The 71856-nt window shown below is 36.8% G+C and overlaps 5 protein-coding genes across 11 annotated transcripts in view; 4 read left to right on the plus strand and 1 right to left on the minus strand.

The window, feature by feature from the left end:
- LOC144704533 (uncharacterized) overlaps window positions 1-1710 on the plus strand; it is a 3890-nt gene extending 2180 nt beyond the window's left edge. For all 3 annotated transcript variants that reach the window (XM_078576979.1, XM_078576981.1, XM_078576982.1), the window contains exons 3-4: window positions 426-659; window positions 1297-1710. In XM_078576979.1, the coding sequence (XP_078433105.1) occupies window positions 426-659; window positions 1297-1539 (477 nt within the window). In that variant the 3' untranslated portion in view covers window positions 1540-1710. The remainder of the gene's footprint in view (window positions 1-425; window positions 660-1296) is intronic.
- A 10348-nt stretch (window positions 1711-12058) lies between these two features.
- Window positions 12059-17184, plus strand: LOC144704821 (jagunal-like protein). Of its 4 annotated transcripts, none has more exons than XM_078577367.1 (8): window positions 12071-12177; window positions 12857-12884; window positions 13136-13226; window positions 13439-13494; window positions 14413-14536; window positions 14603-14709; window positions 16710-16779; window positions 16883-17184. In XM_078577367.1, the coding sequence occupies exons 3-8, from the start codon at window positions 13145-13147 to the stop codon at window positions 16960-16962; spliced, it is 519 nt and encodes a 172-aa protein (XP_078433493.1). In that variant the 5' UTR covers window positions 12071-12177; window positions 12857-12884; window positions 13136-13144; the 3' UTR covers window positions 16963-17184. The 4 variants fall into 4 exon arrangements, with proteins under 4 accessions (XP_078433492.1, XP_078433493.1, XP_078433494.1 ...); XM_078577369.1 differs by having other exon boundaries at window positions 12098-12177; window positions 13133-13226; XM_078577366.1 differs by lacking the exon at window positions 12857-12884 and having other exon boundaries at window positions 12059-12177.
- A 6600-nt stretch (window positions 17185-23784) lies between these two features.
- CHL (chloroplastic lipocalin) lies at window positions 23785-29612 on the plus strand. Of its 2 annotated transcripts, XM_078576521.1 has the most exons (6): window positions 23785-23954; window positions 24620-24746; window positions 25966-26202; window positions 28334-28495; window positions 28572-28624; window positions 29278-29461. In XM_078576521.1, the coding sequence occupies exons 1-6, from the start codon at window positions 23899-23901 to the stop codon at window positions 29315-29317; spliced, it is 675 nt and encodes a 224-aa protein (XP_078432647.1). In that variant the 5' UTR covers window positions 23785-23898; the 3' UTR covers window positions 29318-29461. The 2 variants fall into 2 exon arrangements, with proteins under 2 accessions (XP_078432647.1, XP_078432645.1); XM_078576519.1 differs by having other exon boundaries at window positions 23789-23954; window positions 28334-28624; window positions 29278-29612.
- A 4419-nt stretch (window positions 29613-34031) lies between these two features.
- Window positions 34032-39817, plus strand: LOC144705003 (derlin-2-like). Its single transcript, XM_078577584.1, has 6 exons — window positions 34032-34265; window positions 35558-35657; window positions 35974-36188; window positions 36812-36895; window positions 37742-37795; window positions 38521-39817. Exons 1-6 carry the CDS (start codon window positions 34167-34169, stop codon window positions 38698-38700), a joined length of 732 nt encoding a protein of 243 aa, XP_078433710.1. The 5' UTR covers window positions 34032-34166; the 3' UTR covers window positions 38701-39817.
- A 109-nt stretch (window positions 39818-39926) lies between these two features.
- On the minus strand, window positions 39927-45058 carry CLS (cardiolipin synthase). Its single transcript, XM_078577583.1, has 8 exons — window positions 44537-45058; window positions 43552-43618; window positions 43408-43482; window positions 43201-43252; window positions 43026-43111; window positions 42867-42941; window positions 42134-42228; window positions 39927-40103 (listed from the first exon to the last, which is right to left on the minus strand). The coding sequence occupies exons 1-8, from the start codon at window positions 44980-44982 to the stop codon at window positions 40037-40039; spliced, it is 963 nt and encodes a 320-aa protein (XP_078433709.1). The 5' UTR covers window positions 44983-45058; the 3' UTR covers window positions 39927-40036.
- Window positions 45059-71856: the final 26798 nt, after the last annotated feature.

The following is a 71856-nucleotide window of genomic DNA, read 5'->3' on the forward strand; positions in this document are numbered from 1 at the left end:
TTCGATCAGGATTTCAACAGATCCAAATGTTTGGAGAACAATAGATGAGAGATCAAAGGAATTAATAGGAAACGAAAGAAAACCAGGAATTAGTAGGTTGAGTAAGCTCCCTGGAACGAGAGACCAGTGCTGTCCGGATTGGTCCAGCACCCGCGCAAGGAGGATCTCCGGTCGCTCTGTAAACTCGTAACTAACTTCTTCATGCTCTTCTCCCCTGCCTTTTTCTTTATTTGTAGCCTCCTCCTTCGGTGCTTTTCCCGGGCTTTATTCAAATGTTCCCATGTGCCAGGTCAGTCCGCACGTGTGTGATAAGTGGGGTTATTCATTTTCCGTTTCTTTGTCTGATAAATTCTAAGTAGAGACTTATCAAATCATGGGCATTTTATGAACACAGTCCAATAAATGTGGTATTTATTTACTCTCAGGAATCGCCATGGAAGGCATTGGAGAAGGCCATGGGAGGCCTGAAGAAGGAAACATCTCTACAGGACGTATTGCGACGGCAGATGCAGGAGCAGGAACTTGGAGGCGGCTTTGGAGGGCCTCCAGATGATGGTGGTAGTGGGGATGGCTCTGGGGGATCAGAGGAAGAGGACTTCGCCGCTATAGTGGATGAAATCATTCAAGTAGTACTAGCTACTCTTGGCTTCATTTTTGTGGTAATGTTTCATCTTTCATTGCACCCTTTTTCTAAAAATGGGCCAAGGAATCTCATGCTTCTCCTCTGAGTATCCATAATGTTTATATGTTTTGTGGGCTGTTATTTTCTTTTGATACTCATACATTTTCATTGTTCCCATGGCAAGTAAGCTCACCTCATCCCAATGATGTTGATGAGAGACATAGGGCGGAAACGGTGGCAGACATTGATGAATTTTCATAAATGTTGCTAACGCCAATGACCGGCAATGTCATCATCAACCTCAATCGCCTGTAGTTTAAAGAAAAATCTGGTTGAGATTGTCAATGTCATCGGCCCGTCCCTTGACATTGAAGATCATCAAGGTTCGTGGTTGACAAATTTTAACCAGTAATTTTCTAAGTTCATCTGTGATATCTATCATCCTCAAGGTCATCGTCGCTCGCTATATAATTCGTCAACAACAACATCATTATCAACGTCGACAGAGGTCGATGATGCGGATGACGGCGTTGGCATTGACGTGTGCCGATATTGATCTCTATAACCGCAATTAGGTCCAGGTCTCTCGTGCCATCCATAAAAGAGCATGTGTGATGCTTGAACTGTGAAAACATTCTTCCCTTTCTCTCATGATATTGATATCTTCTTTTCAGTATATCTACATGATTCGAGGCGAGGAGATGTTCCGACTCGCCAAGGATTACGTCAAGTACCTCTTTGGGGTGAAGCCAAGTGTGCGGCTGAAGCGAGCGTTGTTTGTTTGGGGAAGGTTCTACAAGAGCGTCACCAGGAAGAAAGGCCTCAAGAAGGACTGGTTGGAGCGCAGTATCCTTACCACGTCCACAGCCTGGCACAAGCCGAGGCGATTGGCCCGTCTGGTGGCTGCAGAAAATTAGAGGTTCTGGCAAGGTATCTCTTCACTTGTTGTTGCATCTTTCTCATCTGGAGGGAATTTTGGAAATTAATAGGTCTTTGCAAGAATATGAAATTCGGGGTCAATGTTTTTCAAAATCTCTCTTTTCTGTATTTTTCTAATAACAAGAAAGATCTCGATTTTCTTGTTGGCATCGTGTCTTTCACAGAAATAGGGATTTTGGTAATTAATGTCTTTGCATGAATATGAGATTCCTGGTGAATGTTTTTCAAAAACTATCGTTTCATCTTTTAAAAGAAACAAATAACAAAAGAAACGTAAGTATATATCTTTTCATGTTGCTGTCGTGTGTTTGACATCAATGAGAAGTTTGGAAAATTGATATGTATTTGTGTGAATACGAAATTCTGTTGCAAGATCTCTCTTCCCTTGTTGGGTTCCCCTCTTTTGTAACAAGAGGGAATTTGGAAATTTTTAGTCTTTTACATGACTGTAATTTTCCTGGTCAACCATTTTCAGCATGATTTTGGTTCTATACATTCTTTTTTGTGTCTCTTGTTAGCTTCAAAATGTGTTTCAATTGGAGCCTTAACTCCAAGTGTTAAAGGAATTTATTGTAGAACCCAAGGGTTGTGCTCCTTGTGACATTTAGCTATAAGTTTTGGTCATTTATCAATACTCAGCCTAATATATTTTGCAGTTAGAAATCATCAGAAGGAAAATATGAATTTTATGTTGTATTCATTAACACAATCATTTGAGTTCCAATTGAGTCAATTATTGACTGAACTTATTGAATTATCTGAATCTCAAGCAGTTAATGTGGAAGTCTACTTAGAAAAGTGTGATGATCTGCCTTCTCTGCACTAAATATAATTGATGAAAGAGCTCACTGGCCACACTTACTATACTTATCTTAGTGAAACATCTCATTGGCTCTTGTGTGCATAGATAACACCAGGTATCAGACAAACTGTGATAAAATTTCACAAACAGAAGCCTTTATTTTTATATTTTTGATTCCTTGTCTTAATTATACTCTGAATATATTCTTTAAAATAACACAGATAATAGTATATGAGAATGAGCAGTAGATTTTTTTAACATCATTTCTCAGATTGTTGTATAGATCAATGTCCCAGATAATTTCATCCATCGCACAATATGCTTAAAATAATTAATACTGGTTAGATTAGAATGGACATCCTCCAGGGTACAAAATGTCTGCGTCTAGTAGAATTTTAGGAGATTAGTGAATTATATCATTAATAAGATTTCATGTTAATATATGAGATTAATATTTGGAAAATATATAATAAAAACCATAATGGCTTCTCAAGAATTGGCACAAGATGAGTTGAGGGTTGAAGGACAACCATATTGAGAGGTTGTAATTATAAGGTTAATCCCTTCACATGCACGACTGTATCTGTGACAAAGATGGTAATATAATGCAAAATTATTTGATTGATAGTAATGTAATCATGATTATATTAAATCTAAGTGGCCTATAGATTCTTCATGTTGTTGCTATGATGTTGGATTTCTTAGCTCTTTCAAGCTGATGAGAAAATAGTAAAATGGACTTATAACCCAAATATTCCTAGTAATAGGCCCATTCAACACAGGTTATCACCCAATTAGTCTGCCTTCCAGGGTTGGTTTCTGGCAGTTGTTGTGCCAAAAGATTTATCTACATGATGTTTATATCATTTTCTCTTTTGATTTTTTTTTTAGTTAGACTGTTTCAGGTGTTTTTCAAATAGATAATAACAATGTGACACACCATCAATTAATCATAGTATCATCCCCTCCAATGCATTACGTTTTTATCATATTTTACATGATCGCTAGATTACAGAATCATTCTGTCAAATTCATCATCGGATATAGACTACATGTTCAATCATATTTTACTCTATTAATATATTTTGTCACAATTATATACATATTGTCAACTGCCATTGACTTAGATGTTTGATCAAGTTCTTGTCTCATTTGAAATTTCCATTTTCATGAAATTTCTCTTGATCTTATTTCACCATGTATTTAATTATACGAAAGACTCCATAAGTTTCTCTTTCCTATCAAAAATGCATTTTAATCCATTAAAAATCATATAACATCATCATGTATGAATATATCATCATCATGGTAGTTATTCATGTTTTTGTCTGATAACTTGCAAATTAACATGATTAATTAATGAATTTTACATTATATTTATGTGTTTTAATGACTATATTTGCATGTCATCATATAAAAATGAAGATAAATCACTTACACTTTGATTTTACTATTATTTCTGATTTTTTATCATTTTCTACATGGAATTTAACCTTATTTCAGTGAAGAAATATTTTTTACAGGGCCTTAAATACTTGGCTAAAGGTTGGTAAGGGCCTTCCTAATTTTTCTGGAATTTTCCTATATTTTTATATAATTGTTTGACCATTATATAGCCAAAAATGATTTTTATATATTTAAATAATACATATTTAATTTATTTGGCATTTTATAATATATTTATATATTTATCAAGGGGCATCCACGTCATTCGCCCAAAATTCGGGCGAATAAATGGATGTATTTTATTTAAATAAGAATAGAGAGAGAGAGAGAATGATCATTATTGGCTCATTATGGCATCGCAAATCGCGATGCCATAGCGAGCCAATCATTAGCTCATATATGGCGTGGAAGGCGACAAAAGACAAAAAAAAAGAAGAAGACAAACTTCGGTGTTGGCAGGTATTTTTTTAATTACTTTGTCGGTTAGCCGCGTGCATTAAATGCAAGCAGCAACTGACACGCGTGTTCCATTTTTTTGCACGTGAATCGGTTAGCTGCGTGCATTTGATGCATGTGGTAATTGACACGCACGTGCAACATTTTTTTATTTCAGGTACTTAGCGCGTACATTAAATGCACGCGCTAACCGACACACGTGAATATGTGCATGCGGCGTCGATTCGCTGTGTGCATTAAATGCACGCGGAATCGACGACGCATGTGGGTCAAAAATTGCGGCTGAACAATAAAAAAATATATAAAAAAGCCTTTTGTCCTTTTCTCTTTTTCTATTATTTCAGGGTGACATGGAGCGTTTCTAGCCATTCAAACTTCGAAATCATTTGCCAATGATTGTGCGTTGTGGACGCGCACAACGACATGTCAGAGCGCGATCCGAGAAGGCAAAAAACGAGAAAAAAATATGCCGACCAATAGAAAAATGCCAATTCCTACCTTCTTGGAGATAAATAAATCCAATGGCCTAGATTAATCCTCACTAAAACCTTGATATCTTGAGATCTAGAGGTCTGATTGGGCTGAAATTTTGAGGGTAGGTTCGTCTTTTCTCCCTCTACAATCCAAACGGTTGGATCTTTAAATAGAGTCTGGAAAAGGGCAAAAATTACTTTTTGAAGCTCTCTCCAAGGATTTGGCCAGGAAGGTTACAAGGGATGCTTTGGAAGTCGACAGTTCTTGATTCTGCACTCAAAGTTGTAAGTTTCTGATTTGTATTTCAATCTTCTTCTTGAACGATTCTAAAACGCCAAGGCATGGGCGAAATGTACATGCCCTAGAAGTTGGTTTTGAATGAAATTAGCACTACATTTTGATTCTGATTCAAGATCTGATTTTCGATCTTTAATTCTACATCAATTTAGAACATTTCTGCATCATTAGATTTTTAATTTAGGGTCGGATTTCATCTTTGCCCCAAATTCTTCACTTTCTTTCCCTAGGTTAATTTGTCTAGTTTCTCTCTCTAGATTTAGATTTTTATTGTTTAGGAATTTAATTTAATATATAAAAAACCTAAAAATAAAATTTGATTCGAAAATTCATCCATCTTGAAGTCCAATTTAAAAATCCCTTTCTTGATTATTTAATTCCCAATTTTAATTCATAAAAATTGTCTTAAAATTTTATAATAATTGGAAAATTAATAATCTAAATTAATCTGAGCTTTTAATTGAAATACTTCTATCTAGAGCTTTCTGACCGAAATATTTAAAATCAAAATTAAGTTTTACTTGATTTTGATTAATTAAAAACACTATTAAGCATAATTAAGATTTATTAAGCATAATTATTTCTTATTTGAATTAATTCATTGAAATTTGATAAAAATTCTTACTTGCTGCCTCCCTGTGGTTCGACCCCTTGCTTGCTCTATATTCTATATTTAGTGATTAAGGGAAATTATAATTTTATTGTATAAGTCTAAACGCCAAATCAACGACATATTTACACTCATTTTTTAGGCTTATCAATGTCAATATTTCAATATTTTTATTTGATAACCATTTATGTTTGAAAATTACTTTAAATGATATAAATTAATTATTGCATTTGAAAATGGTCCCGAGATCAAATAAATAGATGTCAGATATATTTTATGTAATTGGAAAAATAATTCAATAAAATATCTATAACTAATATGTTTGCTTTAAAAGTAAAAAGACACAAATTTAATATACATATTTCATGATTTATTTTAAGTATAAATCTATCTCCATTTTGAGAGCAATATAATGAGAATCGATTCTAAACTTCCAAGTATCATAAATCTATCGACAATTTCAATCAATAGATTTCTTGTATCAACAGGTTGAGAAGAAAACTTATTTAAATCTAGTTATGTTATTGCTAAATTTAATTTAAAAACCACTCTTTAAATGAATATTATTATATTTTATTAAAATCAAAGGTATAGACTTCACATTCATTAAAATATTATTGAGCAGAAGTGGATGGTTTTTCTTGGTGATCAACAAGGTGCTGAGCGTCAAAGATGAATAAAATTTCATTCATGATGTTTGGAATGCAATAAATAGATGGATATTGATATTTTAGAAACAAAATATTTGACCTTTGATAAGAATAAATATGGGAAGATGCGTCGATTAAGAGATTTAAGTGGAAGTGGAACAATGAATTCCCTTTTAAGAGATTTTACTTCTGATTCCCCTAGGAATCATTAGGATAACCTCAGCAGAGTGAACATATAATCAGAGGAACTTAAGGAAATCAGGTGAATTTTAACATCCTCCAAAACTCCATTACCATATTTTTTTGTGAGGGAATAAGGTTGTGAGCTGCTTCAGTGGCCTTCTTAGATAATGTCTTTTATAGTAAAATATGATATTTCTTCCAAGTTTATTACCCTCAAGTGCAATAGGGAATACTTTAATCATTTTATGGTAGCCAAGGAATCACCAAGTAATATCTATTATCATTTGACTGGCTAAAATTTTGTTAACTAAAAAATTTTAGTTTATCATTTGATGTCGCCATATGTGGGTGTCAAAGATAGAGTTTAAACATAGTGTCTTAATTTTTATCATATGGGCCAAAATTTTCAGATATGGTTCAGGCTTTGTCTGTGAGTTTTGTTTAATTCCAAGTTTCCTTACCTGAAACTCTATTTCCTTGGTGATGTAATTTACTACAGTGAGTTCATCGTTAGTGATTTTTTCATATTTTTCTTCTAAATTTAGTCCCGTTCATTCGCTAATAGTGTTGGACTCAGAATTTTGATATCTCCAGATTTCTCCTCATCCATAATGTCACACTGATATATTCTTATGATCTAGGTTAGATAACGTTAAAGTTGAAGGGAGGGAGCATATTTTTGTATACTGGACTAGGTGATGTTATTGAATCTCCTAAAAGTGAATCCACATATTATCAAAATTCATTCATACAGAATCATATTCATTATAATTCTTGTGATATGCCTAAAATTAATTCCATGGATATATGTAATGATGAGATCATACTACAATGATCACTTACGTTTAAATATATACTTAAACATTCATATTCTTATTACAATGTATACCTAAACAGTCATTCTAATAGTGTCAAATAGAGAAGGGATTATATGTACACAGTAAATCAAAATAAACATGATCTATGAAAGTGTTGACTAAACCCCTTGTACCTTTTTGAACACATAGTGTTGTTGGGCACCTCAGGGTTTGACCACTTCAATTATTAACGTAACAATTTAGTTAAATCAATTCATGATTACTTAATCTTATTTTTGATGTATTAATAATATTTTTTTGTCAATAAAGCATTTTTGGGTTTATGGAGTAATTAACCAGATTGGTACATGGACCTAGAGGGCTACATTCATACAATTTACTAGTCATTTTATGAAATATTCAAAATTAAAGGGTTTTTATGAAGAAATATATTGATTATAAAATGGTACTTAATAGAGTATACCCATACAACTATGGTTTGACGGTCTCACCCCGGTCTCAATTTTTAACGAAGGCCTAAACCTTACCCAATTTTTTTTTCTGATTCCACCACGTTCTTGTTTAGTCTTGCTTTAAGCCTGGTCTGGTCCCGGTCCTATCCCCTTGACTAGTCAATGTCAAAGTCAAAGCAGAAAATTTATGTTGATTTTTATGTTGCCTATCAACATGACAAGGTTTAGAACCTCTGGTAATGAATGCCCCTTTGCCTCCCTTCCCCTCGTTCCCTCTCCCTCTATGTCCCTCTTGGGGTCTTTCTCCCTCCACACCTATCTTTCATCATACAGAATTGTCGTGGTAAATAAAGAGTGAACAAGCTTTCAACAGAGGATAAGGTTTTGATTGGTTATTGCAGCCCGCCTTCGAAGAAGATTTCCTCTTCAGCACATGGGTGCCCGTAGACTCAAATATGCTGAGGTATGTTGAGCTCAATAGAGACCTCTTTGGTGAGTTGGATTTAATATTTTTTTGATTTTTACAAAAAAAAAAAAATTACCTCCTGTTTGACCCTTGGACCTAAATCTATCTGAACAACCGGTCCACTCTCAAATGGAGAACCAAAAGTCATAGTTTGGTCTGGTCGCACCTTTCCTCAGTTCTAAATGTCCAACCCAACCTGCAAGTATCTCCTTGGAAGCCCTCCTCCATTGCTTCTTGGGCACCCTCCCCCATCAGTTTTCCTGAAACGACAAGAAGAGGCTCTCAGGCCTGAGAAAATGAGAAGTAGATGAGGAGATTTGATGTGAAGAGGATATCATGGATACTTCTAGAGGCCCAACTCATGCAGCTTGAGATGTCTCATTCGAGGAACCAAATGGTATTGTATTCGATCATCGATGTGTTTCAACATTAACAATTTGATTTAATTTGTTCTGCAGTTGCATGAATGCCATCTCAGATCGTTGATCATGGCAGAAACGAAAAAATAGGACCATAAAAAACTATTATGTCGATATATAGATCAACAATTGTATCGTCTAGTAATTATTGTGTGGTGTCTCAAGATATTTTCTCCATTTTATATGTTCTGATGAAATAATGTGGACCAAATATTTCCATTTGAAAAAAGACAAAATAGTAGGCTCATCAAATTATATGCACAAAGAAGTATTCTATACTCATTTCCTTCATGTGACTAATCATACAAAATAGATGCAACAATAGTTTTTCTTTATATAAAATCATAGTTTTTCAAGGATAATGAGTTGAACCATGAGATTAACGTTGAATATACTTAATAATTGTTAGTAAATACAATTATGAAATTATTAAACACTAATGGGATATCTTTAACATGATAAGGATTTTTTATTGAAAATGACACATTACGGAATTATTAGTTGTTCTGAAATATAGTTGTGGTTGATACATGGATGCGTACTATTCAGAAATAAAGAGTATGCATTGGAGAAGAAAAATCCTTTGCGAGGCATTGCAAACACCAAAACATATATCAAAGGTAATGAGTTGAACCATGACACCAACCTTGAATTGTTTGGGACAAAGAGCTAGAGTCTTAATTCCTGAAGTCAACTGACTTTATTATTTGATTTAGGAAAAAAAAATAATTTAATAGTATTTATTTGTTGACGGAATGATCATATGACCATGGAAGAGAATTGGTTTGCCATAATTGTTCGTAATCAGGGTGGATTCTATTACTGATGATCACCTGAACTGATGACAAGTGCTTTTGTTCATTTTCTCCTCACAGGTTAGGAGGGATTGATGGATGATAGTTGACTATAGGGGACGAAAGGGATGACTGATGATGGACGGAAATAATGCAGAAGGCTTTTAATTCTACTCTTGTTCCCAAGTGAGGGCGGATGATGGATGACGGGTATCAGAGAATGAATGATGGATGTCAGTGAAGCACAAAACACATGATTTACGATTATGGTGTATGGATGCAAAAGGGACAGTTTTTCATCCTGGGACAAAAAATCATCCTGTTCGTAGGAGGTGGCTGCGAAGAATGAACTAAAATTGTATTTTATGATTTTTTTCTCAAATTTTAGAATCTCTATAATTTAGAACATCCATCATTTTCTATTTTTTACATTAGATGGAATTGGTACGCAAGTTTGTTACCCAACAGGATGGTTCCTGGACAAGACAGTTCCTGATGGGATGGTTCCAGATGACCAAAAATATTTAGGACTCGGGACGAGATGAAAACCACCCCGATTGTCCAAATGTCTTGTCCTGAGATGATAGTGAACTATGCTGACAACTAACAAAAAAGATGACAAAGGCTTTAGTTCCATTCCCATTCCCAGGTCAGGACATGTGGACAAATGACACATGATGGTAAGGGACAGATTGACAGATGATGGATGGCAAAGGCTTTTGTTCGGTTCTCGTTTTTCAATCAGGAGATAGACATATGACATATGAAACATGACAGATGATGGTAAGTGAAAGATTAGCTGATGACCAAGGCTTTTGCTCAGTTCTTTCTCCTAAGTCATGCCATTTTGATAGATGACATATGACGAATGACAGATGATGGTAAGTGATGGAACTTATGACAAAATCTTTAGTTCTATTCCTATTCCCATGTGATGAACAATGATGGATGGCAGAAGACAAACTACGGATGATGTTAAGGGATGTAAAAAAAATGACAAAGGCTTTAGTTCTATTCCCATTCTTAGGTTAGGACCGACGATGAAAGGCAGATGGTGGTATGGGATGGAACTTATGACAAAGGCTTTAGTCCCTTTCCTGTTCTAAGGTCAAGATGGATGGCGAATGACGGATGACAATAATTGATGGATTGTATGACAAAGGTTTTAGTTCCTTTCCCAGTCTAAGGTCAAGACGGATGACGATTGACAGATGATGATAATTGATGGAACACATGACAAAGGCTTTAGTTTCTTTCCCGTTCTAAGGTCAAGACGGATGACAAATGACGGATGACGAATGACAGATGACGAATGACGAATGACGGATGACAACAACGGACGGAACATATTATACAGACTTTGATTCCTCTCCCATTCTCAGTACGGTTCGCCCGTCCCGAGACCGGTACCAGATGCCGGTATCGGGATGGATACTGTATCGGATACCAAAAAGGCATTTTCCGGTATCCATTTTTTGATATCCGGATACCGGATATCGGTATCGGATATCGGTTGCTACAGTCCGATATCCGATACCGATATCCGTCTCGATGTCGGCATCCGTCTGCATCTCAATGGGGCAGATGACGATATCGGATATCGGATGCGGATATCGAAAACCGATATCCGCATCGAATTATTATAAAAATAATTTTATTTATTAGATATCCCCCATTTCGCATAGATAACGTGGGCACGGGTGAACCGGAAGCGATTTCTATTTGGTCATACATCTCAACTATTATATAAAATTTTCTTTTATCGCTACATTTTAAGAGCGTTATATATATATAATTTATTTAATTAATGGGTTTTCTATTTATTGGACGGTGTACTCATTAATTAAATATATATATAACGCTCTTAAAATGTAGCGATAAAAGATATAAATATTATTTTAAGATTAAATAATTTATCGGTCTCATTTAATTTATACAGAGAAAATTTTCTAATATCTTCCACGTGGGATAACGGGATTCAGAGTTTATATTAACTTTGAATCCTTTTATCCCATATGGAAGAAAAAAATAAATTGCACACTATATATTAATGGGCATTGATCATAAATCTAAAACCATACAATGCCTTTAAAACTAACAGGTAGAATGTGAAATATAGTTTATTTTTATCGATCGATACCGGTGCGGATATCCGGATATCGAAAACCGATATCCGACATCCGGTATCCATCTCTGAAATCCGGATATCGGAAAACCGATACCCGGTATCCGATACCCTATTTGTCCTCAACCCCCCGATATCCGATACCGATATCCGTCTAACCCTTTCTAGACGGATATCGACTGATATCCGATATCCGATATCCGACACTGTCCCATTTTTTCTCGGATATCGGATATCGGTTGTCCGATACCGGATGACGGACGGATATCGGTTGGGCGAACACTAATTCTCAGGTCAAGAAGGATGACGAATAGATGATGACGATGAGGGTTTAGGCAAAGAAGGATGACGAATGCCGGATGACGGTCACGACGGAACAGACTGCAAAAGCTTTAGTTTTCTTTTCCTCAGGTTGCGACGGATGACGAATAGATGATGACGATACGTACGGAACGGATGACGATTGTCCTCCGTCGCGGAGTCAATTTCCATCGACTATAAGTTCATCGATCCGCGACTCTGCCGCAGCCAAGCTTCGAAATTCTTCCATTTACGTTGACAATCCCGTACAAATCGCAAGATCTTCTTCTCTCTACCGACCCGTTCTCTGGGTCCATATCAAAGGTAATTTTTGAAAATTGAAAGAGTTTGAATGATATTATATGCAAAACTGGACGTTTTTCAGTGTTTTTGAGTTGTTATACTGTCGAATGGTGCTTCTTTATTTAAATAATTTGATAGTTTTTTACCTTTGCTTCGCTGTTTGATAGGGCTGTGTTTTTTTTATTTTTCGTTTCCCAATTTTGTCAATAAACGAGGATTTCTTCTCTCCACCGATTTATGCTCTCGGTCTATGTCAAAAGAAAATTTTGAAAAACGAAAGAGTTTGGGTGATATTTTATGCGCAACTGGTCGTTTTTCAGTGTTTTTGAGGTTTTCTCGTATGTGATTGTGCTTCTTTGTTATGAAGTTTTGATGAATTTTAACATTTGCTTCGTCATTTGATTCGCCGTATGTGAGTTTTACATGAAAGTCAAATCGAGTGAATTCCAATGCAGCTGTTATTTTAAGCACATCACAAGGAAATCCAAATTTGATATTGGTATTCTGGGACCCTGTGATTAAAAAATGCTCCAAAATGTGATTAGGATCGAGGCTGTTCAATTAATTTCTGCTTGATAATGAATGTTGTTTCAGAACCTCGCGATGGAATAAATCTTACTAGAATTGTTCTCGTCTAAGGAATTCTCATTCATTTTTTTTTTGAAAACAGGAATTCTCATTCATTTTTTTTTGAAAACAGGAATTCTCATTCATATATTCGAGAACAGGTGAAGATAGCCTTTTATTAGAAATAGAACTCGAGAATTGGCGTTCGTAAATTATTTATTGGTGTTCTATTCAATAGTTCAAAATAATCTGTATCAGTCAGTACAGCTTGGTGTGTAATTGTGTCACTCTTTTTGATCATGACCGTTTATTGGATCAAGATTCGGAATTCCTTGTGGAAATCGTCTGGTTCTTAATCATTGCATGTTTATGTTTTTCTCATCAATTATCAACTAAGAGAGTCTTTCAGCAGAATTAGAAAATGGCGTTAAGAAAGCCTGCAACTCGACGTCCGGAAGGAACAGATGGATCCGATTTCTCCTACCGTATGGTCGTTGTACAAAGTGAGAGAACTCTCATGACCTATTTGTAATTAGTATCTCCTCCTCTCTCTCCAAACCAATACGTGCCTTCTTCGGCAAAATTTCATGTACCCTTGTCTTTTTCTTCCTTTGTATTTATAATTTTTAAATAAAAAAGTAATATCTTGATCTCCTTTTTTTCTTTCTTGACTTTGAAGTCACTCTCTTGATGGACATTTTTTTGTTGTACATAGGATACCAGAAAGTGGCTGAATTAAAGTCTCGCCTTTGTAAGCTCTTGGTTGCCCAGGTAAACGAGGATACAAAACCCTTAATCCCCACTTTTCTGTTCCAGCAGATAGACCGTTTGCCTTATTCCTACTTCATATCTGGAATATGATCTTTACTTATTTTGATTCTCGTAGGAGTTGGGAAAAAGATAAATTGACAGAAACTTAAATAACTAGGGGCATAGTTTGTGTTAAGATCCCCAACCCCTACCAGGGGTTTTTATCATATTTTCTCTTGGAGCAGTTACCTTTAATTACATGTAGCCCTCTTGTCCGGGAATTCAACAAGTTACTGGGTGGTTTGTCGTTTGGTTTCTTCTATATATATATCTATCATTTACGATGGAGACTTAGCATAGGTCCTTATCACTATAATTGGGTCCTCGGAATAGGGTTCTATGGGGAAATGAACGATATAAAATGGTAGAAGGAAAAGATACAACTAACACTGTTGAAACCTTCGGTAGGCCTCAATCGAGAATGTTTTGGGAAGGGTAAAGAGAGAGGAAGAGATAGAGAGAAAAGATGAGGAACAATGGTCAAAGTCTTGAATTGGTATCTGGACCCCTCCAGGAGGAGCTCCCACCAGGTTTACAAAAAGGGCTTTCAAGTATTTAATGAGAATTATAGTGACGCCCAACGGACAGGAATATCCCTGATAGAGGTTGGGGATCATAAAACTACAATCATTACAGGCCTGGATCAGCACTTGAATGCCCTCTGGGAGGATTTCCCAACCAATTCAGTGACTACTTTCACTCCACAAATTATCACACAAAATCTTTAGTTCGGTCTTAAACACCACTCAGCCTATTTTGACTTTGAATTTACTTCTTGACAGTTTAGGGATTGTAACAAAATCACAAATAGATAGTGAGACATTTCATCCTTGCTTCTCGTCTGGTTGAATCTCTTCTGACAAAGTTACTTGGTCGCAGACTATCATCCAAGTCCTTGGAGTTGGAAAACTGCTCCTGCTTGGGTCAAGAAAAAACCGGCCTGACAATTTTGCGATACTTTCCACTGCAATTGGCCTAATTTCCCTACTGATTGGAGAATTAGGTCAGGCTCGCAGTCGCATCTTTTGCTAGGACACTTAACATAATTCACCTCTTTAACCTTTCGCAGGACGTCGTCGCACTCAACGAACACTTTTGAGACTCTACTCTGCTGCATCATCTATGGCTACTGCACTTTCTGTGGCCTGTGTGATACGGAGTGATTTCTTTCTTCAGGTATCCATGGAATCTTTCTCCCTATTTTTTAAACTTATACCGTGTCTTTTTTCACTTATTTTAAGCAAATGTTCTCCTTTCTGTAGAATACTCATATGTATACTAGTGTTAGAAGTATGAGTATTATTGTAGTTTCCCTTTCATAAGATTCCTATCCCTACGTAAGGTAAGGGAACCCTCTAATTTTATTGACTTTGGTAGTATTCCGTCCTCTCCAACTGACTGACTCCCAGGGTGTCAGGGTTCTGATAAGACCTGGGCATGGTCTTTGAAATACGTTTTAATTCTTTCTTCAAAATAAAATTCAGCTTCAAATTCCAAATAGTTGTTCCGATGTTTCAGATTGACAAGTTAGAGAAAGGGTAGATAGAGAAGGGATCTAGAATATTGGGATGGGAAGATCATCACCTCTGGGAGATAGGAGAAGCCACCGTCTTAGCAGGGAAGACCATCTGTACGACAAAGAAGGAAAAAGAGGACACAGCCGAGTGGGGAATGTGGAGAACTGAGAGTAATAGGCAACTCACAGGTCTGTAATTTCTGATGCGATCCCTAAACAAGTGAGAGATTTGAAAGATTCTAAATGGTGAAAGGAACTTCCAACAGCTCCCAAAAAGGGATGATGTCTGAATCGAGTATTTCTTGAGAGAGAATGAGAGGTGAGAGGGAAAGAAGCTAGGTAGATGAAGAGAAGGTCCAAGAGTTGAAGAAAGCCGAAGTAGAGAGTGAGAGACAACCCATGAGGAATCCCATTGTTGTTAGCACCTGGTGATGTGAAGAGAGGGAAGGAATGGCTGATTAGTTTATGAAGAGGCTGGGAGAAGGGGAGACTGGGATGAGAGAGAAGGAATAGGACTTATGATTTATTTCTTTGCCTGTTTTTACTGACATCCTGTCTAGTCATAGCCATCTCCTGTCACTTCCTTTGATAAACTCTGCGGTGTATCATATCGATTTCATACCCCCTTACGAGCTGGTTCCAGGCCATAAGTAACTGTGTTTCGAGTGCTTTTTGGCTTGGCTGTCTTACTAAGCAGACATCGTTCACAAATCCGGAGATATCACATGCATCCTCTCTCTCTATTTCCATGTCCTTGAATGTTTTTGTTGGGAGGCCAGTTTGAAGTTGTCTCCGGCGCTGTCACATTCTCTCTCTCTCTCTCTCTCTATTTCTCACCACCCTGTTGTTCAACCATTTGTTCATGTTTATTCTGTATGATTGTAGCCTGACAAGTTAGAATGAGACTTGGGACTTAGCTCTTTGGTATGAGCCTCCTAACACTTAAGGAGGCAAAAGAAGGGGGACAGACCCGTGGAACATGCGGCAAAGTTTCAAACTGCACATGGGATGGGAGCTTAAACCAGTGAGGAGATGCAAAAAAGAAAGGAGGATTCTCCTTTGGGAATTCAAGGAATTAGTTTGGCTGCTGTGGCAAGCACCGGAGAACAGAGATCTCCGGTGACTCTCTGGTTCTTGATTACTTCTTCCTAATCCTTATCTCTCCAGGTTGTATCAGTTCTCCTAGAGAATTCTTTGGGTTGATTACTCGTTCATTAGGTAAAGGAATTACATTCATCAAGATCATTGGGGTCCTTGACATCTCTCTCTATCTCCCTCTCCCATCCATTGCTTTTCTGTCACGTTTCTCTGTGATTATGAGTAAGCCTCCTTCCAAATCAAGAAATAAATCAATGCAGTATGCATCAAGAACCTTAATGAAGCAACAACTTCACAACTGGAAGAAATATTTTGAGAGAAAGAAGATAGATGATCACACGGTATGGGAACAGATCTCAGCCGGATCAACTTCTCCGTTCACCACCAGAAGACGAAAGGATCTCCCTCTCCTTAACTTGCTTCAAGAAAATGAGAAAAAGGAGAAATGGATCCCCTTCTTGGATACAATCACCTTTATTTATAGTTTCAACCTTGCCCACCTTCACGCATTTGAATAGTTATTTTTCCATTTGGATTTATATTCTACGTTCTGCATTACCAGGCAATCAATGATCAAACAGCAGCACAAATAAAGTTCAACGAGTGGTTTGAGATCGCCTTCGCATTTAGCGGTAAGAGCTACGTCATTATCAACTTCTCCTTGACTAGTTTGATAATTTATTCATAACATGCTTGTTTGATTTGAAATATCCACAAAATTTAACTTCTTAACAGGTATTCTTCTGCAAATCATAGTGATCATTACAACCACCAGTTTACTGCAGAACATGTCTCCAAAGAGAACCTCTCGGTGAGTGTATCTATCTCAGAGACAGGGGTTGGAAAAGCCCTGAGTATATTGCTCTCCCCTTTTTCTTTAGGCTAATTTTCAACTCAATTACAGAATACAGTTAGTTGAGAGTTACTTTGAGAGTGAAGGAATAGACACTATTTTTTTGTGTTGGTTGTAAAATAACTTTAATATCTGGACCAGTTTCATGCATGGTGATCTAACCATGAAGACTGAATTTCCTGTATGTGCCACTATTATGGGTATGTGAGACAGCCCATTAAGGAATATACCCTGGATTCACAGCTATACAAAGAACACTCAATAAATGTCATGTTTCTATGTGATGGACTGTGTTTGGCTAGATCAGTCACAATAATCATCACATGCCACAAAAGGGTGAATCTGACTTGGAAATTAGTGAATACCAAACTTGGGTGAAACCCAATAAAATAAGACTTTCAACAATTTTGTATCCTTAAGTCACCTCTTCTAGTGATTAAAGTTAAATCTGAATGGATGTTGTGGCTGAGACATTGAGAGGCAGCATACCCATAATAATTTTAAATTCCAATAATAACATTTTATAAAAAACAGATAATAAATGAGAATACAGTTTCATACAAAAAAATTGTTGTAAACATGATTAAGATTATAAATATAATAAATATATAAAAGCAGAAAATGTTAATTTTACCTTCGGTTGTTATTTAAATGTTTAATCTCATATTGAACACTCTGACAACATGTAATGGTATTTAAAAAAAATCATGCACCCATCTTATTATCATATCGTGATTGACCCACAAGTAGCAAACATCACCAACATAGAAGACATGGGTTATTTTCTCCTATGGAGACATTCTTAAACTTATCATGCAATGTCTCTCACCATCAAGAAGGGTTTCATCTAGTGTGGAATCATGAAGGTGTTCTATCCCTTGATCCTTCTATTTTTAATTAAAAATTTCTCAAAGACTAAATTTATTTTAAGGTGAAAACATCATATGAAATGAACTCCAAAAAGAATAAGAGAAACATTAAAATAAAAATGGTTGTCTAAACATTATGCGTATAAAATTTACATCAAATTACGAAATAAACATATATAACAGAATTGTGGGAGATCATATGCATAACGAGATAAAATGTACAAGTGATAAAGTATTAGTATACATAATGTATAATTCAGATAATTTTTTAAAAATAATTGGTAAAATATAAAATAAATCAATTGGTGATGCATAAACCTCATGTTAGCATGTTGCCAATATTTATATGTTACTCCTCATTGAGATGAGGCCTAAAAATTTAGATGAAGACAATATGAAGATATAAAATAAATAATGTTCTTCTCTCCAAAAGTAAAAAAAGAATTAATTATTTTGATTGCTTCATCACTTATATTAAAAAGACATTTTTTCAGTTTCTGTGTTACACAAGACAAGGATACCTAAGATTGACTCACAAAAATCTTGAAAGATGGTGATCTTAGGGACAAGATGAAGAAGGGTGTATTGCTCTGAGAAGAATTGGCCTGCTACCCCAAATAATTGTTGAAGACTCAGAAACCTGGTCCGGTATGTAGGATGTGTAATCATCACAATGAAAAAGAACAAAAGTCCATGAATGTATTATTGAGCTTGTGTTGGTAATCAATGAATCATGTTGTCCAATTACTTGTAGAGAGAAGTCCAAGCTTTGATCCTCACCCAATGACTCGTTCAGTACTTCATAGTGATGCAGTTTAGTGGCATTAAGGATGTGGCATATTTAAAGGCTACTTCAACATAGTCTCGGATCACCTCGTTATGGGAGTGATGGTATCTTGATGCCTCTTTTTTTATTATGATTGACATGGCTTGGTGCTCACCTTACGATTGATATTTGAAACCCATATTTTCTAACTAGAAATTTTGCCCCACTCATATGCAATACAAAAATAAAATTATTATTATATTTGGAAAATATGTAAAATTATTCTGAATCATGTCACAGTTTGAACCTATTTGTCACTTTAACACCAACAAATGATAATAAAAGAATTATTTAATTTCATAGTTCCATTATAAAATTTGGATCATAAGAAATTCATAAACTTAAATAACTATGATTTATAGTCCCTGTGTAGTTATCAAGCTTATCGTCTATCAGCAATGTCTCACATACATGGAACCTCAGCGACATCCACATCACCGTCCATGAGTAATTTGTCAACATTAATGTCAATCCTGTAGATGGCTATGTATTTCAATGTCAATGAACATGATTGATGTTGATGGTTCAGGAAATATATGTTTCATGCAAGCCAATTTTACATTCCACAACTCCTTAAATATTAATTAATAAAATATACTCATCGTAATGAAGGTGTGAATCTGCTAAATGAAATCCATGAATACATGCATTGAATCAATAAATTATGATGGTATCATAATAATGTGATCATTTGTCGTTAAACACCAAAATGAGATTGAAATATAAGAATTGAATATCATTGTCTATTCCCATTCATATAATGAAAATGGTGGATCTTGTAGCCCTTAGTGAGGAGACACTAAGAACAAATAGTGGGTTTTCAATGGCGAAAGAGTTCACTAAATGGATCCATAAGAATCCCTGAGTAGTATTATACCTAATGTCAATAAGGCTGATTTATGTCACCATTACGTAAAGGGTTCTTAGACTTGAGACATCAAAGATACCTTATGGATGGACGATTCTGTTCTCACTTATGCCTACAAGTATGTTACCATTATATTTATATTAGTCCTAGCTCTAATGTAGCAACAGGTTTATAAAGGTGATTTTGATTTGAAGATGGGATTCCCCCCTTTTTATAAGATGGGATTGACTCAAGGAAGAATATGTAGTTAAATCCTCAGTTGGGGTTGTGTAAATATTGGAGAAGGTGTTCTCCAATGATTTCTGCTACACATTAGTAATAAATAAAATGATTGATTAGAGTTTGATTGTTAATAATACCCAATGTTATTTGGTAGTCTCACAAAAATGGACTTTAGTTTCATGCAAATGAAGGATTATACATACCCAATAATCAATGAATGTAAAAGTTACTGATAGAATTGGCAAACTTCTTTGTATATTCTCGATTATGATGTGTAGCTTGTGATGGAAATATATGTGGTCGGCAAGGCAATCAAAGATTCCATATCTTGTTCCATGTTCATTAATACAACATATTCATTATAGTGCATGTGTGATGCTTATAATTAAGTCCATGAACACATGATCAGACTTAGTAAATTATGATGAAATCGTAGGACGGAGATCACTAGTCTTTAAGCATGTGTTCTAAATATTCCTATTCAGAGGATACGGGAGAAGGGCATTGAAGTATCCGGATAGAATAACATTATCTAGCATCACTCATATGATGATTATGGCCGGTCCCGTAGCCATTAGTGTGGAGACACTAATGATAGATGGTGGGTGTTCTTTAGTGGAAAGAGTTCACTGAATTGATCCATACGAATCTCTGAATGATATTATACTGAACTGTCAATTAGGTTGATTCAAGTCATGGTTGTGTAAGTGGTCCTTAGACCTGAGACACCAAAGATGTCTTGTGGACGGACGGTTGTACTTTGGCGATGGCCAACAAGTCTCTAATCATGGGATTCTAAATGGTCTTAGTTTGGGTACATCAAGAAGTTCACAAAGGCGATTGAGTGGTCAAGATGGGATCGTCCACCCTCGGTATAAGAGGTGACAGCTCAAGGAAGATGATGTGATGAAGTCCTTGGCCAAGGCAGTGAAATATCGGAGAAGAGTTCTTCAATGATTTCCGAATGCATCAGTACTAACTCGGATGATCGATTAGGGTTTGATAGTTGACCATACCCTAAGTCGTATAAGGAGGGTCAAGTGGATGAGGGATTATACATACACAATAACGGATGACGAACAGGTTCCATGAGTGAGTCGATACACACTCTTTTGTATCTTATAGAACACGAGGTGTAGCTTGGCACCCCACGTGTCAGAGACTCAACCTATCAATTGGGTTAAATAGATTTGACATTAATTAATTTATATGATGATATAGTTAATTAATTTGGAAGGCAAATAAAGGTTATTGGGCTGCTGGAGTCGTTAACTAGATTGATACATGGGCCTAGAGGGTCACACGCAAATGGTCTTTTGGACGTCGGAAGATATACTTAAGTTTTGGAGGTTTTTATGAAAAATACCCACTTAGTATAAATAGGGGAATGCCCTGAACAAAATTCACCCAGGACAGAATTTTTCAGGGGCCTTCCCCTTCTTCTCCACTCTGCCTACACCCCTCTCCATGCCCGATGCGATCGGAACGGCGTAACAACGACCGTGGAGGTAGAACAGGGCTCATCATTGAGAAGTAGGAGATTTGACGTGCCGAGGATCGCGTGGATAGGTCTAGAGGCTGCACACTTGAGCAGCTTGACTCGTCTCACTCCGGGATCCAAGAAATCATGGATGTGATCCGTGCAAAGGTACTTCATTTCATAGTTTTAATGATGCCGGTCGATTCCGTACAAGTCTTCCGCTGTAGAATATTTTGATTTCTTCATTCATGTCAAGGCCTCTAGAACCCAACAGCTTGGCACCCAACATGTTGGTAACTCAACATGCTGATTGGTTTTTGATCAATCCTTAGTTAATTAATCTTGTTACATATGAATTATGTAGAATGTGAGTTTTACATTATACACTTAGTTTGAGTCCAGAATAGTCATTACATGACCATTATATCAAAAACTGGGATTTTCCTAATTGGGCTCAATACTCATTTTTTATATATTTATGTTGAATAGAAACACTAGGGCTTTTTTTACAACCTGGCACTCCAAGCTAGCATCATAAATATGGATCTCACAATGGTGTTGTAATGTAATTTATCCATTGAGTCAGGTCATCCATGGAGTTTCCAGCAAGATTCCTGTGTATGGCAATGTCGTCTACTATGAGTACACCATAACTAATCCTTGTCGTTTCCAGGGGGACCCTTTGGTTAATTCTTCTTTGGCCTCTGTGATGCTGCGGGAGGTTTTCTAGGAGTATTAGTGAGGGAATTTAATGATGCATGCATAATTTAAAGGTGTATAGGTTGTAGTAGAGATCATGTCAAGATGACTCTTCTTCTGAATTTGGAGTAGTAGATCTTCAAAAGTCAGCTTATGCTGGCGGTAGAATAGTTGGGTTCTAACATTTTCAAACTCTGGTAAAAGTCCCTTCAGGAAGCGAAAGACTCTGTCTTAGAAAACATATTGTCTGTCAAATATGTATTTTGGGGCTGATTGAAATCTATTTGCTTCCATAATGCCTGAAGTTTATTTCCAAACTATAATGTAGTTTGATTTTTTTTACCAAGGTCATAGAAAAATCTATATGATTAGACGTGTAGGATTCATCTTCCCACATTGAGTTTCTTTGCTAAACAAGGTCCCACACTTCCTTGATGATGTCATAATCTCCATATGATTCACCTAACTCCAATACCATATAGTCCAATAACCAGGTAACGAGGACATCCTCTTCACTACACCATTAGATGCACTTTGAGTCATTCTCTGTAGAAGGATCATCATTCAAATGATATAGTTGGCCCCTACTAATGAGCATACGTTAAACATATTATGTCCCCTAGTAGAATTTATGACATGTGAACAGATATTTGGGCATGATTTGGGGAAGAAGCGTGTACCACTTCTCCCCAAAGTCAGGCATGTGGACAAACCTATATGCAGATTATAAGGTCAATGAATAAACATTACTGGGTTGTTAGATTTATTAAGTAGATTGATACAAGGGCCTCGAGGTTTATACACACATGATTTTTAGATTTGGTGGATATACTCTAAGTTCAGGGACATTTACGAAATATTCTCGAAGAGTATAAATAGAGGGGGGCACATGGGTAAATCACATGGGTCTCGAGGTTCATACACACAGGATTTTTAGATTTTGGTGGATATGCTCTACTTTCAGGGACGTCTATAACATATTCCCGAACAGTATAAATAGAGGGGGACACTCATGCCCTCAAATATCAGTGCTGATGTCAAATCACATCAGCATAAATAAGGAGGAAGCCTGTGAAACTCCACCCACGTACAATGTCACCAACAACACTAAGGAGTATCCTAACAGTGGTTCCGGTGACAATAACCACTCCCTCGACATCTGACATCGAGACACGGCTCGTTGTCTCCTCATCCATTGTTCCTCACCCCGAACCAAGAGTCTCATTCTTGCGAACGTACTCCCCAGGTCGGATAACGCGTTAGCTACAACACTGCACTGGTCGATACACACAGTGCCTAGTATCCATCGTTTACGGCTAGGACTACTGGGGTATCTAATCCCATTTGCTTCCCTAGCTTTCATCTCTCAGTGTCACTCTCGGCCTAGTAGAGTGCTTTCGCCGTTGAAGTTCTTTCCTATCTCTACGCTAGTATCCATCGTTTACGGCTAGGACTACTGGGGTATCTAATCCCATTTGCTCCCCTATCTTTGTCTCTCCGTGTCACTGTTGGCCCAGTAGAGTGTTTTCGCCGTTGAAGTTCTTTCGGATCTGTACGCATTTCACCACACCCCCCCCGGCATTGGGTATTTATACGGTGATGCCGGGGGCCGAGGTAGCGACAGGTGGCACCGTGTAGTAAGGTGGTGACATTCAGAACCAGGGCAGTAACCATTCAAGAATTATCAACACAAATTACACATTAATTAACCAACCAGACCAGATCAGAGCAGACCCCACAAGCCAAGAAGATATCTTTTTGGTGGAAGACGACACTCTTTAGAAAGTGACCCTCCCAATCGATGGCCCGCCACGTGTCAGGCCATCTACTCTTCATTCGACTCTCCTCCGAGGAGAGAGTGGGGAGGTCCGTCGATCTCCCTGCAAATAATTGTGGGTATGTAATGGTGACGATCAAGCCGAAGCCCATCAGAAATGGCTGTTCTTCAAGTTCTAGGGCAGCTCGGCTCAACCCCTCCGGCATTTCTCCGGTATTGGAACAATACCCTTTGTTTCTTTTCCCTTTTTTCTTACTGGGTTCAGAGTAATTTGTGGAATTTCGGTTTTTTTATGATTGTATTCTCGGTTACTCAACCAGGGAAATCTATTTAACTTCGCCTGGATAATCTAAGGTCCGTATTTTCATCCGACTTTCATCTGAGTTCTTGATTTGGGGGGCGTTTCTATTGCAATGTCTTTTAAATGAATGTTCTTCAAGTTCTAGCGCAGCTCGGCTCACACCCTCCAGCATTTCTCCGGTATTGGAAAAATACCCGGTGTTTCTTTTCCCTTTTTTCTTTCTGTGTTCTGAGTTATTTTAGGAATTTCGTTTTTTGTATCATTGTATTCTCGGTTACTCAACCAGGGAATCTATTTAACCTTTGCCTGGATAATCCAAGGTCCGTATTTTCATCCGACTTTCATCTGAGTTCTTGATTTGGGGGGCGTTTCTATTGCAATTTCTTGAGGCTTTTGAGTTTTTGAGCTCTCCGATGTGTACATTACGCCGTTAAGTACTTTCTTTTAAGTTCATGGATGGAAATTGGTTGCGGAAGGATTAATTTTTAATTATTCTTTTGGGGTCTTTCTTTGACTCTATTTTTCTCAATTGGTTTCTTGATCATTGATCATACTCTTATTCTTATTCTGAATATAGAAAGGTACCTCCCACCTCCTGCAAACTGGTATGTTCTTTGGAGAAGTCCTCAATCAGTAAAGATGTTTCCAAACATCTTTTGGCGGGCCTCTCCGCTTCCTTGGTACTATTATCTCCAATGAATAAGGTACTAAAAAAATCTTTTTTCTCTCCAGTACATCCAAATTTATTTTCTTTATTGCAATTTTTTACTGTTATTTCAAATTAATATGGCGCTGAATATGAACGTGACTCTTTCATTTTCCTTATGCTTGGTCTAATTTTCTCTCATGAACACATTTGAATATTTATTACAAACACAATTTTTTGCTTCTTTGTTTTTGCTGTCCTCATGAAGAAAGATGGTACTGAACAGTTTTGTTCTCTCCTGATATTCCTTCTCTGGAAGGTTCCCGTTCATGAAAAATCTTCAATCTTCTCTTTTTCCTGGAATTTTTTCTTTTTGTTCTTGTGCTTGATAATGTTTTTTTGCATGAATATCATTCTGTATTTCTCTATGACGTATATTTCTGTTTTTAATTCACTTAGAGTGTTAATTTGATAAGAGGATCCCAAGGACTTATCAGAGAAGGAAAAAGAGGAGGGACGTCAAACCTGCAGATCACTGAAGCACGTGTAATTTTCAAATAAATAGTAGAAGGCGGGGCAAGAAGGTTATAATAAGGGGGGGTGGTGTTACCATTCAAGAGGCAGTTGTTTTCCATTCTGAAGGTTGGAGTCACCGAAGCGATTGGCCAGCATTTGGGAGATCCTCCCAGCTGGATGAGCCAAGCCGATTTGGCCAAGCTCTTTCTTATTTTCATCTCTCTTTCCCTCTTACTCTCCCACTGGACATTCTTCAATCCATTTCATTCTTTGTGCTGGTGCATACTATAACGTATTTCTTGGAGGTTTATTGAAAGATTCGTCCCAGAGTATTCGTTGATTCTTGTGGAGTTGCAGGTTCTTATCATAATTTTTCATTGACGAATGCTCATCTATTTTTATTTTTAGGTATTTTTCTCATGCATATGTGTGTGGTCCACACATTTCAAAGAAACACGGAAAGTCTCTATAATTTCCTCTTCCTGATCATCAAACTAGATATTTTTTTATTCCACGATTATCATTCAAAATTTCCTATTTAGATATCGATTGGGTTTTATGAGTTTCTCTCATTCTTATTGTTGCTTAGTTATTTATACAAGTGCTAAGTTTCGATGTTTATGCAAAAAATCAGGTATCAAATTAGTGTTACAATGTTCCACTCTTATAGATAATTTTCTGTGTGGAACAAAAATGAAAGTGGGGAAATTATTAGAAATCTAAGCCCGAGAGTAATTATGATTTGACTTCCTCTGGGCCAGGTCATTGCTGCAGAACAGCCTCAATATAATAACATATGCCATCTTGCGATCTTATCAGACAGTAATTTAGCTCTGAAACTTGATAACGAAACTGGTGATGTGCCCGGAATGCTCATGATGAGGAGCATGACGGTCCAGAACTTTGATCCTGTCAGATATTCTGGAAGATGGTTTGAAGTAGCTTCCCTCAAGCGTGGGTTTGCTGGCCAAGGCCAAGAAGATTGTCATTGTACACAGGTATCTACTATAAATTTCATTATTTTATAGAATTTTCTATTTATCTGGGTTTTCAGGGAGGATTTTATTTGTAGAAATTTTGTTGATTTTTAATCAATACCCATTAAAATTTATGTGATTCAATGGCGTAGTTTCAAAATATTTTTCATTATTTGATATTTTATGCACTTATCTGGGCTTTCAGGGATCTTGCATCTCTACATCTTTTGTAAAATGTTTTCTTTTTCTCTCTTAAAATTTTGTGGAAGAATTCTAAAAACACTAATTATTTTATAGGTTTCATGGAGTTATCTGGGCTTGCATTTTGATACAATCCTGTACCCCCAAGGGTATCTTAGGCATTTTTGTCCATTAGGGGCATTTTAGCCATATCATGCTTAGTGTAGATTGCTTTCTTTTCTTATAAATATGTATAGCCCTCCTTTGAGGAGGGCAGTCAAGACTAATGGTAAGATCGGCCTCTTGGCTCACTATCTCGATCCTCTCTGTCTCGGTCCCGTCCCCTTGACCGTCCAGCAATCCCTTATCCCCGTGATCGTCTCACCAGATCTTCAGCTGGCTCCCCTCCAATCCAATCCCTACCCATGCTGTTCGGTTCTCTTCTAGTCTCCGACGATCCCCGTCCCCGCGATCGTCAACCCTTCACCGCGTCATCAGGCGACTCGTCCCTGGTCGATCCCTGCCCCATCTGTTTGACCCCACCTATCATTCCCGTTTCGACTCTCCTCCCCCGGGAACATCTACCTCGCCTTATCCTCTACCCTCCTTCCGATACGAACCTAGACTGAGGTTCTTATCACATTTCTACAACTTCTTATAATATTTCTATCATTTCCCATTATAAAAATTTGTGATCCAATGCCATAGTTTTCATCGAAGGTTATCCATGCAGTGGATAAGGAGGAGCATAGCGGTTATGATTAAATTCATTCTTAACCTTCTAAAACTTCATCTTCATCCATGTCAAGTTTCCCATTTGAGTATGAGTGGGAAGAGAAACAAGAACAGGGCTTAAGTGCTAAGATGTTCGTTAAGGAGATGTGCCATTGATTAAGAGATAGATAGGTAGGTTGTACGGCCATTTAGCCCTTAAGATGAGCGACAGTTCAATTGAGCCCATAACGTGAACATCAGTTTAATGTCTACTCGAGTAACATGTAGCATGTATGGTCATTTGCTACATGTTTACAATCTGAATCTTCATTTTTTCCTTTCTTTGATCGATTTTATGCATTTATCTGGGCTTTCAGGGAGCTTTCACTTCTACAAATTTATAATCTTTTAAAATAATTTCCCATTTAAACCATGTGATTCAGTATCAGAGCTCTTATTTCTTATAGTATGTGATATTCAATAGGTATCAAGTCATATTGATATTTCAAGAAATTTCCTGCATGAAAACGATTTCCTTGTTTTTGTTATTTTATTATTACGGGTGATGTTTGACAGAATTGATCGTCATATTACTGTTAATGAGTTTTTGGTTCAATACTAGCATATTTTGTTTCCATGCATCAGACTGTGTCCAGAAACTCACCACCATCATATTTTATGGAATTTTTTTTTATTTCTAATCATAATCTTAGGAAGAGTTGAAGACTATCATTATTATCTATTGTATTTTTTTTAATATTTAATAAAATTTGTAGAAAATAGGTTCAAGGGTAGACTCCTCTCATAGACCATTATATTCTCTGGTTTTATTTGTAAAGGAGACTTTTATTCTAAGATTTCGATCGTGCCATCATTATTTTATAAGAATTCCTGTAAGCCCATTCCCACCTTGACATAGTAGCAATTCGCAATATTGAAAGAAATCCAAAAATCTGAATAATTTACTGTATTTAACTTTAAGAAACTTTAGGCGTAATGCAGAATGGTATCACAGAGAACCTGTTTATAAATCCAAGATTAATTTCTTCTCTTTCTTCAAAAAAAAAAATTCATGTCTTGTCTATTGTTATGTAAATTGAATAGTCAGTATTCTCTTGTGATGATTCTCTTTTAAAGGGGGCAATGTCACCCAAGGTTAGTGATCCTCCCTAAGCATTCTCCTGTAATGATCAAATATGTTTCATTCGTCGTATAAGACTGTGACTCAGCATTTTTTATTTTTTTCAAATTTATGCAGGGGGTATATACTTTTAATCCAAAAGATGCAGCCATTATGGTGGACACATTTTGTGCTCATGGGGCGCCCGATGGGTATATCACTGGCATTAGAGGGAAGGTCCAATGCCTTGCAGACGAAGAGATGGTGAAGACAGATACCGATCTAGGGGGAGAAGCAATGGTGAGAGGGAAATGCTTCCTTCGTTTTCCCACATTGCCCTTCATTCCCAAAGAACCTTACGACGTCCTCGCCACAGATTATGACAACTATGCAGTTGTTTCTGGGGCCAAGGATAAGAGCTTTGTTCAGGTAGGTTTTTTTTTGTTGAGTCATTTGTATAAAATTTCGAGCAAAACTTATAACACTATAGATAAGAAGGACCTGGGACCATATATCAATAAAAAACACATATATTTCCCATATTTACACCAATTTGGAAATATTCCAATACTTTCTAAAGGAATATAACCTTTGAAAAATCCATCTTGTGTTAATTGACACCTACTTCTCTGCGATAACCAGTTTTAATCATTGATAGTTTCGTTTAGTTTAGTCAGAAAATTATTTTCGTTTGTTCAATAATATGTTTTTGTCTCTACCGGGGTTTTGACGTTGTAAAAATTTATCTCCCCACATGTTTCTCAATGAATTTTTTTATATTCAATGATAGTAAAACTTTTTTCGGATTCCTTTCTTTAGGATGCCTTGAATTTAAAGAAATCCTCGTTGTTTCTGATTTTTGATCGTAGACTAGAAACTGCATCATTTTTTGCATTTTTTGAAGCTACTTATTATAGTCCTTGCATGACGGTATAAATCAAATTTTCTCGAATTGATAATTAAGCTTATCGACAGGAATAATTATGTTCTGCATTTGACTTTTTGGACTTCAAATTCTAATTTTTTTATTAATAAAGCTAGTAGAGATGATACTAACTTTGAAGAAATCTCTTTCAATCCAGATCTACTCAAGAACTCCGAACCCAGGCAATGATTTCATAGAAAAGTATAAGAATTATTTGGCAGATTTTGGATATGACCGAGACAAAATCAGGGATACGCCCCAAGATTGTGACTTTATAACTTCTACCCAGCTGGAACTGATGATGTCCATGCCAGGGATGGAACAAGCTCTGACCAACCAGTTCCCTGAGTTAGGGTTGAAGGGCCCGGTGGCGTTTGACCCCTTCTCTAGTGTATTTGAAACCTTTAAGAAACTTGTTGAGCTCTACTTCAAGCAATTGTTGTCCTAACAATGTTCCAAATTTCATGAAAGTTTTTCCGTATGTTTGAGACATTTATATGTTTCAGTTGTAATGAAAAATGTACGGGATAAAAGACTGATCAGGTGAGGAAGGTACATGATTTATCAGTTTTACTGAAATATTTTAATGAATTTTTTTGGTGAAACTTCATAAATATTGGCTCTGCCCGGGTATTGTAAAAATTGTTGAAACTAGTTGTCTTTGTATATGAGTTATTATCTTCATCTTACACCTTCAATAATATATATTTTTATCTTATAAAAACCTGTTTTATTGAGGCAGCAACCCATGGGCTATGCACGTCAGATCCACAGCTTTTTGAATAAAGAAAAACCTCTTTGGTGGATCTCCTACTCAACCAATGCCCTTTCTGCCAGTGCTGAAACCCAATTCCTTTTAAGAAGTTTCTCTAAGTTAACCCTTTATGAGGGAAGGCCCATGATGACCTTTGAAAATTGCTACATTGGTTTTCCTATCAGCATTGATTGACCATAAGTGTGTACTTATCATTCATAATTTGCTCATCAAGTAGCCAACTTTACCCTTTAATCGTGCCTGGGTGCCTTCTCCATTGCCCAACTTAGGTTCAGCCATCTTTCCCACACATAGGATGAAAAATGAAGAAGATGAGATGATGAGGATCTTGAAAATGTTTCATCTGCTGATTATAATCCTTGGTTGAAATGGAAAAAAAATGATAAACATACCCACACATTATTTAAAATAAATATTAGTGAAATAAATGAAATCCCTAAAGAAAATTTGGAGGTGTTTTTTTCAACCTAGCTTGTCAGATCTGAAAATTTGAAGGTAAGTCCTTGTTTTATAATGTCCAAATATTTTAATGGATATTCAGGATATGCTTAATCGCCTATAACTTTGAATGGCCAGATCATAAATTAAAATATATTAAAAAAGAAGCCGAACCTTATGTTTGACAAATTTTAAGCCATTCAATGTGTCCAAAGATAAATGCAATGAAGGATCACCAATTCATTCAACAGTTTTGAGTATATATTTTTTTAATTGAGTAGAATGATTAATGATGTGTGAACATTTCATCAAAGGCCCGAAGAGCTATACGATGGGCCACTTAGGGAGATATAATACCTCCTTTTAATCTCTCTCTCTCTCTCTCTCTCTCTAATTTTAAAATTGTGTGAAAAAATTTCAGCATGAATATAAGCATCTGATATCTTAAATAAAAAATCCAGTTCAATAGGGGAAAAGCAGAAATATGAAAAAAATAATTGTTTGGCAAACAGAGACATGGATCCAAAAATGTTAAATTTTTTACAATTTACTGTGAGAATGTGGGAGACATTTTCACAGATCAGAGACATTTAGAAGACTTAAAAAATCTCATAATGATAAATCTCATTATCTCAGAAAGAGAGGTTTTCAAAATCTCATTCATTCTATTACACTAGTGGTATTGTTTCTATCTAAAATTGGTAAGATAAATAATCTGGGATAAACCATGCTTGAGATTGAATTATCCTTTTCTTGCAATCATTTTACGACATAGTCATGTTTTAAAATAGAGGCAGTGGTTGATGTTTTATGTCCAAGGAGCATGAAGATAAGCATATGCTAAAGTGTATTTCCTTCAGGAAATAATTTGGAATGCATAAGGGAAAAGGAGTTCAAGATTATCTATGAAAGCATATGCCATCGAAAAAATGGAATTGATACCCCATGTATCATTGCTGATAATATTATGGCATTCTGGGATGAGCTCCAATCTAACCAGACCAAACTGGGACTGTCCATCTGCCAGTTTAAAGTGGACTAGCCGGCCGGTCCATATTTGGTCAGGGGATCAAACTGGATCGAGAACCAGCAATACTTAAAATAAATATTATGCATTTTAAAAGATAAGTTAAGATTCCATGCCCCCCTCCTCTTATCCCTCCCAATTCTCATTCCCCCACTCCCCTAGTTCCCCACTCCCTTAGTTCCCCATTCCCCTTCTCTACCTCTGTCATTATCTTACTATAATGACTGGTGGGTAGAGAGAGAGAGGGAGAGAGAAAGAGAGAGGGAGGGAGAGAGAGAGATAGATAGAGAGAGAGAGAGGGCGGGAGAGGGGGGGGAGGGAGAGAGGGAGGAGGGAGGGAGGGAGGGAGAGAGATATATAGATAGAGGAGGGACACACACACACACACACACACACACACACACACACACACACACACACACACACACACACACACACACACACACACGCACATAGGTGTATATATGTATACGTGTATATATATATATATATATATATTTATATATATATAGAGAGGGAGAGAGAGAGAGAGAGAGAGAGAGAGAGAGAGAGAGGGAGGGGGGAGGGAGAGAGAGATATAGATAGAGAGAGGGAGGGAGATATATATATATATAGATAGATAGATAGAGAGAGAGGGAGATATATATAGATAGAGAGAGACAGAGAGACAGAGAGTTAGAGAGAGACAGAGAGACAGAGAGAGAGAGAGAGAGAGAGAGAGAGAGAGAGAGAGAGAGAGAGAGAGAGAGAGAGAGAGAGAGAGAGAGAGAGAGAGAGAGAGATTGGAGAAATATTTTGCAGTAGACAGAGAGATATACATTTATAAAGATAAAAATTGAGACAAATTGTGAGATTGAGATAAGTGGACTGAGATAGAGGCATACACATATAGAGAGTGAAAATAATGACAGCGAGAGACAAAGATAGAGAAATACATAGGAAACCAGCTAGACGAAAAGCAGAAATAAAAATAGAGCAATTTAAAGATAAAATAATGAGAGAAAGAGAGATAGAAGGGTTGTTGGGTAGTAAGGTAAAAAGTTCTGATAATAAAGAAAAAAAATTATTCCATAATGTATATTTAAAATCCATTGTATTTTAATTTTGTAATAAAATTTAAAACATATTTAAAATGTTTAAAACTTAATACGCCCTCCATTTTCTTGAGACACACCATCCTTCATTCATCTACATCATGGATTTGATACCGTCATCCATCTCACTCACTTCTTGAGTTGGACATGGATGACAAAACATTTTATGACGTCACATCATGCGTATGCCAGACATAATAAAAAAAAACATTTTTATTCCTAGGCTTCCCACTTTAAGCATCTATCAATGATAATCAATTATTTTTCCTTCAAAAATTCAAATGTTAGAAAAGTTACATAAGTATTACCAAGCATTTTACAAATTTTAGTAATAAACAGAGATAAAAAGGAAACTTTAAAACTAAGAGCAAATATCTAATCTAAAAGATGCAGGGAAAAGCCAAGGTGTGTGTTTCTTGAATGAAATAGGGTGATACATAATTATCTAACAGTGGCCTAATTTTATAACTAGTCAGAAAATGACTAGAAAATAGGTCTAGTAAATGAACCAAAGCTATTGTTCATCTCACTTTCTCTCTCTCTCTCTATGCATTTATTCTTATATTCTTCCCTTTTCATTTAATCTTCTTTCTATCTCACTAGATATGCATTATAGATAAGTTTGATATACATGATTATTTTAAAGTAAGTCCGCACCATTTTTTTGGACTTTTGTTCTATGACTTTGACACTGACTGTTTAACATGATTGGACCAGACTAGGACCAAATTAAACTTTAGGTAAGGTTTAGGACCTTGCTAAAAATGGGGACCAGACTGGGACCATCAAACCCTAGTCATTTGCCCGTGAACCTTATTACCCTAGATCTACCCTCTTGGAGAGGTCTAGGGTTTGTATACCCAAAACGACCTCCAAACTCTAACTAGTTTAAATAAATATATATATAAATAAAAAATGTCTTAATATTCAAATGAACTACGCAGAAAATGATTGACCTTCATTGAGCCACATGGACCAATGAGAAGAGGTTCTTTCCGCCATCTGAATCCTCATTACTTGACGAATTCTATTTCTTTCAAAGTCTCTCTCTCCTCTCTCTCTCTCTCTCATATTCTTCTCCTTTTCATTTATTATTCTTTTCATCTTACATGATGAACATTATATATTACTTTGGAATGCATTATTCCTTTTAAAATAACTCCACCCCATTTTTTTTGACGTTTCTTCATTTAATTTACTATTAAATACTTAACATGGTCGGACCAAACTAGGACCAGACTTAACTATAGGTAAGATTTAGATCTTTGCTGCAAACCGGGATCGGACTCGAACCATCAAACCCTACTCAGTCCTCGAGAGTTTGTAGACCTACTGTCGATATAACCAACCCGAGACGACCTCCGAATCCTAACCAGTTAAAATAAATAAGTAAATAAAAACAAATCTTCTTAATATCCTAATAAACTACTCAGAAAATGACTGGGCTCCACCGCTGGCCACGTAGGCAGGGCTAGCCACGTGGACCAATCAGAAGAGGGATGTTACGTCATCTGTCTCCTGACTGCTTGAAGGATTCTATTTCTTTCCAAGTCTCTCTCTCTCTCTCTCTCATCTCTCTCTCTCTCTCTCTCTCTTTCTCTCTCTAGTTCATCTCGCTCTGCCCCAATTTCTACCGACTTCGATCTCGATCTCGATTTCGATCTCGATTTCGAATTTGATTTCGAATTGGCGCTGCAGATTGGGGGAAGGTAATGGCTCAAGCTGTCGAGGAATGGTACAAGCAGATGCCGATCATCACGCGATCGTATCTCACGGCAGCCGTCGTCACATCGGTCGGATGCTCTCTTGAGGTAGGCGTTGGGAGATATTTGAATCCAGGAAGGAATTACTGAAGAAATTAACCGGTTTATGTTCTTTTTGCTTGGTTCTGGTTGTTGTTTAGATTTTCCGGCGCTGGATTTGGGGCTGACCTAAGTTAGTTATTTTTGTGTTGCTCTCGCGATGAATCTTATTTATATAATCTGTAGATTGGTGTTCTCTTTAGGCAGGTGTTGGGATATATTTCAATCGAGGGAGGAGTTATTGAGAGAAATCAGTCGGTTTATGGTTCTTTTTACTTTGTTGTGATGTATTCTTCAGTTTTTTCGGCGCTGGATTTGGGGCTGACCTAAGTTAGTTACTTTTGTGTTTCTCTCGTGATGAATCTTATTTATACAATCTATAGATTGATGTTCTCTTGAGGCAGGTGTTGGGATGTATTTGAATCGAGGACGGAATTATTGAGAGAAATCAGTCGGTTTATGGTTCTTTTTACTTTGTTGTGATGTATTCTTCAGTTTTTTCGGCGCTGGATTTGGGGCTGACCTAAGTCAGTTATTTTTGTGTTGCTCTCGTAATGAATCTTATTTACGCAATCTATAGATTGATGTTCTCTTGAGGCAGGTGTTGGGATATATTTGAATCGAGGACGGAGTTATTGAGAGAAACCAATCGGTTTATGGTTCTCTTTACTTTGTTGTGATGTATTCTTCAATTTTTTCGGCGCTGGATTTGGGGCTGCTCTAAGTTCGTGTGCTTGTTTTTGCTTTCAATTTTATTTATTTCTGTGCTGCCATCATGATGAATCTTAACTTCTTTTTTGAAAAACCTCATGATGAATCTTGTATGTCCAAACTATAATTAATGATCTCTTGAGGTAGGTGTTGGGAAATATTTGAATTGAGGACAGAATTATTGGAAGAATTCAATCGGTTAATGGTTCGTTTTAGTTGGTTCTGATATATTCTTTAGTTTTTCCGGTGCTGGATTTGGGGCTGCCCTAAGTTTGTGTGTCTGTTTGTGCTAAAAGTGTTATTTAGTTCTGTGTTGCTCTTATAATGAAATTTATGTATCCAACCTATAGAATAATCTCTGTTGAAGCAGGTATGTGAAATATATGAATCGAGGACAGAATTATTGAGAGAAATCAATTGGTTTATAATTCTTTTACTTTCTTCTGATGTTTTTTTTTTCCTGGCATCGGATTAGGGCTGCCATAAGTTCGTTTATCCAATCTATGGATTAATGTAAAGTTTGATTTTAGTTTTTTTTTATGTCACCTCCCTTTCCTCTCACTAACTCGCACTATAATTATTTTTTGTAGATTATATCACCGTATAATTTGTACTTGAATCCCAAGCTCGTCCTTGAACGTTATGAAGTATGGCGCCTCGTCACAAACTTCCTTTACTTCAGGAAAATTGGTAATTTTCCTTTTTAATCCAAATAATTACGTTTTTTTACCTGCTAATACTTCTTTATTTGTTAAATTTAATCTTATTTCGATCTTTAAATAACGATTTCTTGTATTTTGCTGAGGTCCAATTGATAGGAAAATTATTTTGAAGTAACAATGTTGAATCTTAAAATTTTGGCTGCGAACCCTCTAAATCTGTGCTTATATTTAACTCACAAATGACATTATTATCTTGTACTAAAAGATCTTCTACTTAAATAGTTCGAAATTGTCAGATGAATACTTGTGTTTCATCTGATAAAAAATTTTCGTCTGATTTACAGACCTGGATTTCCTCTTCCATATGTTTTTTCTTGCTCGGTACTGCAAACTTTTGGAGGAGAATTCATTCAGGGGAAGGACGGCAGATTTCTTTTATATGCTGTTATTTGGGGCAACTGCGTTGACTTTGATCGTGCTCCTTGGAGGGATGATACCTTACGTGTCCGCATCCTTTGCCAGTGTCCTCTTCCTTAGCAATTCTTTGACCTTTATGATGGTAAGGATATTAATAAATATGTTTACCTCATTTCTCTTAATTTACATTATGTATTTTAGTTTCTGACTATTTTCACCTTATTTTTTGTATTTTCTTCACTTTTCTCACCTTATTGTTTGTTACTTTCTGCATATTTTACCTTATTTTATTTTTTCTTCATATTTTGTCCTCATTTATGTTATTTTCTGCTGGTTTTATTCAGATTTCTTAGCGGATTTCTCTTATTTTTTTGCGTACTTTTCACCTTATTTCTCTTGTTTTCTGCATCTCTTTCAGCGTCTCTTATGCCCTGCGTATTCTTACCTTATCTTTCTTATTTCATGCATAATTTTCACGTTATTTCCATTAATATACACATTGTTTCACCGTTTTCTATTATTTATTCATATTTTCGGCTAATTTCTGTTGTATTATGCATAATATCTTTTACCTCATCTATCTTATATTCTGCACTTTTTTTTTGAAGAGATCTTATATTCTGCATAATTTTCTCTTTATTTCTTTATGCATGTTTGTCACCTCATTTCACTTATGCTCTGCATATTTTCTTCTTATTCCGCTTATTTTATCCTCATTTTTCTTGATATTTCTCTTAATTACTTCACATGAATCTCCTAATGTAGGTTTATGTCTGGAGCAAGCAGAATCCTTTTATTCCTATGAGCTTCCTGGGACTCTTTACCTTCACAGCCTCCTATTTGCCCTGGGTAAGCTTTGTCCATTCAATTATGTTTTAAATTGAAGGGTTAATTCATTTTCTACTGGATAAAGTGAAGTTGATTATGAGCTTTCTTAAGTGTTCTTATCAATTTAATGCCAGAGGATATAAAACTTGTTGAAATCAAGTTTTAAATCAAGAATTATGTATTTTTATCATCGACTATCTACCTTATTTTCTCAGTTGAATTTCGCGTGGCATCATCTTAATCATATAAAGGATTTATAATAGATCATTTCTTGATTTAATTCTGTATTAAATATTTCCCAATTCATTCAGTTTTCTGTAATTCTACTTGCCGGACAAGAATTTTTGTATGTTCAGGAAATACATTGAAGGACTCAATGGTTGCATTTGCTCTTATCTACTATTGCCGTTCATTGACGGATTTATCGTCATCATTGTCAAACCCGAATCCATCGTCTGTTCTTGGTATGAAACTAATGATGAGATAACAACGTGGAGAGATGACGAAGAGATGATGAAGAGTCGACGAAGAGATGATGTAACAGAGAGATGATGGTCATCGCTCTTGAAATTGTTAGATTGCAGGGTTAAAAATTTATCTTCCTACTTTAGTAGTGGGTTTTAGGTGATCTTGTAATAGTTTATCTGCCCATCTAAGATGTAAGGCGAGCCATTTTAGGGTTTATTTTGAGCTCAGAGGGCGGCGGGCTTGCCCTGCCTTTTCCTTTCATCCAGGATTCTATAGGAATCAAATTGCAGTTCATGCCATCATTTTCTTAAAATCTTGATGTACTTTTTCTTCCTGTTTGTAATTTATTGTTTTTTAGCTTTATATTTGTTTTTTACCGTAATTCTCTCGTCGGCGCAGGTACTTCTGACGTTCTCGCTTCTTGTGGGTGCCAATCTATGGGTAGATCTTCTGGTGAGTATTTTCTCGTCGATGAAATTCATTAAAAGATTCACATGCCCTTTAATATATTCAGTAAATTTTTAATTTTTATTCTAAATGACTTATCGTAACCACTCAACATCATTGTGTCTTGCGATGATTTGTTTTATTTTTTCTCATAGTTGAACCGTCAAAAACATTGGAAAGGAATCTTGATGTTGTGATTTATTCCTGGCTCAATTTACGGTGTCTCTAAAATATTTTGAAGAAAAAGCAAAGGATACAATCTGTTCAGTAAATTTTTAATTTTTATCCTACATGATTTATCGTAAACACTCGACATCATTGTGTCTTGCGATGATTTGTTTTATTTTTTCTCGTAGTTGAACCATCAAAAAACTTTGAAAAGAATCTTGATGTTGTGATTTATTCCTGGTTCGAATTACGGTTTCTCTAAAATGGTTTGAAGAAAAAGCAAATAATACAATTTCATGCTTTGTTGCAAGCTCAGAGATCGAATAATCAATTACATCTTGTTGATTATTCAATTTCTGGGCTGACAACATTTAAAACCTGAGAAACAAAAATACTGTTGACAAAAAAACTTAAATTGTTTTTTTATTTTTCTTCAAAATTTGAATTTTCTTCAAAACTTCGATTAATTACTTGTCAAACTTGAACATAAAATCCGAAAGCTTATGATATATATATATCATTCAGACAAGTAATTCAGAAAAAATATTTCTTCTATTTTTTAGGGAATGTTTGCTGGGCATGCGTATTATTTCCTGGAGGACGTGTACCCGCAGATGACGGGACGAAGGCTGCTACGGACGCCGTCATTCATAAGAAGTCTCTTTGCGGACGATCCCGTCGTCGTGGCCCGCGCCGGCGAGCTGCGGTTTCCGCCTATTCCCGAAAACCCTCACGAGGATTGATCTTTTAACCTCTCTCTTCTCCCTCTCTTTCTCTCTCTCTCTCTGTATATGTGTATAATGCAATTCTCTCTCTACCTCTTTATCCTCTCCATAATTCTCTTTCTCTCTCTACACATATATCTTTCCCTCCCTCTCATTTTCTAGTATTTCCTGCTCTCTCTACCTCTATATCCTCTCTATCTCTCTCTCCATAATTCTCTCTCTCTCTCTCTACATAAATATATCTTTCCCTCCCTATCTCATTTCTTAGTATTTCCTGCTCTCTCAACCTCTTTATCCTCTCCATCTCTCTCCATAATTCTCTCTCTCTCTCTCTACATAAATATATCTTTCCCTCCCTATCTCATTTCTTAGTATTTCCTGCTCTCTCAACCTCTTTATCCTCTCCATCTCTCTCCATAATTCTCTCTCTCTCTCTCTACATAAATATATCTTTGCCTCTCTCATTTTCTAGTATTTCCTGCTCTCTCTACCTCTATATCCTCTCTATCTCTCTCTGTCCATAATTGTCTCTCTCCCTCTCTCTCTACAATGGTATATCTTTCCCTCCCTCTCTCATTCTCTAGAATTTCCTGCTCTCTCTCTACCTCTTTATCCTCTCTATCTCTCTCTCCATAATTCCCTCTCTACACAAGATACATCTTCCCCTCCCTCTCTCATTCTCTAGAATTTCCTGCTCTCTACACAAAATAGATGTATTTCCTACACAAAATACATCTATCCTCTTAATCTCTCTCTACCTCTTCATCCTCTCTATCTGTCTCTCTATCATTCTCTCTCTAAACAAATATATCTTTCCCTCTCCTCTCATTTCAGTATTTCTTTCTCTCTCTGAGTATATTAATTTCCCTCTCATTCTCTCTCTCTCTCTCTATTTCTCTTGCTATCATGTTTCTTTCACATACATTATATCTCTTTCTCTCTTATCTACACAACTCGAGATCTTTATCTTAATTTTTTCTCTCATTCCACTCCCTCTCACTATCTCTCTAAACGTCTCTCATGCTCTTTTACTTAAGTGTGTCTGATCATCTCTTTGAATCTCTCTCTCTCTCTCTAGGCATTGTAACCCGGAAGTTTCTCTTGATTTATAACACTCTTTCTCAGTCTTATAGGATTTTCCATTCTCTCTCTAACTTTCTCTCTCTAGAACTTCTCTCTCTCTCTAACATTTTTCTGCTATGTTTTCAAAAGGATTTCTAGGCATTATTTGGCGCACCAAGAACGTAAAATCTCCAAATTTAATTTATACAGCAGATGAAACCAAAGTTTTAGGGCAGCAGTAAGAAATATGAAAGGTAAGTTTCTCTCTTCTGCATGGGCTGATTATTATCTTTCAGCGCCAAAGAAGCTTGGCCCCATAACCAACAGAAGATGCCACTGTTGTTGAAGCCACTAACCAGCTGCAATAAGTGATGTTAGAGAGAGAAAGAAATAGTGAGAGAGAGAAAGCTTTGAACGACTCTCTCACTAGGTTTCAAGTTCACTGGAAGAGAGAGATAGAAGAAAATGAAAAGAAAAGTCCAGATCGATAAAGGGAAAATGAGAATAAATACAGATGGGTAGAGAGAGGGGAAAATGAGAACCAATGCAGATGGGTAGAGAGAGAGAGGGGAATATGAGAACTAATACAGATGGGTAGAGAGAGACAGGGGAAAATGAGAACCAACACAGATGGGTAGAGAGAGACAGGGGAAAATGAGAACCAACACAGATGGGTAGAGAGAGAGGGGAAAATGAGAAACAATACAGATGGGTAGAGAGAGAGAGGGGAAAATGAGAACAAATACAGATGGGTAGAGAGAGATAGAGAGGAAAATGAGAACAAATATAGATGGATACAGAGATAATGAGAGAGGAAAATGAGAACAAATGCAGATGGATATAGAGAGGAAAACTAGAAGAACAAAGACAAGCGGATAGAGAGAGAGATTGATAGACAGAGAGAGGAAAATGAGAACAAATGCAGATGGATATAGAGAGGAAAACTAGAAGAACAAAGACAAGCGGATAGAGAGAGAGATTGATAGACAGAGAGAGGAAAATGAGAACAAATGCAGATGGATATAGAGAGGAAAACTAGAAGAACAAAGACAAGCGGATAGAGAGAGAGATTGATAGACAGAGAGAGGAAAATGAGAACAAATGCAGATGGATATAGAGAGGAAAACTAGAAGAACAAAGACAAGCGGATAGAGAGAGAGACTGATAGATAGAAAGAGGAAAACGAGAACAAATGCAGATGGATATAGAGAGGAAAACTAGAAGAAAAAAGACAAGTGGATAGAGAGAGAGATTGATAGATAGAAAGAGGAAAATGAGAACAAATGCAGATAGATATAGAGAGGAAAACTAGAAGAACAAAGACAAGTGGATAGAGAGAGAGATTGATAGATAGAAAGAGGAAAATGAGAACAAATGCAGATGGATATAGAGAGGAAAACTAGAAGAACAAAGACAAGCGGATAGAGAGAGAGATTGATAGATAGAAAGAGGAAAATGAGAAGAAGAAATACTAGTGGATAGAGAGAGGAAAATGAGAAGAAGAAATACAAGTGGATAGAGAGAGAGATCGATAGATAGAGAGGAAAATGAGAAGAACAAATACAGATGGATAGAGAGAGAAGATAATCAGAAGAAAAAATACAGATGGATAGAGAGAGAGAGAGGAAAATGAGAAGAACAAATACAGATAGAGAGAGAGAGGAAAATGAGAACAAATAAGATGGATGGAGAGAGATAAATAGAGAGAGGAAAATGACGAACAAATAAAGATGGTTGGAGAGAGATAAATAGAGAGAGGAAAATGAGAACAAATAAGATGGATGAAAAGAGATAAATAGAGAGAGGAAAATGAGATGAACAAATAAAGATGGTTGGAGAGAGCGATAGAGAGAGGAAAATGAGGAGAACAAATGCAGAAGAATAGAGAGAGATTGATAGAGAGGAAAATGAGAAGAAAAAATACCGATGGATGGAGAGAGATAAATAGAGAGAGGAAAATGAGAAGAACAATTACAAATGGATAGAGAGAGAGAGAGGAAAATGAGAAGAACAATTACAAATGGATAGAGAGAGAGAGAGGAAAATGAGAAAAATAAATACGGATGGATAGAGAGAGAGGAAAATGAAAAGAACAAATAAAGATGGATAGGGAGAGAGGAAAATGAGAACAAATAAAGAAGGATAGAGAGAGGAAAATGAGAAGAATAAATAAAGATGGATAGAGAGAGAGGAAAATGAGAAGAACAAATACAGGTGGATAGACAGGAAAATGAGAAGAACAAATACAGATGGATCGAGAGAGTAAAATGAGAAGAAAGAAAACGACTCAACCGAGTAGAAGGATTCATCATCTTAGGACAAAGCCTAACTTTCCTGTAGAAAAGTAAAGATAGAAAAAAGGCAGAGATAACAGAGTTCTCAAGGGTACCTCAGATAATTTATGTACAACTGAGTTTGCTTTGAGCCGAATTCTGGTTGAAGTAGGGCAAAAGCGACTAGAGCTAATTGAAAAACGGTGTTAACCTGAAACCAAAAATAAATAATGGCAGAAACAATCAAACAACATGATTCACCCTACTATTGATAAGATAAGAACCTTGGTGTAAGTTCCTCTCCAACATTGGATATAAGAGGGATTGATCACGGAACTGAATCGCCAAGGGTTGAGCAGAGAGACTAATAAGAGATGAGATAAGAATTGATTGTGCGAGCTGGCTGAAGATCCGGCGAGACGATCACGGGGGTAGCGAAGGGGAGAGGGACCTAGAGAGAGATATTGAGGACTTGAGCCATGCTGCAATTTAATTCTTCATTCTCAGTTCCTATTCCAAAGGGAAAGCTACCTCTATTTGAGGAAATTACCCAGGAGGGAAATGACCAAAATGCCCCTCACAGGATAAAGAGGATGTAGCCCAGTGTTGACAGAGATCGATCGGAGATGGGGTAGGGACAGATCATGGAAAAAGTTAGCTGAAGATCCGGCGAGGAGATCAGTGCGGATGCAAGGGATTGCCGAACAGGGAGAGGGATCAAGAAGGGGTTGGGCCGAGCAATAACTCAATTTATCATTCTTTGTTGCTTTCACAAACGGAAAGCACAGTTATTTAAAAAAATTATCTTGATGGAAATATCTCCGGAGATCATATCGATACGAGCAATACCTTACTAATAAAAAGAGGCTCGACCTTTTCCGGCCGGATCTTGTCCAGGTTAGCAAAATCTGAGAAACTGTTCCACTGAAAGAAAAGAAAAGAAAATAAAGGTAATTTTTTTCACAAAAGACAATAAATGGCAAAAATTTATTATTATAATTATCCAACCTGCCAACCCATTATAGATGCCCTTTTATAGACGGCACCAACTACGAGTCCAACATCTCTGAACACAATGAGCCCAACTAAACCGCCTACAAGAGCAACACAGAATGGGGATTACACTCACAGTAAAATAAGAAAATTCTTTACAGAAAAGTGATAATTAATCAACTGTTCTTACCATGAAGAAGGTCCTTCTTGACCATTGCTAAAGCCACACAGCCAATAAGAACCTGAAACACCAAAGAGAATTTGTTGTCCGAATTAAAAAATCCTACATTTGATTTTTTGAAATATATGTAAAAATATTAAATATGTTAAAAAACTTATTAATATATATGAAACGAAAATGAGATAAAAATAATAATACCCAAGCGTATGAAACAACCTTGTCAGCCAATGGATCAAGGTAGGAGCCAAGCACAGAGTTAATTCCCAATTTCCTGGCAGCATATCCATCTAACTGTTTTAAAAAAATGAAAATTAGATTTCAAAAAAATGAGAGATAGAGCCACAATATGTAGTCATTTACCCAATCAGTCAGTCCAGAAACACCGAGCCCCACAAATGCAGGAACATAAAACTCACTTACAATCATCCTGCAAAGAGTTATGCACAAATATTAACCGAAAATTGAGGCCCAATCAAATCTAAGAAGGAAATAAAAAAAATCGGCAAAAGTAGTGGGTTCGCAGTTCGTTTAGACTTTTTAGAGGATCAAGGACTAAAGGATTGGAAAAAATACTACAATTTTCTGTAATTGATATTGGGACTTGGTTCATTGTAATTCTAGAAACTAGCAAGGAGTCAGAAGAGAAACGATGCTTTACTTTCACTAATTTGGTCGATGCAAACAAATATGGTTCACCAGAGAGAGATATTTAAGGAGAAATGGGAAATCAAATATTCAAAACAGGATCAAAGTGGTAAAAAAAAATGGAAATTTCTTTTAATTATCACTAATTTAACCAATCTAAACAAATCGTAGTTCATCATCACGCATTAGAAACTAAAATCAGTTATAAAAATAAGCGACATTAATTTTAACTTAGTCGATGTAAGATAGTACCAACCGTCAGCTAGAACTGTTCATTTCTCAACCGTCAATTATTGAGAAAAGGGACACTCAAACTCTAGAAAATTGGATCAAAGTCGTCAAAAGGATAATTGAAGCTTTCTTCAACCTAGTTTGGTCAATGTAAACAAACCACACATCAACAAATATAGACATTTACAGATCAATCTGTCAATAATAGATAAATGTGATCATCGAACTTTAGAAAATTGCATCAGACTCATCGAAAAATAACCAAATATTAACTCACAAACACTTGTTCTCATTTTACAATCACAGTTCACTAGAAAGAATCATTCACAGATCAATCTATTGATTATCTAAAAAATGTGACAATCAAAACTTCGGAAAGAAACTTGATTTCTCACTAATTCACTCAATAAAAACCAACCCAAATTCACCATCAAGATAAATTCATTGATCAAATCTGAGACTGACGCACCAACCAAGAACAGGGCCGGAGATCAGTCTACCGATGGAAATCAAATTCGGGATGTTCAAAATCCCATCGTCGCCCGCAACTCCAATTACACCCCCAAATCCACCTCGCACTTTCTCAGGCCTCCTAAACCCTAATCTGATCGCTAACCCGCCATTACCCGTCAACTGCAACCCGCCATTCTCTCTCTGCAAGTACAAGGGCGTAGAAGCTTGCAAGAGCTTCCAAGGCGGAAAGGAGAGGAAGAGAGGGCCGGAAAGATGAACCCTTTTCCAAAACAAGCGCGACCCAAGAGAGGTGAAGCGGAGAGCGGAGAGTGAAGGGTCGGAGAAGACGGGGAAGATGGAGGTTGATGGAGAAGGCGTGAAGAGAGAGACGAGAGGAGGAAGACGGAGGAGAGATGGTGGGTTCTTCCTGAACGGCCTAAGTATGCGCCCAATGCCCGCCATTGATGGGCATGGCTCTGGATCGCTGAAGAAGAAGAAGAAGCAGAAGAAGAAGAAGACAGGGAGTGGGTAAAGAAGAAGAAGGTTAAGACAAGTGTCATTTACATTTAATATGTTTTTTCTTCAAGAAGATAATATATCAATCGGTATAAGTTTAAAGGGGTCTAAGCTTCTAGAGAACTAATATATTAAGAAAAGAAGAAAAAAACAGGAATTGGGTAAAGAAGAAGAAGGTTAAGACTAGTGTCAATTGCATTAAATGTGTTTTTTCTTCAAGGAAGATAATACATCAATTGGTATAAGTTTGCAGGGGTTTAAGATTCCAGGGAAGTAATATATAACGAGAAGAAGAAGAATAATAAGACAGGGAGTGGGTAAAGAAGAAGAAGGATACGACTAGTGTCATTTACATTAAATGTGTTTTTTCTTCAATAAGATAATATATCAATTGGTATAAGTTTGAAGGGGTTTAAGATTCTAGAGAAGTAATATATTAAGAGAAGAAGAAGAAGAATAAGACAGGGAGTGGGTAAAGAAGAAGAAGGATACGACTAGTGCCATTTACATTAAATGTGTTTTTTCTTCAATAAGATAATATATCAATTGGTATAAGTTTGAAGGGGTTTAAGATTCTAGAGAAGTAATATATTAAGAGAAGAAGAAGAAGAATAAGACAGGGAGTGGGTAAAGAAGAAGGATACGACTAGTGTCATTTACATTAAATGTGTTTTTTCTTCAAGGAAGATAAAACATCAATTGGTATAAGTTTGCAGGGTTTAAGATTCTAGGGAAGTAATATATTAAGAGAAGAAGAAGAAGAGAGAAGAGAGAAGAAGAAGAAGAAGAAGAAGAAGAAGAAGAAGAAGAAGAAGAAGAAGAAGAAGAAGAAGAAGGAAGACGAAGAAGAAGATGATGAAGACAAAGAGTGGATAAATAAATAGAAGGTTAAGACAAGTGTTTTGTATATTGGATATGTTTTTTTCTTCAATAAATATAGTGTCTCAATTGTTGTAAGTTGGCAGGGGTTTAAGATTATAGAGAAATCACATATTAAGGAGAAGGAGAAGAAGAAGAAGTAAAAACAGAAGAAGAAGAAGGTTAAGGCAAGTGTGATATATATCTAATATGTTATTTCTTCAAAAAAGAGAATGTTATTTTTTCTTCTTCTTCTTTAAGACAAAGAAGAAAATGAAGAAGAAGAAAAAGAAGAAGAAGAAGAAGAAGATGATGATGATGATGAATAATAATTATAGTAATTTAAAAGTAATAATAATAATATTAAGACAAAGAAGAAGAAGAAGAAGAAGAAGAAGAAGAAGAAGAAGAAGAAGAAGAAGAACAATAATAATAATAATAATAATAATAATACAGCGAGTGGGTAGAGAAGAAGAAGGTTAAGATAAGTGTTGTTTACATTAAATATGTTTTTTCTTAAAAAATATAATATATCAATTTTAATAAGTTTGCAATGGTTTAAGATTCTAGAGAAATAACAGATTAAGAGAAGAGAAGAAGAGAGAAGAGAGAAGAGAGAAGAGAGAAGAGAGAAGAGAGAAGAGAGAAGAGAGAAGAGAGAAGAGAGAAGAGAGAAGAGAGAAGAGAGAAGAAGGTTAATATAGGCAGTACGAAAAGGAGGAGAAGGTTAAGACAATTGTCATGTTTATTCGATATGTTCTTTCTACAAGGGAATACATATCAAGAGCAATAAGTTAGTAGGGGTTTAAGAGCCTTGATAAAGAACAATAAGGAGGTAAAGAATAAGAACGTTAAGAAAAGTGGGATGAATATTTGATATGTTGTTTTTTAATAAATGATATAAACTGCAACTAATTAACAGGGGTTTTAGGAGCCTCTGAAAACAAGAAGGTTAAGACAAGTGGAATTATAATTTTATATGCTATTGTTTCATGAAAAAAACATATTAAGTGTAATTAGTAATCAGGGTTCAAAAAACATATTTTTTCAAGTGTAATTAGTCAGCATGGATTTAGGAGCCTTGAGAAAGAACATATTAAGAGAATAACAAGAAAATCAAGAATATAAAGAAGAAGAATGTTAAGACCAGAAGTAGGTAAATAAGAAGAAGGTTAAGACAAGGGAAATTGTTATTTTACATGTTATTTGTTAAAGGAATACAAAATAAAAAATAAAAAAGTTAGGAGAGGTTTAAGATCCATGAGAAAGAAGATATCAAAATAATAATAAGAAGAAGAATGAAGAAGGAGAAGGCTAAGAGACGAAGTAGGTAAATAAGAAGAAGGTTACGATGTGGACTTTTTATTTCTTCAAGAAATTAAATACATCTAATTCAATAATTTAGCAGGGATTTCAGAGTCTGAAGAAACAAAATATTAAGAGTGGAATAATAATAATGATAATTAAGAAGGAGATTAAGACATGAAGTAGGGAAAGAAGAAGAAAGTTAAGACAAACATCGTTGTTCTTTAATATTTTATACCTCCAAGAATAAAATATAGACTGAAAAAAATAGCATGGGCTTGTGAATCTTAAGAAATAAAATATTTAGGGAGGAAGAAGAAGCACATGAATGAGAAGAAGGTTAAACTAGAAGTAGGTGACAAAAATACCATAAAGATACATGGGTATGTAGTTTAATATTATAGATTAAAATATAACTTTTATAAGGAAAAACAAACCAACTGACATAAATTAGGATGGGTTGAAAGTCCTGAGAAAGGAGCAAGGTGAATGAAGGAAAAAGATGGCTTTATGATTGAGTTTGGTTTTTCTCCAAGTAGCAGATACATTAAGAGATACATTAGAATGTGTTGAGAATCTTGAGAGAGTAACTAAGTGACAGAAAGAGGACATGCACCATTTTTTCTTTAAGGAACAAATATATCTGGTAAAATATATTATGATAAGTTGAGTGAGTTTGTTGAGAAAGGAACTAGGTGAAGGGAAGAATACACACATAATTCTTCTGTATTAGTGTGTTTGTCCAATACACAAATACATCAAGTGAAATGAATTAGGATGGATTTAGTGTTTTAAGAAATTAACTAAGTGAAGGAACAAAGGCAAGGGGATTATTGATTACTAACTTATTCATCCAAGAAACAAATATATGAGGTGAAACAAATTAGGGTGGATCTACAGTCTTGAAACATGAACTAGGGTAAGGGAATAAGACACATGGTTCTACAGTTTATTATGTTCTTTCTCCAAGAAAAAAAGATATACCGGGTCAATTGAATTAGGATGGGTTGAGAGTCTTTCAAAAGGAAGTGGTTGAAGGGAAGAAGACACTTTGTGTTATTCTTTCACATGTACTCTCTCCAAGAATCAAATATATCAGGTGAAATGAATTAGGATTTGCTGGAAGCCTTGAGCAAGGAAATAGGGAATGCAAACAAGGCCCATCACATTATTATTTATGATGATTTTTCTACAAGAATTAAATAAATCAGTTTAAATGAGTTAGGATGGGCGGAGAGGCTTGGGAAAGGAACTAGGTTAAGGGAAGAAGACGTGAATTTTTTTCAACATATTTTTAAGAAATAAATTCTTAGTTGAATAAACTAGGATGTGCTAAGGAAGAAATTGGGGGAATATAACAAGGGATGTGGAATTATTATCTTTAGATGACCTTAAGAATATCCATTCTCCTCATTATCTGATATCCTTATGAGATCATGTATATAGATATGACAGATTATATCTACCTGATAAGCCTAAAAATGCGTGTAAATATGTTGTTGATTTGGCGTTTAGACTTATGCAATAAAATTTATAATTTCCCTTAATCACTAAATATAGAATATAGAGCAACCAAGGGGTCGAACCACAGGGAGGCAACAAATAAGAATTTTTATCAAATTTCAATGAATTAATTCAAAGATGAATTAATTTTGCAATTAATAAATCTTAATTATGCTTAATAATGTTTTAATTAATCAAAATCAAGTAAGACTTAATTTTGATTTTAAATATTTCGGTCAGAAAACTCAAGATAGGAATATTTTAATTTTAAGATCAGATTAATTCAGATTATTAATTTCCCAATTATTATAAAATTTTAAAATAATTTTTATGAATTAAAATTGGGAATTAAATAATCTACAAAGAGGAACTGGAAAAATTAACCTAGAGAGAGAAAGTGAAGAATTTGGGGAAAAGATGAAATCCGACCCTAAATTAAAAATCTAATGATGCAGAAATGTTCTAAATTGATGTAGAATTAAAGATCAAAACTCAGATCTTGAATCAGATCAAAATGCAGTGCCAATTTCATTCAAAACCAACTTCTAGGGCATCTACATTTCGCCCATGCCTTGGCGTTTTAGAATCGTTCAAGAAGAAGATTGAAATACAAATCAAAAACTTACAACTTTGAGTGTAGAATCAAGAACTGTCGACTTCCAAAGCATCCCTTGTGTCCTTCCTGGCCAAATCCTTGGAGAGAGCTTCAAAAAGTGATTTTCGCCCATTTCCATCTGGATTGTAGAGGAGAGAAAGACAAACATGCCCTCAAAATTTCAGCCTAATCGGACGTCTAGATCTCAAGATATCGTCATTTTACTGTCGCTTAATCTCCACCGTTGGATTAATTTATCTCTCCTCCAAGAAGCTTGGAAATGGCACTTTCTGATTGGTTCCGCATGATTGTTTCTCTTTTTCCGTCTTTTCGGATCTCGTTTTGACACGTGATTGTCCGCTTCAAACGGCCGCAATCATTAGAAAGTGACTGACCTCTTTGAATGGCTCTAAAGAAGCCACGTCGCCCTGTAAATAAAAAAAACAAAAGCAGCCGCAATTTTTGACATTTTCATCGTCGATATCCACATCTGCGCGCAATCATTGGGTATTTTAAACCCTTTAAAATGGTCAGAAAGAGGCAACGCCTCCCTGTTTCATTTTTTAATTATTTTTTTCTTTTGTAAAGTACGCAGAAGAAGACAAAAATAGAAGCAATGTTTGATTTTTTGAATTATGTGTGTCGGTTGCCGCATGCGTTAAATGCATGCGGCAACTCGACGCCGCATGCAAGCTTTTTCAATGCACGTGCATGTCGGTTGCCACGTGCATTAAATGCACGTGGCAACTTGACGCCGCATGCACGCTTTTTTCAATGCACGTGCATGTCTGTGGCCCTATTTTTTAAAAACTAATCGCTCTCTTTCTCTCTCTCTCTCTCTTATTATTTAATAATAATCATCCACTCATTCACCCGAATTTGGGGTGAATGACGTGGATGCCCTTTAGTATATATATAAGTACATTATAAAATGCCAAATAAATTAAATATGTATTATTTAAATATATAAAAATCATTTCTTGGCTATATAATGGTCAAAAAATTATATAAAAATATGGAAAAATTCCATAAAAATTAGAAAAGCCCTTACCAACCTTTAGCCAAGTATTTAAGGCCCTGAAAAAAATACTTCTTCACTGAAATGAGGTTAAATTTCATGTAAAAAATGATAAAAAATCAGAAATGAAAGTGTAAGTGATTTATATTTATTTTAATATGATAACATGCAAATATAGTCATTAAAACACATAAATATAATGTGAAATTTGTTAATTAATCATGTTAATTTGCAAGTTATCACTACCCACTCATGATACTGGTACTCGCTACCATGTTTAAAGTGGATGTTGTTATTACTATCATTATGCACACCATATATTGATATTGATGTCTTATCAACAATCACATTTTTGTGTGAAAATTTTAAAATCTATATGTATTTTAACAAATATATAATTCAATATCTCGAGATTTGAGTAATCTAGAACCGTACATTGGGTCTAATATCTGTATCAAATACTATAATCTCTTGTAGTTCTGCATACTCATACTAATACTGATATACATCATTGTTACTAGTACCACAAACCTATTTTAAATACCATATGTCATTGATATCAATAACAGATACTATTTTGGTGTTGATAGATGACCCCTTTTTGGTAGGGGATCCTCGTCAATTGTGTTATCATTTTTTCTAAATTTTTATACTGTGATAAAGAGCATCTTTTGAAATGACAAAAGTCTTTTCTCTATCTGTTGGATTACCGTTGTAACCACAATAGGCAACTATTCATTCTAATAATTGAGAATCTACTATTGTCCCATATTTTTTGTACATATAAATATTAGCTATCTTTCAACAAGCGACACGTTCTAAAGATCACAAAGTAACTCTTTTTGACACCTTTTTATGTGATTTTAAAAAAATCAATATTACTGGAAATCCAAAAATGTGATTACTGAGTCATCTACTTGACACAATAGAAATATTTATAAGATTGGGACTCATTACCAAGTCAAACACTTAACAAGGATGACCAGGATCACATGCATTTTCAAGTTTGAAAAAAATGACAGATGAGAAAAGTACACTTTTTACAAGAGAAGGCCCTGAAATAAAGAAAGTAATGGAACAATCAGAAAATATGGGTCAAGTTTGACCCCTCAAAATAACTCCAAATCAAGGGAATCTGATGCCTAATGAAAAATATGCATGTTGGATTTCAAGAAAAATCAAATCTGGGTACGTAAAAAAGGACAGTCGCCTTTATAGTTTCATTCCCAAACATTAGTACTTTAATGAACTAATATTTCACTTTTCAGATACTTTATTTGTATATATTTTTAGTATTTAAAATCATGTTATAACATAGTCACATAAGAATCCAATGCAAAAGAACAACACAAAGGGAGTATGTTGTGGTGAATGCAAATTTTTTTCTATGTGGTTATCCATATTCTTTTTTTTATTTTTTTATTTTTAGCAAAAAACACAGTGCCGGGTACGGCCAACCCTGTGGTTGTGCCCGTAGTCCGATCCAGCCGTGCCCTGGACGCCACCCAGGGGGCTTTTATATATAAAGTGGAGTGTTTATCACTGTTTATAGGCGTGGAGCGAGCATAAATATCCCAATTACACTCGGATCCCACTCGTCCACGCCAGTGTGCAGGAAAGGAAAAGATACATAAATGATACCTAGCTGGAGCTCGGAGAAGTTCATGCGTGCGGACCTCACCCATCCGTGCTCCCTCTGAGTGAAAGTGGGGGCGGAGAGTGCAGTGGCCGCGGAGCATTACGATGGTGGAAGTGTGCGCAGTCCACCCCGACGTTGTGAAAGTCATCCGATCAGGCGGGAGGTTGGGCGTTACGCATGGAAATCCATATTCATATTCGTTACGCATGGAAATATAATCTTGTTGTTATGGTTGGATCTATTATGAACTGTTACCACACACTTCATATGGCTCTCTTATCTCTTCTTTCTCCATGCAAGTAAATAGCACTACAAATAAATGTGTACGATCAAAATGGTAAATTAAAATATTTGTACTTGTTATAACTGTATGAATCTATCACGTACATATCCTTAGAGAAGCTGGATTCTATAACCATATAACATGTTATAATGAGAGAATGCCCATGGGTTGGCTGTGTATTCTGAAGAATTAGAAAAAGTTGCTAAGCCTGAGGATGTGAATTACTTTCAAGCTATACTAAAATGGTGGTAGAAAATATCTTGAATGTGTAGGGTGGTATAAGGGCAAGACTCAGAGAGATACTGGATGAGAATTAGAAACATGAATGAGGAGGCTGAAGCCCCACTGTTATTGTATAGGCATTTTGGAGAGAATTGCTGTCACCTCCTGTTAAATTTGAAGATTTAGCCTGAAGGGCATTTTAGTAAAATACTTTAATATGCATTCTGATGAATGTTCAAAAGAATGCATGCCTCAATAAGGGTTGTGTTTAAGCAAAATAGGTACTTAGTCAACTAGTTGACTGATTGTAAGTGAAGACCAAAAGGCATCCTTAGTTATATTAAAAGACTAGTAAGTTTGAACGTTTGGTGAACAAGTCAAATCACTGACTAGGGCTTAAATTTCTTATAACATGAAGATAAACATATATTCTAACAATGTTCATATATTTTGAGATCGTCAGATATCAAACTCTGAAATTGGAGAATTTCTTGCCATTGATTTAATCTAAAGATTCCTCTCTCCTTGTCCTCATTAGCACTATCATGTCCTTTTTAGGGTTTTGTCTCTTCATAGCGATAAATACAATCATTAGTTCATATTGCACCACATCCTCCTTGATCGATGGCTCCCATCGCCACGTATCACATCCTGAAAAAGATAAAATGTAGGAATAACAAAGTATTTATAATAGTAATATTTAAATAAGAAGAGGAAATGTGATGTGGCAGAGCATAATTGTATGTTACATCAGTATCCTCTCTTAGGTTCTCCATTTAATGAATGACATAAATGTGAGAGAGTTTGGTCATGTGCAAAACAAAGGTTTGGTCCAAGGTCTCTACTTGTCATATCATAAAAAGGTGCTGACTCGTCCCATAGTTTCTGCTTTGGCAAGCCCTTGTTCGGGCTGCCAAGTTTGCTACCTAATTATCATGATTCTCCGTCTCCATTAACTGGTTGGTCAAGGATCTAACTTGATCAAGTCAAGCCCAATAATGTTTATTCCTTATTTAACTATTCTAAAAAATAAAGCACACTTTTCTACACACAAGAATCTAGTAGTTAAGTCAATTTTTTTGTAAAAATAGGAAAATAACAAAACTTCATCTGACCATGTTCTTTAAATTATTAAAAAATAATGCAAAATGGTGCATTAAATGCATGCTTTTTTATGTACAATAATGTATATTTTAATATTTTTTTACTCATGACTTGAACTCCTAGGTAACTAACTGTCGCATAAAACATGTCCTTAGCATATCGTTTTAGAAGAGAAATTCCTAAATATACATGTTTTATTATATGAAAACCTTATTTTATTAAGACATTAAGAAAAAGCCACAAATTAATAAGCTAGATAAATTTGATGAGATATATTTTTATTTATATTCACCAATTATTATGCATGCATGCATTAATAACCATTATTACATCATTTTTGTGCATCAATTGACATATTGATCTTCATTTCATCTTAACCTTTCCATCAATCATCATTTATGCTGTAGAGGTCTAACATGTACATTTGTGGTTAAATTTAGATTTTTTATGTTCGAATTTGAATTTTCATGATCTTATGATTAATATTCCATTGCATTGATGATGACTATTTGACCTTCCTATGTCAAATAGAAGTGAAATCAGTATTTTTAGGAATTTACTGTGTTTTAAGTACTGAATGTAAATGAGAAGGTGAAAAGTGTATATATGAATTTTTTATTTTCAGGAACGGATCATGGAGAATTAAAGGAAAATAATATAGTAATAATATGAAAAAATAGGTTAAGCATGTAAGGCAAAACACATGTTTATATGATAGGGATTGATAGCTTCAATTGTTTAAATTTCAGGTGAAAAAGAGTAATACACCCTAGTTTAGAAGGAAATATATTGGATTTATATGACCAGGGAGCTTAGTTTAAAAAGGGTCCAGGTAGACAAATGATCCCTATCGTTGCACCTAAGCTTATGGTGCAGTCTGTAGGATAGACAAGCAGAGGGGTCCACGTGCCCCAACATGAAAATCATGTTCACGAGATGTAAAGCAATGCATGGCTGTTCATTTAAGTGGAGACAATTGGTACATGGGTGAAAGCTCTCGGAAAGTGGATATTCTGACACTTGAGTGTGCAGCAAGGGGTGGATGCCACGTGTAGATGTGTGGGGACTGCTGGTGTTGTGGCAACGACCGGGAGGTTGTGCAGAACCATTGGCAGAAAGCATTGGAGCTCGAGGAAAGAAAGGAGTCAGAGCTTCATGAAATAATCAAGTATATCTTTGTCTTCTCCCAAATATCAAGATATCAATCTTTATGGATTTGTGAAGAAAACTATTAGGATTTGTGAAGTGACAAAAGAGTTTAAATTATGGATTTTTAAAGAACACTATTAGGATGGGGGACACAAGATAGTATATTAGTATTCTTTGTTGCTCTCTTATCTAAAGATGCTTTTGCTTAGTTTACACCAGAGCTAGTAAACATTTCACAATCCGTCGATCTTGAATCAAACAAGCTAGAATCAAGTGATTGAGAGCAAAGCTCAATAAAAATTCCTTTAAAAACTTGTGAATTCAAGAGTTCCTTAGTCTTTAAGCCATAGAATGTTGAGAGCAAGATTCAAAAGTGACGAGAGAGAATTGAAACCTTTTATGCACAAGGATTTAGATACATTAAATACCCATCTCACTTTCTTAAATTATGATGACAGCTATTTTATTATGGCCCGATCACTTAATGTATCGATTATCCCAAAACTATACCCATTTCATTTAAATCCGTCTTCTAATCTTACTTTCAGATATTCAAACTAAGCCCATCATATTTCCACTTGCACTCTTCAAGGGTTTGCATCATAATCTTCTTTTACACATCAATGCTTCTCCTTTCTTTGTGCATCTCCCTGATAAATTCCATCATACACACATCAGTTTGATTGAAAGAATGATTGTAATTAGAAAAGTGAGGGTTTAGAATAAGTTTTATAACTCTACAATTGGTGAGGAGGAGGATATTGCATAGGTTAGTAGCTATTCCTTGCTCCAGTGCTCCAGTGCTCCAGTTTTTTTTTTTGAATTGTTGGCCTCAGGTTTGAATAGGTGTGACCTGCATTATAGTTGCAAAACACATGAACCTGTTCAAACACAGGGAAATCTTCATTAGTATCTTCTCTACATCATCAAAAATAACAAAGGGGAGATAGTATGCAAGTTTTTCTGAACTGTTGATGCTTATATTCTGGGAACCCGAAAAAAGATCATGCTGAATCAATCAACTCTTCTATCACCTCTTCCATCTTTCCCATTTGTTTCTCCATTTTCACCATCCGCATTTCAGGCTCCATAGACTTCACATCAATCAATTCCCATACTTTTATCCTGCATTCCTACCATTGTTATAAAACATTTATCTATAGGCCCACTCTTATACTAACATTTTGATGAAGGTCATTGATTCATCTGTATGAGTATTTGAAAACTATCTAGCACAATAAATGTCTATTAAATTTATTTTGTAGGCATTCAACCCATTGTAAAATATTAGTGGTTAATGTGAAATGATGCCATGGCGATGCTACTGCCTGTACAAAACTACTAATATCTCCCATGCTTCATCATGAGAGTACACTCCCTGGGTGAAGTTCCTGATTGCCTTTCTGTGGGATGCTTTTTTGGTGTAGGAGTAACACTTTTTGAGGAATCAGGACCACATTTCACCCGTATTTGACAATATTGCACTTCTCCCTTGAACCATTCTTTTCTTCTGCATTTTGATGTAATAGAAAAGAGTCTCAGTTTTAGCATTTCCTTAGGGATGCCTGGATAATTTTACAGGGAGCAAATATGAGAATATTCTTCCAAATTCGTAAGGTTCTTCTTTGAGCCTCCTATAGACAACATAAATTAATTTGAACATATCTGAATCAATTATAAAATTGGTATTGTCCTCTTCCATATAAAAATGTGTGTAAGTTTCACTTTATAATGGGTCGGAGAATTATTCAAGTCTCATTCTCCTCATGCCTCGCTGATCTGGTTTGATGTCACACATTCGATTTTCTTTTGATGAATTTCTCCTTATGAACTTTTTAAGACTACCTCAAGGCTTGAGCTCCTTTATCGTTACCTAATTTTCTAAAGATCAATTATAATAGGTTGGTTGGATCTTCTTCAATTCATACAAGTTGGATTTCGGGGCTATGGTTTGGAGCATTGAAACAACATTTAATGCAGAAGAATTTAAAAGATAATTCAAAATTAATCTCCAAGACTACTCAGATTTTTAAGTCTTTTAATTTTTCATTGATATTTAAGTTAACTAATAATAAATTATAAACCTCTAATCATAAATATTTTGACTATTTAGGGATGAGCAAAGGTCATCTCCACAGGTAATGGATATTAGGCTTAAAATACTGTTTAAATAATAATTCAAGAGGGTTTTGAGGAGATACATGTAAAATACAAGAACATGATGTTAAGAATAAGAGGTGGTGAGATGGTGATAATAATTACTTAATAGTTATGATATAAATAATATGATTAATAAGTAGGATGATGTGGATAGATCAAATGGAAATGAGAGTTGAGATAGATGAATATATGACGCGATGATGGATGTAGAAGATGAAATAGGATAATAAATTTGAGTGGATTTGGATGGATGATGATGAGATAGAATGGTTGAAGATAAATGTTTGTGAGATGGAGAAAAGGATGATGGACTCAATGGTTTTGGTTGTTTATATGAGGAGAAGGTGACGAGATTGAGATCAGAGATGCTTGTTTAGGGTGAGATGTTGGAAGATGGTAAGGAGAAGGAGATGATGAAAAATGAAGACATAGGTCTCGCTAAAGAGATGTGAAGGAGATAAACCAGTATAAGACAAGATGTTAACCTTAGATCCCTATATTTTGCAGGGATCAAGGTCTTTTCCAAGTATAGATCAGCCTCTTCACTTGGTGGCGCACGCAACCACACACCATCACCGGACGTGACACCACTATTGTATGAGATATCCCATGTCATGACACATCGCCAACGTCAACTTCAGACCCGGGATCTGAGCATCATTTAAATTAGATTTGGATTTTACAGTTATTTCCTCCAAGGCCTATACGTAGGCCAATGCTGTACTGAACTCCTTGGTGATTTTTATTTGGAATTGAAGTTTTTTCTTCTAAAAGAAATTGTCCTAGTCTCATCTCTGCCACCGCTACCGTCGTTGCGGCCATTGAGAGGAGACCTCCCTACTCACAGCCGTCATTAGAGCAACCACAGCCCGTAGCCGCCGCCTTCGCGATCGCCGATTGCCATCGCCGCCCAAGCAGCCCCCGCGCTGAAATCACCCATGTGGCCCGCAACTGCGACCAATGCTCGTGCAGCTCCATGCACATAGCCAATGCCCGCGCAACTCTGCATGCGTGCCACCCGCATGGCCACCGCGCACAGCCGTAGCCCACATGATCACCGTGCACAGCTGTAGCCTGCATGTCCACCGCGCACAGCCATTGCCTGCGCCGCCACCGCATGGATCCACAGCCCGCACGGCCACTGCACGGATCCACCACCTGCGTGACCACCGCATGGGGGCTCCGTCCGCACCGCCTCTACGTGTAGTCATTGTCCGCATGGTCACTGCACAAAGCCATCACCTGCACCTCATTTTGAACCGATCTGCTTCAGACCCCTTGCCTGGCATTTGTGCGTCCCGTTTATCGTTTAGATTTCGGGGCGCTACCATGAACCCCTCAAGGGGGAAATTTCCCCCTTGAACCCCTGCCAACTGACCATGCAGTTGGATCCACGTCGAGCCTGTTGAAGTGCACGTCATCCGCTCTCGACACCAAACAGCTCCACAAATTCCTGCATCACCCTCTCACGCAACACCAGGGCTAAAGGTCCACCCTTCCCTCTTTGGTGATCCAAATTATTTTATACAATATTTTCTCGTGTATTTTTCCACCGCTATTAGACTTAGTAGAATAGGTTAGTTGAATAGATTTGAATCATCTCGTAATTGACTGTTTGAGATATTGGATTTGGAGCTTTGTTTTCACCACAGTGGTTGTAATCCAGTCCCCCCCACCCTTGACCGATGAAAGGGGCTGCGTCATCAACATTTTTGCCAAATTTAATTGTTCAAAGTTGATCATGTTGATTTGTGGTCTGTTTTATCCATCCCTATTAGATTTAGCCTATCCTACCCCCGTCAGTCCTAGTCATCCTGCATCAAATTGGTATTAGAGCATCATCATCACTTCTCTATTACTCTTCCCCGAGACCTCAAGACACCAAAAAACACTTTTGATGGATCTTCAAAACTTCATATTCATTCTATCTACCTCTGTAAGAGGAAGTGAGCTTAAAGATACTTTTTATAAACGGATGAGTTCTATTTACAAATCCATTGATGAGGATGGAAATAGTTTGGGAAAGATGAAGCTCTGCTCAATATTTCAGCCTGGAACTCCTTCTAGATTGTTAGATACTATGATTCTAATTTGTATCATTCTCAACCCTTCTATTTTTTCTTTCCTCTGATTTTCTCTCTCCCCAGATTTCAGAAGACTAGAAAAAACAAAGAGCCATTAATTTTTTTTAAAAAAATAGATGCTGATTCATAAAATATCAAAAATATGTATTTTTAATTTTCAAATGATATCTCTTTGAATATATTGAATACAATTCAGGATAAATCATATTCTGACTTACAAAATTATGTCCTTTTAGATTATTAAATCATAAAATCATTAAAAATACTTAAAAATTATAAAATTTTATATATCATTATACAAAATTTAATCATTTTTGGTTTGATGAGAAGCATAATAATCAAGTTAATGGAAATAAAGATGCAAATAAGGTCAGCTTAACCTACTAAAAGTGAGTATTATTAGAACTTTGTGAGTCATTCCACCCTTGAGTTGCTTCCTGGAAAAGCTCCATCAAGTCATTATTTTGTGCAGCTTCTAGAAGTATCCAGTTGACTAGATCACAACTAGATTTGTGCAGCCTTCTCCATATATTCTTGAAGACTAAGTGGATCTGCTCCGTATTAAAAAGTGCTTGTGGACCGGGGGTGGTGGTGGTGCTCAGGTCTGGGTGTCATGGGCATGTAAAATGGGTGCCCCCATATTTATATTTATTAATTATTTTTCAAAAAAATCCTTATTAAGAAAGTATAGCTTTCAACATCCGTTAATCTTATGCATGTGACCCTCTAGGCCGAAATATTAATCTAGTTAATACCTTTATATGCCTAATAGATTTTGTTGACAAATACTATAAATTAAATATAACATATAGATTGAAGAAGCAAGGATCAATTTAACATAATCGATAAGTTAAGTTTCTAGCTCGTGAGTTGCCAAGCTACACCTAGTACTAAAAAAGATATATAGTTTTCAACTGTCTAACGAAACCTTTTCTATCCTCGGTTACCATATATGTATATTACTTTGTTTCCATGAGGCTTGGGAACTACATTAGGTATGGTAAATCATCAAAACCTAACCCATCATTCATTTAGTATTGATTCACATCAAGATCATTAAAGAATGCCTATTCTTATATCATCATTACCCTAGGCAGGGCATTAGTTGCATCTACTTCCTTGACTTAATCTCCTCTAAATCACATCCGTGTACTTTTTATTATATTCAAGATACAAATTATTTTAATCATATGGTTAGAGACTTGTAGGCTGTAGTCAAATCATAGTCTTCCATTTGCAAGATGTGCTTGGTGTCTCATGCCAATTTATCGCTTATATAGCCATGGCATGTATCAACTTGATAAACATTTAGGTATAACACCTTTCAAGGATTCATAAGGATCAGTTCAATGAAAACTTTCTCCAAAGAGCCCCCACAGTTTGTCCATAGTGTCTTCATGTTAACAGCCACAAGATCAGAATTAGTTACTGTGCAAGTATGATCTGATAATGCTATTCTATTCGAATAATCTGATGTGCATCTTAATTATCCTTTGAATATGAATATTTAGAGTATGTGTTTAAAGGCTTCTGAACATTACATTATGATCTCATCATAATTAACTAGATCATTACATGTATTCATGGGAATACTGATGAATAAATGTTTGTTTCTAATAACTTACATTAAACATGGTGGTGCGGTTGACTTGAGAACCACATTATATTTCTCAGTCTCCCACTTGGACAAAACCAGATCACCCTTATTCAACAATCCCATCGTTTCATAATGACGCTAAAAAACATCGTGATCTAGGGGCTTTATTCGTGGGTCTAGTATGTTGTCAATTGATGCAACCATCATATTATGTCCTTGAGCAATGATCACCATAATCACATTAAATCAGTTCAGCATGCACTTTGACTCTGATGAGAGAGCTGGTCTTTTGCTTGTTCTACTGCACCATTTTGTTACACAATAGTGGAATAATTTCAGAGATTGAAGCAGCAACACCAAACTTTGTGATGGCTTTCTTCAATCAGAGAGTTTCCTTGGCGGCCTTAGCTGCTGCAACATATTCAACTTCTGTCCGTGAGTCGATAATAGTGCTCTACCTGGAACTCATAAAGTATGGCTGGTCTCCTTAAATAATCTCTAACAAATGATGCGCTCCCCAATTAATCTTGCCTAGAGTATGAATATTTTGGCCATATTTGACGTTCTGAGCGCAAACAAGAAGACAGATCAATAAATTCACCAAATCACTCTAAGAATTGCAAGACAGTTTGATTTGAAAGACTTGCTGTGTCCTTCCTTGCCAACTAGGGTCAGGTGATTTTGATCTATTTTCACCGTGTTCCCAGCCTCCTTTTGTCCATTCAATGGTACAGATGAAAATAGGGAGAAAGAAAAATATTCCTTGGAAATTTCAGGTTGATTCGATAGTCGCATGTTGAGGCATGAGAGTTTGAAGCTTAGTTTGGCCATTCAGATCTCTTCTCTCTCCTCCATGTCACCTCTTTCTCCAAAGGGTTTCAGCATCAGTGAGCCACCTGCAACACATGCCATACCTTTTTCTTTTTCTTGTTGGTGTAGATACATGTGGACATGTGTCCCTACACTATTAAATGATACGGAATATCTGATAGGTAATGCCTCATAGAATGTTCTACTTCTTGTTGTTGATGTGCACCACTTGTCTTACCATCCTAAAAGAGTTAGTGAATCATTAAATACACAACAATAAAATTCACTGCCATTTTAGAGCCAAAATGTGTGTCATGAAGGTACCACTTTAAGCCAACTACGTCATGCCAGGACGCTCTCAGACTTTGCGATTGATAATTTACTTTAATTGACATAAATGTTTTCTTTTACATTAGCTATCGCTTTGTTGCATTGATAGTATTTTTGCTTTGGCCCACATAATTTTGTGCTTCTCCAGCAAATAGAGTTTAGAATAGTTAATTTTATCTTCAACATAGTTCCTGTATGTTGTAAAATTAGAAGTGATTAGCTAGTAACTGGTCATTTCGACCACATAAATCACTTGGTCAAAATTGCATGTCTCTCAATGACTAGTTAAACAATCATTGGATAAAGTAAATAAGAGATCAATCATTGTGTGTGGTTGAACTGAATGCAACACAAAAAATGTATAAGAGATAAACCGATAAATATTATTTTTGCCTTAAGAGCTAATTTCTCATTGAATTCAGCATCTAAGAAATAGGTAAAGTTAAAGGAAAATTCCATACAATTCAGTACTTACCTGTAATAATTCCAGCAGTGAATTTAGAAAGCATATAATTATTTCCAGGACTAATCTGATGTTTGAAAATTGGAAAAATACAAAAACTTATAGGAACTTCATAAACCATTACAATGGCCATTTCAATAAATTTAAAACCTAATAATGTTAAAATATAATTAATAATGCATACTCTTAGATGATATTTGCATGTTATATCATATGCCCAGATTATATCATCTCCAATTCATTAGTAGTGTACCATTAGTTTTCTTTAACTTACCCTTTTATCTATGAAACCAAAATATACTTGAATGAAACGTTAGAAGTATCAATCTGATGCCGATAATCATAATTTCATGTGACACTTTTTATCTCAAGATTTTAAGGAATTTTGAGGGCCACACCTCTTGGTCTTGGCAGAGAGAGGTAAGCAATAAAAAATATGTTCTTCTCTCGACATTTCATGTTATTCTCCAAAGAAGTCTCACTTTTCTATAAGTATGGTGGACCTTAAATATATGACCTCAAGGTCACTTTCTTATGGAGTGTGGTTACCTGGAGCTCAGTATCCCCCACTAACCTTCCTTTTACCTAAAATTATAAGAGATATACTTTCCTCCGTGTTAGCACATAATCCTAAAAAAAGTTTTGATAATGAATATGAATACCATAATGCTACGATTGTGAGGGGGAAAACAAAGGGAAGGCCTAAAGAAAGATGACAGGATGGATGGTGGTTAAATTATGAAGGGTCATGTCACTTCAGATACCGTACTCTCAATACTTGATGAATCATAGAGATAGAAAGTGGTAGGACAACAGATTTGTGTAGATACCCTCCCTCTTCTTGATAAATACCTGAATGGTTGGTTATAGTGAAGAAACAATAATAACAAGATGAAGATAAGAAAACAAACTAGTATGTCTTACAAAGAAACAACTTTCCATTTTTTGTGTCCTTGAATTTTACTTAGAGTTGAGGACTTCAATTTTTTTTTCGGCCCATAAAAATAATATTCACCATTTTATTCTAAGTAAAACAAGGATGCATCGTAAATGAGAATTAGTATCAAATATATTGAGGACATTCATAAAATAGAGATAGAAGAATGAGGTTAAGAAGATGCAGAATGAAAATAGATAGAGGGAATGAAAAGGAGGTGATATCAGAGTATAATAATGGAACGAAAGCTAGAAGTATTTGGGAGATACCTATCATTGGTTGCAGGCTAGTGGGTTATCTCATCATTTACCTGCATCATCTAAAGAGAGATTAAGTTTTTTATAGCCAAATATCCCTAGTTCTCAAGTTCAACAGGAAGGTAGAAAGATTTCCCATAAATCACTCCAAAGGGTGACATGCATAGGGGAATTTTATAGGCAGTTCTATAAGCCCACCCAACAGCATAATGTCTGGTTGCCCAGTCCTTCCCATCTGGCTTTATGGTTTTCTTCATTTTTTTTAACATCTCTATTTTTCACTTCCACTTGTCCATTGGCCTGAGGATGATAATGGGTAGTCATATGATGGACTCCATAATTTCCCTTGTGCACCCAAACCTCCAGATAATATTTTGCAAAAAACAATTGAGTACTACTTTATGGATCTTAAAGGAATAGTTTCAGCCTTTAGAGAAACATAATCAACTCCAATCAAAATATTTTCATATCAATCATAAATTGGGAAAGGGCCCATAAAATATATTTCACAAAGATCAAATACTTCTACCTCTATTATTGGTTGCAGAGGCATATGGTCTTTGTAGCAAAATTTTCCTGAAGCGTGGCACTTCAAAAAACATTTGCAAAAGTCAATATCTTAGTAGTTTTGATCTTACGAGAGTTGTGGCCATATTATGGAGAGGAATGACACATTTCTAAAATGTTCCATTGCTCTTTATTTGGTATGCATCTCCTAAGGATCTAGACTACCCCTAAGTGAACCAATTCAGGTTCTTCCAAGAAGTAATACTTTTATCTCTTTGAAGAAAACATTTCTCTCATTGATATTCCCATAATTTGGTAGTTAAGCAGAAGCTCAATGGTTCACTATGAGTAGATACCAAGGTACATTTTCGCTTGCACTTTTAAAACCTTCTAATTAGGAAAACAATAAAAACTAATTTGGGGTGAGTCAATATATAATCTAGATGAATAAACAGATAATCACATTCTGATACCCACATCTTTAATTTCTACATCAAATTACTATAAGAATAAAGTCTGAATTTAGCTTCATTTTAACTGAGTAAAAGTTTAAAAGAATAATCATGAGAATAAAAAACTAAATCTACCAATAAATAATATCAAAAAATTTCTAAAGCAAATATAATAGCTAGAAATTTTTCTGCAGCTGAATACTTTACCTATGCAACTCCTAAAGTCTTGCTAGCATAGTATATGGCCATCGACGTCTTCTCCACCCATTGACCTTAAATTGTTCCTACTGTAAAATTAGATGCATCAGTTATTAATCAAAAAGAAATTTCTCAATTATGAGCCTGGAAGATAGGTGCCTCAATCAGAGCTTCCTTGATCTGCATAAAAGCAGCTTTGAAATTTTTTTAGAAAACAAAATGTACAGCTTTTAAAAGAAGGTTAGTAAGGGGTTTGGAGATCTTAACAAAGCCTTTAATGAATCTCATACCAAAGCCTGCATGACTCAGAAAGCCTCCAGATTATCCTTGCTGATATGATGCACCAAAACTACTCCCCCTACACCATGCACTAGATAGTTCTCCATCCATACCTGTAAAACCTTTACCATGTTAAAAAAACATGAAAAAAAGAACCAAAAACTGAAAAATATGGATCCATTATACATTCCATATAGTGTCCTAATAAATCAGGAAACAAATTACTCATTGATCTTTGAAATGTGGCTGATTCATAACATAATCCAAAAGGCATTCTTTTAAAAGCAGATGTACCAACATGGAAGTATAAGTTGATGCAGGATGACTAGAGGAGACGGGGACGGGAAGACGACGGGTGTTGGATTCTGGGACGACTAGGGAATGGGTGGGATAAAACCAGACCACAAACCACATAATCAAATCATATCCGATGAAAATAGTGATGGTGCAGCCCCTTTCCTCGTCGAGTACTATCTTCAACCACCGCGGTGATGCCTAGCACCAAAATCAATAAATTCGAATGGTCGTTTACTAGAAGATTCAAAGGCCTATTCCACTATTCGCTTGAAGATTCAAAATCCTAAAACAAATCCGACGACAGTGGAAGAACACTCGAAGAATACTGGATGACGAACACTAGACACCAAAGAGTGTAGGGGTACCATGGCACTAGATAGTGCGTGAAGAGGTTGCGGGGAATTCTCGAAGTGTCGATGGCGATCACAAAGTTGGGCTGCGAGACGAGCACGAGGGCGCGGGCGAGCGACATGAATGCTAGAGTGGACGGCCGTGTTGTGAGAGCGAGTGACCGTAAGGTTTGGCGCGGCGGTGCAGGGAGCCGAGGCATGGAGGGCGTTGGTGACAGGGGCGCGGCGGACACGGCCGGTTGAGCGTGCGGATGCAAGCGGACCCGATGCAGTGAGTGCGGGCGGTGGCCTGCACGGGCGGTGCCCTGCGCGGGCGTCTTGCGCAGGCATCCTGTGCGGGTGGTCTGCGTGGGCGGCCTACATGACGCGCGGTCTACATTGGCAGCCGGCGTGGGCGGGTGGCCTGCGCGGGCGACCGTCACAGGCCTCCCGCGCAGATGGCGTGGGCGGATGGCTTGCGCGGGAGGTGGCCTGCGCGGGCAGTGGGCTGGGCGGGCATTCTGCACGGGCATTCTCCCTGGGCGATGGTCTGTGCGGGCATCCTGCGTGGGCGTCCTACGCGGGCGGATGGCCTACGCGGGCGGATGGCCTACGCGGGCGGCTGGTCCTGCAAGGGGCGGGTGGCTTGCGCGTAAGCAGATGCAATGATCAGAGAGCGATGATAAGGATCCCCCCCAGGCGGCGGTGGCAGCGGCAGTGGCGGCGGCGGCGGCTCGAAAGGTAAGAGGGGTAGGTCAAATCTCTCAAGAAGAAAACTTCAATTCTTGAAATAAATTCACCAAGTGTTTCTTGCAACATTGGCCTACATATAGGCCTTCTAGGTCAGATAAAATAATAAATAAAATAACCGTCAAAGACAAGGTGACGTGTCGACTTGTCACATTATGGGTGGTTCTGCCGTTCTCATTGGCGACGTGTCATGACGCAGGATATTTCATGTGTTAGTGGAGGCGCGTCCGTCGCCGGTGCATTTATGTGGTCGCCATCATGGCAGTTCTCCAGTTGACGTTGATGACGAGTCTGGACGTGGGACATCTCGGATGACTGTGGCGGCGCGTCCGATGATGGTGCGTTGACGTCATCACCACCATAAGTGGTTTTGATGCAGAACGACGTCTAGGAGGTCGTCCGGTCGGTACCGAGTCAATGCTCGGGTACCGAGATAGTGATGTCGGACGTCGACGGTGTCATCGTCCGATGTGTAAACAACCCTAAATGGGTAATGTGTAACTACGATGCAATGTGAATGCGTCCTATGTGTCATACTTGCAGGCCCCGACTCGAGGGAGATGCCAAGCTTTGTGCTCAGAAGGGGTCACCGGTGACGCCGACGGTGGCCTCTCGGACCTCATCAGAGGGGACGATGACGTCTACGGGCCGAACAGAATCAATCCTTAGGGCTCGCACGTACCAAACGGACTCGTTCGTACCATTAAAGACGCTCGCTTATCATAGTTTATGCTCAACTTTCCTATGTCATCTACCTAACCTGAGTGCGTTGGAGTCAAGATGAACATATAATGCAAGGAATAATATAACGAGCCAGTGGAGGACTACGTACCTCGTCGGCGCGTGGCTCGTGTGTAGAGTCTTCGTCAATCGGGGTAGCCGGCGCATGTGAGATAGAGAGGAGGCAGAGAGGGTCTATGGCTCGACTGGCAAACTGGCGCAGGAGCAGTAGAGGGATCCCTGGGAGGGAGGGTGACAGATAGAGTGCACGTTGCGAACGACAACGGTCGACTGCGGTATGGTGACTGGGCTGGTCAAGGATTGACCGAACACCAAGCTATCGATGGCCAGGAGCGGCCGGTGCTGACTTGCGAGGGCACAACATCTCACAACATCTTCAATGTCAAGAGCGGCCAATGACAGGGTCACAACACGCCGGTACAGCGCGGACCAGCGCGGTTGAGTAGCGCCACATTGGATCAGCCATCGCCTCGAGACGACACAAGCGACTAGCGGGGATCAAGCATTTCGGGATTAGGGAGTCGTGCCAATCCACCACTCACTGGCAATGTGGGCAGGTCTGGCCACGGAGTGGGCAGTTAGTTGATTCCCACAACCGAAGGCCACTCAATTTGGCGGCTGTCCCGGGTGATCAATCCACCACAGACGTGGGAATTTTCCTGCCGGAGATGTCCATCAGGCATCTGGAGGATGATCGTGAAGGTCACACCCGCGGACTGCTAGCAGGTCGTTTGTTGCTTGATGGTCACATGCTCCAGAATTTAAGAGATCTACTAAAAGTCAATCCTATTCAGATTTAATCATCAGAACCCCTAGTGATGAAGGACCATCCAGTCGACCACGCCCCGATCCGTCGCCAGCCACGTCGTGAAGCTTGAGCGGACGTGAAGAATCTACAATTTCGTTACCAAGCTTGAGAACCGACATCGTCTTATCGCTTTGCGTCGTGTATCTTTATGTTCTTTCGTTCTTTTGTCGTCTTTGGATTATCGGGAGGCCCCTCCTGCGTGAGCACCAGCCTCCCCTCGTGCGTGTTTTATTTTTAATTACGTTTAGATGTCATCTTTAGGGGGAGGAAATCCATGTTGGGCTTCTTCTCCCCCCTAAAGAATCCTCTTAAGGGGAGCCCAATAGGCTCTCCCTTAAGAGGAGGGGCCCAAAAGGCCCACCCCCTCCACAACTACCACTTCCCCAATATAAAGAGTAAAGAGTGGACGTGGAGGGGAGGAAGAAGTCATTGTTCAGAAATTCCAGATCTTGTTTTGAGAATTAGCTATTACTTTGCTCCCTCATGCTTGTATTTGTTTGAAAAGAGAAGAAGAAGATATCGTGGAAGAAGAAGAGTCCATCTCTGCCTCGTTATTGCCTGAAGATGAAGAGTCGCACGAGAAGAATTTCATCGCTCTTGTTCTTCATTCCAACACTACCGTTTCCGTTGGAGGAAGGCGATCTTCCTTCAGAATCAGTTTGTTTTGTAGAGTGCTTCCTCCGATCTCGTCCCTACCGGAGATTTTCATCCTCATAGATTGTTCCTTCCGGTCAAGAATCGTTATTCGTGGATGAGGACTCATGTGAAGAACTCCGTTGGTCGGTAAATCAGCGCTTCTCGCACAATCTTCGTCGATCCAGGCCACTGAATCGATTCCCGCCGGATTAAAATTTCTTCTGAGCACCTTCATTGAGCCTAAACGTTCACGATTTTGATCGTCATTTGAGAACGAATGAGAATCTGGTTCGATCCATCGCTACTGAGTTGCTCCTGAAAGCAGACGACCGACTTGGGCGACCGCTGTCCCAAGAATTTCGCGAGAGTTTGAAGATTGAGAAACTGACAATTTACTGACAATTCAATGATCGTCATTTTCTTCCTCGATTGGGAGCGTACAGCAGGCAGAGATTCTCGCTCCATGCCCAACACCGCCAGTTGCAAACACCCCTTTTCTTTGGTCCGGATGTGACTCACGGTCAGCCATTCGGGCTGGAAACTCTCACTCTATCTGGGACTGTGCACTCCTTTTCCGACAACGGGGAAGGCCGCTTAGCAAGAGCGAAACATAATCAGGTTACTGCTCCATCCCCTCCCCTTTCATTTACAGTCTTAATTACTTCTCTCAGTGCCGCTCTCTAATTGCGCATTGCCTCGAGTGATCATAATCAAGAATTTGAGGAATAGCCACCTTATTTGTGTCAGGGACTTTCATTGACGGTACCGGGGCTGATTGTCTATGTACAAGTGCTGACGCTCTTGGACGAGATCGTTGCCCACTTGTCGACTTTCGAACCGTTGCATCGATCATTGGGAGCTTGATTGCGACAAAACCCGTCCCGTGTTGTTTGCTTATCTACGTCTCGGATCATTCAACGATCGATATACTTTCTCGTTATTATTTTCTCGAATCATCAATTCATATTTCACGACAGTTTTTTTTATCATTTTTTTTAAGAGCCCATTCGTCGGCATAACACTGCGAGTCAATTCTGATCGTCGTGTTACACCACCTGGGTACCTTTTCTTTTTAGGAATTTCATTCAATAGAATTGAAATGATATTCTTATACAGATGAGTCTTTTTTTGTTTCCTAAGTGTACAGAGTTATTTTAAGAATTTTGAATAAGGAATGTTTTGTAGCCTTAACTAAAGGAATATTGATAGTAGACTGTTTAAAAATCTCTCCTTGGTGATTATTTTTTGGGCATTCTCTAAATGGTGTTAATGAACTAGGACAAGGGATATGTGGTCTATAGTGTTTTGAATTTGGATGTGTCATTTTGGCCTATCATTATCATTGGATTCCTCTTCCATTAGTCTATTTTACATCTCTTTGTCATCTTTTTCATCTCCTTTACAGTCATATGGGTTGGGTAAAAATATTCCACTTCTTAAAGTGGAAATTGTATGCATGATTTAAGTATGAAAGACATAATTTCTAGAGGCAAAAGCGATATTTAATTAGTTTCACAAAAATCTATCACAAGCATGAGCATCATTATCTTCAAGGAAAGCTAATTTTTGAGGATTAATAATAGGCTGGGTCTGGAGGTTACCTGAGCTGTGTTTCGTTGGAATAAATTCATGCATTTGACCTTTCATCTCATTGCGGGTCTCATTTAGTGAATGATCTTGCATTCCTTGGCTCTTATTCAACTTGTAAATCTCCATTCCCATTTCTTCCATACTCCTTTAATTTTCTTTCTTATCCTTTTGTAGTTCCCTAGCAAGTTAAATCAAAATATTGATAGTTCATTTACTAGAGAAAGTGTAATGAGACTTAAATGGTTTAGAGTAATGTGGAATACTCTGGGAATGTTGAGGGAAAACGGCTTTGGTTGATAAGTGTTCCTTCCTCATTATTCTAATTTAGGCCTTGATAGTTAGCCCTTTGCTCCAAGAAGGGTGGAGTTCATTTGACCTACCGAAGGAATTCACCTAATCACTCATTGGACATGAGTAATCAAAATATAATTTGTTGACCACAAAGTACAGAAAGATTTTTGTGCTTACATCACCTGAAATGTGGCTGGTTGCTCTTGAGGAACGTGTAAAAGTTATTTAAACTTGTGAGTTAGTTCCTCCATAGCCTTACCCATTCTTCTATATTTCTTTCCATCTTTCCCATCTTGAATTCTGGTTCCCCTGCCTTAACATTGATGAGTTCTACAAGTCGTGGGCTTGCATTGTTTCCATAATTAGAAAAGCTTTGCTGATAGGCCCAATTTTCCACTAGCCTCTCCATAAACTGCAAAGATTCATCAGCATATGTATTCACAAATGTACCCCCGCCAGGTATGTCCATTATGTTTCTTTCATGGTCATTAAGTCATCCATACCAACTTTGGACAAATTCCCATCATGGAATACAATGATGTAGACATCTTCTAGTGAGTGACATGAACACAATGATGGCTTTCCAAATGAATAGAATTTATTTTTCGAAGCATTTCTCTATTTATCTCCAATAATAAAAATTTTGTCCCCGTGATTTGAACCAATCATTGGCTCCATATTTCAGTGCAAAGGGTAATATTTTCATCGGTAGCACTTCCTTTGACCCTCTTGGGTAGTCGTATGTGGCATAAATCTGTAAAAATCTCAAAAAAGTCATAAGGTTCCTCGTTAATTCTAGTGTGGCAATTAGATGATGTTGAAGCATATGCGGCTTAATATTGAACTGTACTCCTTCAGCTAAAGGTGCAGTAACTCTAGTGTAAACTTGACTCTCAGATGGATCAAAATACTCCTGTAACTTCTCTCTTCTTGCTCCTTGATTTTAGGGTCAATTTTGATTTGCCTCCATTTCTTCTTGTCGTGAATTTTATCTCCTTCTAAGCTTCCAAAGATATGATGTTTACTTATGAAATTTTTTTAGAAACTAGAGCCAAATAGATGAAGAATTATTTATATAATGATACAGCTAAAAAAAAATTTTTTAGAAATTTCTCCACCCTAAACTTGATAAAAATGGAATAAAATACTTTAAAACAAAAGTAGGATGTGTAATTTTACCCTCTTTCATTTTTCCGTTTTAAGGTTCTTCATGGACTTCAACAATGAGCTCAAAAAATTATGATAAAGAAACGTAAAAAAATTCAAAGTTTTTAAAAATCAGAAATCATAGTTTGCCTTGCTTCACAGTAGAGATGGTTGTGCTATCTCTCTATTTTTTTTAACGCTGTGCAATTTTCTTGGTCCCACAATAGACATAGTTTGTGTTCAGTTCTGTGCCTTGGTTTATCCATGGAAAACATAATTTCCTTGATACGAAAGCGTCTGAATCGATTCATAAGTGATCTTTAAAATCAATACATCAATGATACCTTTTGGGGAACTTTTCCCACCCTTGAAGTGCTCTTGTTGAGATAGTTCTGAAGCCGTTCATGTGCCCGGCCTGTGGAAGTATCCACGCGATCACTTGGCACTAGGATATCCACTTCTCTAACTCTCCTTGAAAATCT

The sequence above is a fragment of the Wolffia australiana genome, chromosome 6, assembly GCF_029677425.1.
Source record: "Wolffia australiana isolate 7733 chromosome 6, ASM2967742v1".
In the NCBI taxonomy this organism is placed as follows: Eukaryota; Viridiplantae; Streptophyta; class Magnoliopsida; order Alismatales; family Araceae; genus Wolffia; species Wolffia australiana.

Coding starts and splice junctions, on each gene's coding strand:
- CLS (XM_078577583.1), bottom strand. CDS start 44,982: ATGGCGGGCATTGGGCGCATACTTAGGCCGTTCAGGAAGAACCCACCA. Junction 43,619..44,536: donor TCCGGCCCTGTTCTTGGTTG/GTGCGTCAGTCT, acceptor AACTCTTTGCAG/GATGATTGTAAGTGAGTTTT. Junction 42,942..43,025: donor CATCTATAATGGGTTGGCAG/GTTGGATAATTA, acceptor CTTTTCTTTCAG/TGGAACAGTTTCTCAGATTT.
- LOC144705003 (XM_078577584.1), top strand. CDS start 34,167: ATGGCTCAAGCTGTCGAGGAATGGTACAAGCAGATGCCGATCATCACG. Junction 35,658..35,973: donor CCTTTACTTCAGGAAAATTG/GTAATTTTCCTT, acceptor TCTGATTTACAG/ACCTGGATTTCCTCTTCCAT. Junction 36,189..36,811: donor ATTCTTTGACCTTTATGATG/GTAAGGATATTA, acceptor CTCCTAATGTAG/GTTTATGTCTGGAGCAAGCA.
- LOC144704821 (XM_078577366.1), top strand. CDS start 13,145: ATGGCGTTAAGAAAGCCTGCAACTCGACGTCCGGAAGGAACAGATGGA. Junction 14,537..14,602: donor CCTACTGATTGGAGAATTAG/GTCAGGCTCGCA, acceptor AACCTTTCGCAG/GACGTCGTCGCACTCAACGA. Junction 16,780..16,882: donor GATCGCCTTCGCATTTAGCG/GTAAGAGCTACG, acceptor ACTTCTTAACAG/GTATTCTTCTGCAAATCATA.
- CHL (XM_078576519.1), top strand. CDS start 23,899: ATGGCTGTTCTTCAAGTTCTAGGGCAGCTCGGCTCAACCCCTCCGGCA. Junction 24,747..25,965: donor TATTATCTCCAATGAATAAG/GTACTAAAAAAA, acceptor CCTCTGGGCCAG/GTCATTGCTGCAGAACAGCC. Junction 28,625..29,277: donor AGGATAAGAGCTTTGTTCAG/GTAGGTTTTTTT, acceptor CTTTCAATCCAG/ATCTACTCAAGAACTCCGAA.